Source organism: Brassica napus, chromosome A8 (genome assembly GCF_020379485.1).
Source record: "Brassica napus cultivar Da-Ae chromosome A8, Da-Ae, whole genome shotgun sequence".
In the NCBI taxonomy this organism is placed as follows: domain Eukaryota; kingdom Viridiplantae; phylum Streptophyta; class Magnoliopsida; order Brassicales; family Brassicaceae; genus Brassica; species Brassica napus.
Window position 1 is genome coordinate 8,036,807 of NC_063441.1, and position 71,036 is coordinate 8,107,842.

At 38.4% G+C, this 71,036-nt stretch overlaps 8 protein-coding genes and 1 pseudogene across 8 annotated transcripts; 8 read left to right on the plus strand and 1 right to left on the minus strand.

Annotated features, from left to right (window-relative positions):
• Positions 1 to 17,544: 17,544 nt before the first annotated feature.
• LOC106418805 lies at positions 17,545 to 20,532 on the plus strand (annotated as a pseudogene).
• An 18,083-nt stretch (positions 20,533 to 38,615) lies between these two features.
• Positions 38,616 to 39,577, plus strand: LOC106418804. The gene is made up of 2 exons (XM_013859559.1): positions 38,616 to 38,855; positions 39,215 to 39,577. Exons 1-2 carry the CDS (start codon positions 38,616 to 38,618, stop codon positions 39,575 to 39,577), a joined length of 603 nt encoding a protein of 200 aa, XP_013715013.1.
• A 7,241-nt stretch (positions 39,578 to 46,818) lies between these two features.
• On the plus strand, positions 46,819 to 48,532 carry LOC106418743 (alkane hydroxylase MAH1-like). The gene has a single exon (XM_013859502.3). The coding sequence runs from the start codon at positions 46,909 to 46,911 to the stop codon at positions 48,415 to 48,417; it is 1,509 nt and encodes a 502-aa protein (XP_013714956.2). The 5' UTR covers positions 46,819 to 46,908; the 3' UTR covers positions 48,418 to 48,532.
• Positions 48,533 to 48,562: 30 nt separating this feature from the next.
• LOC106418744 lies at positions 48,563 to 48,872 on the plus strand. The gene has a single exon (XM_013859503.3). The coding sequence runs from the start codon at positions 48,563 to 48,565 to the stop codon at positions 48,770 to 48,772; it is 210 nt and encodes a 69-aa protein (XP_013714957.1). The 3' UTR covers positions 48,773 to 48,872.
• A 981-nt stretch (positions 48,873 to 49,853) lies between these two features.
• On the plus strand, positions 49,854 to 50,831 carry LOC106418803 (uncharacterized protein At3g43530-like). The gene is made up of 2 exons (XM_022690547.2): positions 49,854 to 50,021; positions 50,115 to 50,831. Exons 1-2 carry the CDS (start codon positions 49,854 to 49,856, stop codon positions 50,829 to 50,831), a joined length of 885 nt encoding a protein of 294 aa, XP_022546268.1.
• Positions 50,832 to 50,968: 137 nt separating this feature from the next.
• Positions 50,969 to 52,190, plus strand: LOC111199919 (nestin-like). The gene is made up of 2 exons (XM_022690548.2): positions 50,969 to 51,049; positions 51,133 to 52,190. Exons 1-2 carry the CDS (start codon positions 50,969 to 50,971, stop codon positions 52,174 to 52,176), a joined length of 1,125 nt encoding a protein of 374 aa, XP_022546269.2. The 3' UTR covers positions 52,177 to 52,190.
• LOC106418801 (histone H3.v1-like) lies at positions 52,181 to 52,873 on the plus strand. The gene has a single exon (XM_013859556.1). It carries the CDS (start codon positions 52,181 to 52,183, stop codon positions 52,871 to 52,873), a length of 693 nt encoding a protein of 230 aa, XP_013715010.1.
• A 943-nt stretch (positions 52,874 to 53,816) lies between these two features.
• LOC106418800 (protein FAR1-RELATED SEQUENCE 5-like) lies at positions 53,817 to 56,203 on the minus strand. Its single transcript, XM_048737425.1, has 2 exons — positions 55,664 to 56,203; positions 53,817 to 55,574 (listed from the first exon to the last, which is right to left on the minus strand). Exons 1-2 carry the CDS (start codon positions 56,201 to 56,203, stop codon positions 53,817 to 53,819), a joined length of 2,298 nt encoding a protein of 765 aa, XP_048593382.1.
• Positions 56,204 to 64,770: 8,567 nt separating this feature from the next.
• On the plus strand, positions 64,771 to 66,234 carry LOC106363267. The gene is made up of 2 exons (XM_013803041.1): positions 64,771 to 64,915; positions 65,042 to 66,234. Exons 1-2 carry the CDS (start codon positions 64,771 to 64,773, stop codon positions 66,232 to 66,234), a joined length of 1,338 nt encoding a protein of 445 aa, XP_013658495.1.
• Positions 66,235 to 71,036: the final 4,802 nt, after the last annotated feature.

The window sequence follows — 71,036 nt, forward strand, 5'->3', positions numbered from 1 at the left end:
AGAGAGATAGAGATTGGCAGAAACATTATAACTATTTATAAATCATTTATAATTCTTATAACTGATTGATTAACAAAGAAGACACTGAAAGACTCCGTTGTGCATTGCCAAAATGTAAAGTCCGTGAGTTTGTGAATAATGGACTTATTCCTGATCTTGAACTGTGTCCAGCAGCAATTCATTTCTTGAAAAAGAGAAACATTATCTTCGGTGGCTGGCATATCCTGTGATGTTTGCCAAAAAGATAGGCTCAAAGCTCCTTGATGTGCAGATGTTTGTCAAAGTTAGGATAATAGGCGCAGCTCCTGTCTCCAATATGAATTTCTACAAGCTGCTTCGTTCAAAGACTCATGTGGTCTTGTATCCTGGATTGTATGTGAAGCTTTGCACAGAAAGGTAGTTAACAGTTTGTGTATTTTCTACATGTATGGCTCTGACACATTTTTGTAGATCATTTGTAAAGGATAATAAATCATTTATAGGACTTTATCAATATTGTTAATCATTTATAGACGTTTAAAAGGTCTATAGATCACTTTTAAATGATAATAAATAATATATATGTTTGTAAAAGTCTACAAATCATTTGTAAATATTTAAAAATCATTTATAAATAATTTATAATGGTTTATAAACCATATATAAGGGTTTATAAAAAAATTTATAAGACAATTTATAGATTGTATATAACGATTTATAAATCTTTTATTAAGACATTTATAATATTTTATTATAAGATTTTATAAAACAATTTATAGATCATAGATAATGATTTATAAAACCATTTATTAGGTTCATAAATCTATTTATAATTGGTTATCAAAACAATTTATAAGGCTTTCTAAATATCTTTTAAAGTATAATTCATTTATAATTGGGAAAATTGCAAAACTAGCACATCTGAAGTACACTTATTCATGTTTACACTATTAAGATGTCCATTTTTAAAAGCACCTAAATTTTAAGGAAACAAAAGACAATTATATCCTCTAATCTATTTCTACTCATGGTGAGAGACGAGATCAGTTTTAAACCGCTTTCATGGGTGGACTACATCATCTTCGTCTGTGGACTACCGTGCTCCGTCGGATCAAAAGTAGCTGGATCGTAATCGACCATCTATAAAGTTTATAAAACACATATGTATTTATATAACTATTTATAAAGGTTTATAAAACCATTTATGAACCATTTATAAATTTTATAAGAGCTTATAAAAGCTTGTACCAACCATCTATAAAGTTTATAAAACACATATAAATATTCATATATCTATTTATAAATGTTTATAAAACTATTTAAAAGGATTTATAAAACTATTTACAAGAACTTATAAGCTATTTATAAGAGTTTATACATTTATTTGTAAGTGTTTATAAATTAATTTACAAGGTTTATAAATCTGTTTATAAGAGTTTATAAATCTATTTATCAGGGTTTATTCCAAAGATCATAAGAATTTAATAATCTTCATAACACAATTTATAAGAGTTTATACATCAATTTAGAAGTGTTTATAAAGGATCATACAAGCCACTCTTTATGACTCTGAAGGCCATCAAGATTCAAGGTTTTGACAGCGACAGTAAGGCCAGTGCCAGGCTTAACAGGAGCAGTTCCGTTCTCCCCACCCATCCTTTAAAGACACAACCAAATCCACCTTCTCCGAGAAGACTTTCGGGTCAGAGATTTCTAGTAGCCAACTTGAGATTATAAGAATATTTAACGTTATTTATAAGGGTTTAAGATTTTCTTCTTTCTGTTTATCCAAAAATAGAATATGGTTGATTTGGACTTGTCATCTGAATAGTTCCGACTAAGAGAGAGATTTTCCGATAGTACACTGCATATTAAGGAATTATAACTCCTTATAAATCTGTATTTTAGGATATTGTTGATAATACAACTCAACAATTTACAAGGTTTTATAAAATAAGTTCTTAAACAAGAATTCATCATATATGTCTATAGAACAGCATATAAACATGTGAACTCGAGAAGTCTTGTATTGTGTTATTTGTAAGACTGTTACCGAAATACATGAACATTATGCTTGGATAAGGTATCTTTAGACCATGATTAAAAGTTAACATCATCTTTTTATTTCGTCTTATAGGTTTAGGAACCAATTAGAAAGTCTCTTAAATCATTTATAAGAGTCTACAGTAATTTATAAAGACTTATAAAAAAAATTTATAAGAGTTTGTAAAATTGTTTATAAGGGTTTATAAGGATATATATAAATAATTAATAAGAGTTTATAAATCATTTATAAAATTTACTAAAAACAATTTATGAATTTTATAAACCTTTTAAAAAGGTTTACAAATTTTTGTAAGAGTCTACAAACCATTTATAAAGGCTTATAGAACAATTTATAAAAGTATGTAAAATAGTTTATAAGGATTTATAAGAGTATGTAAATAATTAATAACTGTTTATAAATCATTTATAAATGTTTATAAGAACAATACATAAATTTTATAAACCATTTATAAGGGTATATAAATTATTTATAAAGAATCTATAAACTTCTTATAGAGGGTATGTAAACAATTTGTTTGTTTAATGGCTTTATAAAGTATATCTTTTGTCTGTATTTTAATCATTTGATATGGAATCCTTACTTACCTTCATAATTTAGTCACTAAAAACATCTGAACGGCATGTTTCTTTACTTGAATTATGGATACAATATGTTATTTCTCTTCTTGTTCTCTCTCCCGTACAAGTTTGCCTTCATGTAACCCATTTGGTCACATGAATATTGGCACAAAATCAAGACTATTCAACGTCAACCTAACCAAGCTTGATTTCTATTACAAGAAACAAAATGTAGTAAAAATGAGTAGTCTCAATTACTTAGCCACAGAATAACAGGTCATTTCATGGAAAGAGCAAGACTATGAGTTGAAAGGACTATATAAGGCTCTCATCTGAACATTAGAGATAATTCCCTGTTCTCAACAAAAAGTTGTCATTTCAAACATAATCTGAGAACATCAAGGTTTCCCCACATCACACTCTTCTCTTTTGTAAAAAAAAAAACCAATTGCAACCAAACTCACTTAAATGTCCAACTAACCTCTTCAACTCTGCAAGTCTTATAAGAGATATACGATTGTTTAGTATAAGAGATGTCTGAAGAAGATGAGAGAGAAGATGGTGTTAAGAAGCCAACTCTGAAACTTTTATAAAGCTTTATAAATCTGCAATTCTTGATCTCACAAACCACATTCTTGCTTTGAGTCCCTCTTACTTTTTCAAACAGCTCACCAAACTCATTGATCTTCAAAATCTGGACACAACCCAGTCACATATTATTCCTACGCATAAGCACTCATTTCCAAAAACAAGATTTACTGTAATTTAACTCAGAAAAGTGCACTTGAAAGTTCAAACACGTCAATTAGATTTGGGGTTTTTCATAGATTCAATTGAACTAATTTACTCAATTGAACTCGGAAATCAAATCCACTGACACAAACTATCTTTAAGTTTGTCGATCGTGTTCACCGGAGCTTGTTGGTGTTTACCGGAGCGATATTTGGTCGGAGCAATTGGATATGGTCACTGGAGCGTCGTTGGTTCAATCATCATAACCTGATTATAAGAAATATAGGGATCAAGGAAGGAATAGAAAATATTCAACAAAAAAAAATCTCAAAACAAGAAAGATCAACAAAGACATATCAAAAACGATAATACATAAGCACTACGTTCTTCACTGATAAATATTTATAAGGTTTTAGAAACTTGAGATTTGAAAACTTCATGAGAAAAACTCTGTCTTCCTTCGCAGAAACAGATCGATTTTGAGAAACAAAAGCTACAATTACAGAAAGAGACAAAAATCACCATCTATTATCCTCTGACCTTTGTTAGCGTTTCTTAGCGTCGTGAGGGATCGTCTCGTTCGTCTGAGCTTGTAGATTCTGTCAAATCTCGCCGGAAACTCGTCAAAGTCGTCAGATCTCGCCGGAAACTAGTCAACATCGTCAGATCTCGCCGGAAACTCGTCAGCATCGTCAGATCTCGCCGGAATTGGTCAACGTGAAGAATCTGAGATTTGGGAAATTTGAGTTTGCAGAAGGCACATATTTATGTTTGATTAAATAAGGGTATAATGATACTTTAGCCATTAAAATTTTAATGGTAAAGTTGAAAAGTGTAAAGTTGAAAAGTGGTATTAGGAAAGTGGTATTAGTGGCAATTCCCCTTTAAATTACTAAAAACGTTAAATGTTTTACTAAAACTTTGTGATCAATGGATTAATTTGTTTGGTAATAAGAAGATACAAATGATCATAATCATATGAATATGAAGTCTTATTTACTAGACATTCATATTATATATTAATATAGTTTAAAATTAAACTATATAACATAGAAACATACTTAAATATGATAATTTCTAAATTTTTGTTGAAAAAATATTGAAATCTAAAGATTTTAATTTTGAAATTTTCATTCAAAAAATCACACATTATAAATTTTGTGTTTATCATATGAGTATGAAATATCAATAATAGATATTTATATTAAAATATACTATATAGTTATGTCCATGTCATTGAAATTTAGTTAAATACCATATAAAATAAATAAAATGATTGGTTTGATTTATTTACTAAAAAAATATCGTAAATAAACAAGATGTATTATTTTGATTTATGTCTTTACTCTAATTTAATTATGTACACAGTACGTAAATGAATACTAATAAATAATAATAGATAAAATTAATTATATATATAACATTCATCCCACACAATTGTGCGGGTCTTAAGCTACTGTATGTTATTTTTAAGAAATCACAGGATATTATCGATCCTAACTATGTATTTGGTAGTATTTTTCATAAAATTAGAGAAAAAAAAACTTTAGAGGCAGCGATATCCTCCGAACACAAAGGTTTTATAAAGAATATGGATTACAATCAAACTAGGCTAGACTAAGACAAATAGCAGGCGAGGTCGAAATGATGAGTAGAGAGCTCATGATGTATGGGTTTTAGAAATGTGAGTGCATTAAGATGTGTGTGTCTCTAGTTTCTCCTTGTCTCCTTTTTATAATCATTTTCTTACTTCTCTGTTATGATTTGTTATCTTTCAGCTGATAACATGATGTCAAAGATCTTGGAACCCCTCTTGACCCAGTCGAAGTCATAGATTCTTCCTTCTATCAGCTCGAGCTCGATCTCCTCAACTAATTCTTTCTCTTTCATGCCCATTATCTCCTTGGATCAAATCTAGCGTGCGGTTAATGGGCCCAAAATTATCCCGCAACCCTTTTAGGTATGGTGGAAAATCTAACGGGTTAATTAATATTTGGATTCATCACCTAGAAAATCAATTCACTGATCTCGCGAAGATCTAGATATTTCATGGACGACTCGAAAGCAACGCACTGATCTCGGGAAGATCGAGATATGTCATGGACGGCTTGAAAGCAACGGTTTGTACTGATATGATTGTCGCTTCATTATCATATGGTCGACATTACATATGGAATAAAGGAGATCATGATTACTTTCTCGAAAACCGCTATTGAACTGTTACTCTGATCTTTTATAAATTGGCTCACTCTCTCTGATAATCTTTCTTCTTTTATTTTCTTCGCTTCTTTGTTTCTCTCTTTTGTTTATTCTGAAAGCTTTTTATGTTTTGTCTTTTTAGATTTGTATTCTGATTTGACGGTTAAAGAGAAGTTCGGCTCTCACTTTGGATCTATTATAGAGGGTGAGCATCTTGATGGTCTTTACGATGATTGGACAGTTGAATATGACGTTGAGACCTCGCTCCCTCTTGATGACGAAACTCATGAATGCGTCATACTGGGATATGGCTTACTTCAAGGAAGGCGTCCTCATCTTACCTATTCCTTCGTATATTCTTGAAACTCTAGCTCGGCTGGGGATATCTTTCACTCAGATGTGCCTTAACTTTGTCAGGTATAACCGTTAGTTTGAGCTCGAGAGGAGGGGCTAGAGTTTGGTGTTTCTCCACCATTTTATGTATCCAAATCAAGCTTCTTACAAAGTGATTCATCCTGGTTTGATTGGAACGACAAAGAACCTGTCCTACTCCCAAACTGGGAAACTGGAATCACCTGATTAGAAAGTGGGATAACTTCTTCATCCCAACTCCTATGAAATTTATTCAACTTCCTGGTGTTTCTCCACCATTTTATGTATCCAAATCAAACTTCTTACAAAGTGATTCATCCTGGTTTGATTGGAACGACGAAGAACCTGTCCTATTCCCAAACTGGGAAACTGGATTCACCTGATTAGAAAGTGGGATAACTTCTTCATCCCAACTCCTATGAGATTTATTCAACTTCCTGGTGTTTCCCCACCATTTTATGTATCCAAATCAAGCTTCTTACAAAGTGATTCATCCTGGTTTGATTGGAACGACGAAGAAGCTATCTTATTCCCAAACTGGGAAACTGGAATCACCTGATTTGAAAGTGGGATAACTTCTTCATCCCAAGTCCTATGAGATTTATTCAACTTCCTGGTGTTTCTCCACCATTTTATGTATCGAAATCAAGCTTCTTACAAAGTGATTCATCCTGGTTTGATTGGAACGACGAAGAACCTGTCCTATTCCCAAACTGGGAAACTGGATTCACCTGATTAGAAAGTGGGATAACTTCTTCATCCCAACTCCTATGAGATTTATTCAACTTCCTGGTGTTTCCCCACCATTTTATGTATCCAAATCAAGCTTCTTACAAAGTGATTCATCCTGGTTTGATTGGAACGACGGAGAAGCTGTCCTATTCCCAAACTGGGAAACTGGAATCACCTGATTTGAAAGTGGGATAACTTCTTCATCCCAACTCCTATGATATTTATTCAACTTCCTGGTGATTCTCCAACACTTTCTGTATCCAAATCAAGCTTCTTACAAAGTGATTCATCCTGGTTTGATTGGAACGACGAAGAAGCTGTCCTATTCCCAAACTGGGAAACTGGAATCACCTGATTAGAAAGTGGGATAACTTCTTCATTCGAACTCCTATGAGATTTATTCAACATCCAGATGTTTCCCCACCATTTTATGTATCCAAATCAAGCTTCTTACAAAGTGATTCATCCTGGTTTGATTGGAACGACGGAGAAGCTGTCCTATTCCCAAACTGGGAAACTGGAATCACCTGATTAGAAAGTGGGATAACTTCTTCATCCCAACTCCTATGAGATTTATTCAACTTCCTGGTGTTTCTACACCATTTTATGTATCAAAATCAAGCTTCTTACAAAGTGATTCATCCTGGTTTGATTGGAACGACGGAGAAGCTGTCCTATTCCCAAACTGGGAAACTGGAATCACCTGATTAGAAAGTGGGATAACTTCTTCATCCCAACTCCTATGAGATTTATTCAACTTCCTTGTGATTCTCCAACACTTTATGTATCCAAATCAAGCTTCTTACAAAGTGATTCATCCTGGTTTGATTGGAACGACGAAGAACCTGTCCTATTCCCAAACTGGGAAACTGGAATCACCTGATTAGAAAGTGGGATTTCTGTTGGAATGAGAGCTTTGACTCCATATGAAAGGGAGAAAGGCATTTCTTGCATTGCTTTGTGGGGAATTGACATTCCCACATGACTATGTGGAGAGGAAATCGAGAAGGATATTGATTACTATGGTGCATTAGAAACAGTCGGCAAAGGGGGTAATCGTCATGCATGCTCCTACAAACATGGCTGATGTTTACGAGACACAACATAATTGGCACAAGAATAATATATTTTGTGAACTTCCACACTAGAAGGATTTACTTATGCGACACAATCTTGATGTGATGCATATAGAGAAGAACTTCTTTGACAACATCATCAATACATTATTGAACGTCCTCGAGAAGACAAAAGATAACCAGAACTCAAGGTTGGATTTGCCTGCATTATGTTCTAGGTGTGAGCTACATATTAAAAACTATGGAAAAAATCTGGTTTCCATTTTCAGATTGTCAGCATAAGCAAAAGCAGCGTTGTTCAAATGGGTGGCATCAGATGTGAAGTTTTCTAATGGATACGTTTCAAATCTATCAAGATGTGTCGATCAGGAACAAAAGTTTCCAGGGATGAAGAGTCATGATTGTCATGTGTTTATGCAACAACTTCTACTATTTGCATTTGCAGAGTTGCTTCCAAAAAATTTTCACGAAGCACTTGCAGGTAACAAACTTACTTTTTAATGTAGAACATACTTATCAGACTTTTTTAAAAATATTTATCTTATTAATTCTGATTGTACATTAATATTATTTGCAGGTATTGGAGTTCTTTTTAGAGATCTTAGCTCATGTACCTTAATTGAAGATGTCATGAGACAACTTGATGAGAATATCCTGATTTGAATGTACAACTTAGAGAAAAAAAATTTCCTCCATCATTTTCTGACGTCATTGAATATCTAGTTGTCCACCTCCCGTATGAGGTATTTCTTCGTGGACCTGTTCATAATGGATGGATGTATCCTTACGAGCGATCCATGAAACATTTGAAAGGGAAAAAAAAATCTTGTAATGGTGGAAGGTTCAATAGTTGCTGGGAGTTTGAATGAGGAAACATCTCACTTCACGTCGTACTACTTTGGATCACAAGTCCAGACACGGAAAGGGCTCCGAGCAGATATGATTATGGTTGTGTTATGCCGACATATGTTGTTGAAGATGTTCCAGACGTATTATGTCAGATTGGAAGTCTAGGTGGGAAACTGAAAGAAGTTTGGTGGTCGAGTACAAAAGACGCTCACAGTGCCCACACATATATACTCCCTAACTCAGAGGAGATGCAGTCATTTGAAATGTAATTAAAATAACTTTTGCTATGAAATTTTACCTTGTATATAATTATTGCAATATTGTACTTAATTAATAATGATCATTTGCAAAAACAACGATTTCGTTGCCCAAGTTAAAGAAGCTATGCCATGAATATCAACTAATGATCTCAACAAAAAGAAAGACCAACACTTCGTGAAGTGGTTAAAAACGCAGGTATAAATTACATTAATATAACTAATTATATTCGTTATTTTATTAAAATATTACATATTAATGAAGTTATATATAAATTACAGGTTGATTATGATGATCCATTCTATAGTATGTGGGTTCATGAATTGATACAAGGTCCAGTCGCTAAAGTCACCACACCACCTATGTATTTCATACGAGGTTACACTTTTCACACTTTGGAAGTTGTCAAGCAACGGTGAACTATGGAATATGTGTGAAATATGAAACAGATTTCTATGGGATCTTACAAGAGATCATCGAAGTGGAATTCCATGGTTTAGTGAAGATGAAATGAGTCCTCTTCAAATGTGACTGGTTTGACCCAACCGTCAATAGAGGTGTTCGGATAGCAAGTTTGGAGTTGTGTATATCAATGCTACACGGAGGTACAACAAATTTGAACCCTACATATTGACATCTCAAGCAGGCCAAGTTTGTTTTATTCCATATCTGAGGATCAGACAATCTGGAATATCTTGGTTAGCCGCTATAAAGGTTACACCTCAGATCCAAGTATTGAGTGATGAACAACCGTCTTTACAGGAAGATGCCGTAAATGAAGTGGAAGTACCTGAATAAGCTACAGATGAAATCTTACTTGTTAATCTGCAAAACCCAGGATATGAAGATCTTCCAGACGATATAGGGGACGAAGCCAACGAAGATGAATTTGAATAAAGTGATGACCCAGATGATGGTTCTGATGACGAGTTAGTTATGTTACAACTTAATCTGTGTTTCATTTTATTGTTAGACTCATTGTATTGCATTATATTTTTCATTAATTATCTTGCTCAAGTATGAACTTAATGTCAAAAAAAATTACACTAAAACAAGTTATGAGACTTTGTAGTTTGGGGTTTATAAGTGTATAACTTATGATTTTGGGGGGTTTGGAGTTTCAGTTTTAGGGTATAAACACGAATCGTCCCTACTTCGACGTTACGAAGATTACTAAGATTCAAAAATGGTCGTAATTTGAAGTTGTTAATTCGTTTCAAAATTTCCTATAAATATGCACCACTCTCATTCTAAAAATGCACAAGGAAAAAATCTAAGAAAAAGTTATAAATCTCTCAGAAAGATTTATCAGATGCCAGAGGATTCGTCCCAAGGAACTGGAGAAATTCAGTTTCTTCGGACGAATCATCGGGGTTTGATAAATCTCTTTGGAGCATTTCTCGTATAATCATATTCGTCATTATTGAGTTATTAATATCAATTCGTCCCTAATCCGTCGTAATATTAAAACACGGGTCGTTACTAATTCGTCGTAATCTCAAAAACGTGTCTCGTCCCTAATTCGTCGTAAAACGCGGATCGTCCCTTATTTGTCGTAGCTTAACTTCGCCATTACGACAAAACCTAAATCCTTATATAAACTCGGACAGCGGAAGCCATTTCGTTGCTCCTTCCTATGTCTCTCTCTCTAACAATGATTTCCCTTCTCTCTATAGGTAAGCTTTTTTTAAAAAAAGTTTAGGTGGTTAGTTTAGGATGAAAGTAGATTAGGTTTGGAATTAGTTTTAGATTAATTTTTAATAACAGATTAAATTGTTTATAACCATAATGTTTTTTTTAAAGATCGACGATATGGCTAGCAGTAGAAAGAGAATTAGGAACATTGCAGCTGTACCCTCTTATGCAGATACATTTCTTGGTCCGTCGGATCCATCAGCTTTTAGCTCCGGCACTGCATCCACCCAGGAGCATGTCCCTGTGAGCCAATCTCAAGGAAGATCACCGCAGACTACTCACCCGTTTGTGCGTCGTCCTCCTCATGCTCCGTATGTGCCTCTTGCTCACTATGTGCCTCCTGCTCCGTATTAGCCTCGTCCATATTATCCTCAGTATGAGCCTCCATACCAGGCCTCAGTATGATCAGCCTCCTCCACACCATCCTGATCAGCAGCCTCCACCCGCTCCTGATGATGCTCCCCCAACTCCCGAAGCTTCTCCGGCTCCTGCAGCTGTCCATCCGGATTTGATGGTGCCACCGAATGCTCCATATGCTAGATTTACAGTGGAAGACCTCCTCCAGATGCCGGGATGAGAAGGTTTTAGGCATCATCGACCCAAATCGACCACCCAACACTTTTTTGTTAATTTTTAACTATTAAAGTTTTAATTGAATTTATGATAATTATATATATATCGGTCAAATATATTTTTCAAATTTTGTAGGTTTCTAACAGAAAATTGCCTTGGACGGAGGTTTCAGACATCATCAAGGCAAACTTCCGGGAAGCGCATCCGAACTGGTCTCTTACACCAGACCACGTTCGGAGGACTTGGTTCAAGTACTTTGTGGTAATTAAGTTTTAATTATAATTTTTATTTATTATTTATTTTTTTTAAATTTATTTAATTATTTATTATTTTAATGATTTTTTGTAGCAAAAATGGAATTGGTCTATTGCTGTCAACGAGAAGGTGAATGCAGCGTTCTACGAGAAGGCAAAGGCTCGCCTGAAGAACAATGTTGGGGATTGGAAGGAGAAGTGTAGGGTTTTAGGGGATGACGCAAAACCCATCTACGTCAGTGATGACGTTTGGACTGGCTTGAAGGCTTATTGGAATTTGCCTAAGTCAGTTCAAAGGTCCCTTAGTTGTTCTGCGTCCCAGTTGACGTGTGATGCTGAGAGCAATTTGCCAATACCCCATACTTCCGGACAGACCCCACACGCCAGGAAGGCCCTACAAATTGCAAGTCTTCCATCTATCTTAAAATTTTTAAATTATTAATTAATTATTTATTGAATGCATGAGTTTAATTAATTTAAACTGTTTTGTAGGCCGCTCAAGAAAGAGCACCACCTTCACTATCCTGACTTTACAAGATGACACACGAGCATTCCGATGGGACATTTGTGCATCCTCAAGCAGAAATGATCTACAACGATGTGGAGGCTCAGATACAGAAGATCAAGACCCAGTTGTCGAAACAAAATCCAGAAGGCAAACCGGTCCATTTGTCCACCATCGAACAAGACAAAAATTTTGAGAAGGTAAAATATTCAATCTTTTAAATATATGTTTATATACTTAATTTTTTAATTTTATATATGTACTTATATTCATTTCATTAATTTAAGTTTGTCCCAAAGAAAAGGAGGCGGATGGTCGGGATTGATACAGAGAACGATGTCCCGAGGGCGAGAGCTGAATATGCTCCAAAAATGCATGAAGATTCTCATCTTCGAACAGATTTGACGGCTACCAACCAAGTCATTTGACGGCTACCAACCAAGTCATACCAGAGCTCTGGACGGAAAACCAGGCCAACATGACCCATATTAGGGCCATGGCGGGGATGTTCGATGTTATTGCAGAGACTAACCCGGCCCTTGCACAGATGTGGCACACTGTACGTCCGAACATTAACCTCGACCCTACTCCAGAAGAGCAGACGGATATAGAGCAACAGGCCGAGCAGCATAATTTCCAGCTCTTCGACGACATCAACCTTAATAATTAGTTTTTTTTTTTGTTTTTTATTTTGAATATTATTATATTTTTGATATTGTGTTTCTGGATATATTAGACTTTTCTTTAAAATTTTCCAAATTCAAGATTTTTATAAATTTTAATTTTATAAATTTTTAATTTAAAATTAAAAATATATTTTCCCCTAAATTATTGATTAGTCGTAAATTGGTCATAAAGATTACATCGATATTCGATGTAAAGTTGTGACTTGTCGTAAAAGTTTCGACCATTTTACGTCAAATGTTGATGTTAATTCGTTGTAACATTTACTTGATATGAACGTCTATTGTTTAGGACTATTTAACGTCTGGTCGAACGACTAAAGGAAAAGACGTAAGGTTGCATCTTTATAGGACGAATTGTTTTACGAAGAAGTAATGACAAATTTTATTAGTCGTAATATACAACCATGTTACAATGATTTGTCCATTACGACGAGCTATTAACAATGAAATTCATTTCGTCGTAGACATATTTCGACGAACTAACGACTAATACTGTAGTCGTTATGCTCATTTTTCTTGTAGTGTGTGGGTTACCTGCAACAAAGCCAACTTAATTCTAAGTTCCAACCAGTCTACTTCTTCTTTTTTTTTTGAAACACAGCCAGTCTACATAATGTCTTAGAACTAAGCAAACTATAAGACACAGTCTCTTCAAATCTCAGTAAAGTATTGCCATTATCACCATATTTCCAAATACAAGAACACAGAGAATGGAGACACAATCTCTTCAAATCTCAGTAAAGTATCGCTTCACTAGTTCAATAGATCAGAATATACAAAAACCATTTTTTATCTACAGACCAAAAACAAACACAAGTTCAATCTTAAACCTTTTCCAACACAAAAACAACATATCCTAGATTGCATCATACCACACAAAGATTTTTTTAAGAAAAAGCAATGGTTGTAAGGAGACGGGGCTAAGACACAAACATGTTTCAGGTTCGATCCACCTGCTGCGCGAAACTAAGTCACAATTATCCTGGTCACCTAACACGGATATGGATCCATGTTTTAGGGCCCATTTGAATGCCCGGAAAAAGGGTCTATCCGTAGGCTGCACCTCCCTTTGGGGATTAGTCTGGGCCTCTCCATGGGCCTGAGATACCTCCAGGTTAATCAAAAAAAAAAAAAAAAAGCAATGGTTGTAACCAAAGTCAAAGAATTTCATTGCAGAAAACGTACGAGAAGGCAAACCATGAAGTTATAACTTCCACATAACATTATTGGCATTTTGACCGTGCTTCTTACTAATAGGGTCGAGACTCCAGACAAAAAAAACATATTATGGCATTTGATTTGCAGGTTAAGAAGCATGTAAGTTCTCAGAACTGATTTAATAAAAAAAAAAGAATAAAGCAGAAACATTATACTGAAAGGAGATTCTTATATTCGTTAGGACACTAAACATTATATAATTCACAAAAACTAAAACTATTCAAAAGTCATTGTTACGCTCAAAAGGTGCGACATGTATATTCTATGTACTAGGTGGATTTCACTCCGCGCTTGCGCGGAGTTAGTGGGTTTTCTATGTCATTTAGTTATAAGTGCATGCTATATATAGTTTGCGTCTATGCGCCTTATATTGTTTTATAATTTACCTGTACTTGCAAATTCATATTATTTGCATGTGTTATATTTGTGTTTTGTACGTTTTCTGGTATTTGTAATTCCTTTTCATATATTGATGGCACATATATGATTTATCTGTCAAGTTTTGTACAGTATAACTTTGTGTTCTTCTAGTTTTATCCCAGGTTCAAAATTGCGTTAGGCGTGAGTCGGGCGATGATGTCGGGCCTAGCGAATTACCAAAAAATTGGAGATTAAGCGGAGATTAATCGAGGGGTAATTATAAGCGTTTTAGTAATATATACACGTTTTGGTAAATAATAACAAATATTTACCATGGTCTGGCGGTCATTAAGGCAGTAGGATGTCCGAATAATTTGGGTTCGAACCTCAGTCAGCTCAATTTATAAGCATTTTCGTATTTAATTCATTAAAAAGTAAAATTACATTACTACCCTCATCTCTTTAACAGACTTCTCTGCAATCCTAGCCGCCGTTCATGAGTTTCAAACATGATTTTTCACTTTTTTGTCATTTTTCTTGTGGTTTACAGCACAAAGTCTCAAAAGAATATTAGTCAAAATTATGTAGATTATCAAACTGAAGCAACACGTGCTTGTAATATTAAGCACCAATTGCATCATTTTCGCTGTCAACTCAAGACAAATTCGACTCACCGCCTAGCTACTCCGATCAGCTCCTCCACGCCACGGTGACAACACATCCAACGCTTACCCGGCCGAGATCTCGGCAACTCGGGCGTGTTTTCAAACACGGGTTTTATCTTAATCTTTTCCTATGAATAAATTGCATTTACCTGCGTACAGCTCTGAGCCGGAGATCAAAAGGGTGTGAATATTAATTAGAATATTAGAATCATGTAATGTCACATTAAAATAATTTTGTCTCTTCCTATGTCTACATTTCCTTTGACTACAATTCATCATTCACAGTACAACCTTTTGATTTTAACTTTTCATTGATGAATACAGCCATGTCCTGGGAGCTCAATTTAATTAATAGTTCTTACTGCAAATCAGACTTGTTAAGATACACAAAAAGTAGTGAAAGCGAAAAGTACTTGAGCTAGTGAAGCTCTATGAAAAGGGTTATTCTGCTTCTCATTTCTACCAAATTTGTAGAGAAATGTCGTCAGATAATCATTAACCTGTCATTAACAAAGATCGGGTCATGATTTGGGAATTACCTATCTTGGTTTTAGGTAAGATTTAATTCACATGTAGTTTAGGCTGCTCATTTTCCGATGCATAAATTATTACAAATAAAATTCTCAAAGCCTTTGAAATGCTTAGCCAACTTCACAACATGTGCTTCTCAGTGCCTCACAATTCAACACCATGGTTTATGTACCTGTTTTTAGTTTCCCCGACACGATCCATGAGTTTTTATCTCGGTTTCAATTAAAAAAAATTTTGGTTTAGCAGAGTGGTCTTTTGGTTTTACTTACCTCAAGATGAACATTATCAGCACAGTTTGATACCAACTGATCAAAAGTCTTTCCTACCACAGTCACCACACTTTTTTCTTACAGATTTCGTCAGTTAGTTAATCTTAGTTAATATAGGGTCCCAAATATAAACATAAGCTACACGTAAAAATATACACATGAAGACAAAATCAAAGAACTAAATCTTTCTGACAAGATTCAGCATTTACTAAATACCTTTGGTTTAAGCCTTCTTGCAAAATCTTCAAGAGGTTGAGCCTGATTCTGAAGGCCATCAGCCTTGGCAAAGATATTTACCTAACCAAGGAAAGAAGAACAAAAGTAGGATTCAATCATAATCGAGAAAACATATAATTGAAACTGCTAACCTATACAAACTTATATGAAAAAAATTCTAACCTGAAGTTAATATATAGGTCTGGAGTAAACTCAAAAAATATTGCTTTTGGTCAGTCTTGTGATCAACTAAAACTTGTTCTAGCCTAGAAATTTCAATATGTTCTCCATCTGATACGATACATCAGCATAACTACGTAATACTGAAATTATTATTCCAATAAAACATCACAGTATCTCATCTAGCTCATGGAAAAGAAGTTTCGCGACATCGCTGAGAAAATCAACATTAGGCATAAATGGGAAGTGAAAATAGTGAGTGAAAATAGCGTTATTTGCCACATATTTATAGTAGTGGGCCGATGGATACCTGAAACGGCAGAAGTGGGAATAGTATGCTTAGTTCAACATAGTGAATACCTTTATTCAACCCGCTAAACGCCCCGTGATGGGTCTATATGAGTCGGACCTGCGGGCCACGGGATGCGGTGACATATGTAAATCAGACTCAAGTTGACGAAAATGGATCTTTTACATAAATCTTTAACGGTTTTAAAAAGAATATGGATTACCATCAAACTAGACTAGACTAAGAACAAAGTAGAAGGCGAGGCCGAAATTTGTGTACGTTAAGATAGATTGTTTCTCTAGTTGTTCCTCATCACCCTTTTATAATCGTTCTCTTAATTCTCTGTTTCGATTTGTCCTTTTTTCTGCTGATAACCTGATGCAGAAGATCTTAGAACCTCCTTTGACCCATTCGAAGTCGTAAACTCTTCCTCCTATAAAATTGTTTGCCATTTCGCAAAGTTTTGTTTTGAAACTAAGTTGTTGACATTGTTTTTGGAAAATTTATTTTGCTGACTTGCAGTCAACTTGTAATAACAATATTTATTTATTAAATCGTCTAGAAATTTAGAAATACAGTTTACTATTGAAGAACTTCCTTTTTGATGGTAAAACAAATTTTTATGGTCCTAACCAGACACTGTGGGAACCGAAATTCGCACTGTCGATTTCCGTTTAAATAAGGAAACTAGGAAAATCCTAATTTCCCAGAGGACCCGGATATCTGCTAATACCACACGTCAAGCAATCAGAACACGAGAATAACAACGATAAAAATAAGAAATCGAAAAAGATCTTATTCCAAATTTGCGTATGAGCGTTTACAACAAGGTATAAGCCTGGGCTCGATAGCTGTCGGCGAGATTCCTAGTTCTAGAAACCCTAAGACGGCTAAACCTAATTGAGTCGCAGCTTGAAATAACAAAAACGGAAAATTGCCTAAATTGCTCTAAGTGCTAAGTTTTCTCTGAAAAATCGTCCAGTTTCGCTCCTCGCCTAGGACTCCTTATATACTAGCTCCAAGGTCAGTTTACGCTTTTACTCTTCTGCCCTTAAGCCGTCATAGCATAAAAATGGAGATATTCCATTTTTCCCGATCTTCACAATTATCATCAAAACTACCGTATTTATCCGCGGAAACTTGACATTTATCCTTCCTTGTGGACCAAGCATAAACCGTGCTGTGGTTTACGGGCTTTTGGTTAAGAAATCGTAAGATGGGCCTCGAGTCGTGTTTTAGGTCCCTTTGGGCCGTCTTCCGACTCGAAGCGTTTAATACGATTTCTTTCGATAAGGAACGAACTTTCCGCGGTATTAATCCGCAAAGTTTGATCGATGATTTAGAATAGCGGAAAAACTAGACTGAGCTCACTACGGTCATCGGGAGATAGCATCGAAAGTTTGACGAGAATGCATGGACTGGTGTCGTTTCGACGTTTCGGAAGAGCTCGGTCACTATGTAACGACCGAGCTTTGGCTCGAGCTCGGTCGCTACGTAGCGACCGAGCATGGCCGAGCTCGGTCGCTATGTAGCGATCGAGCGGGACGATCGCTACGTAGCGACCGAGCAGGACGATCGCTCGGTCGCTACGTTTGGTTAGTGCAGTGATTTCTTGGCGTCCGTTTCTTTTTCCGTGAATGTGTCTGGTAAGGTTCGGTTGGTAAGGCTTCGTTTTTGTGGTGTTTTGGTTGGGCTTCTATCTAGGACAAAATGGACGTTTATGATTGCGCCGCATCCGTATCCGAAGGTTAGGTTGATCGGGTATCGATATCCTTTGTCGGGTTATGAAGTCTCAGGTTTTATCGTTTGGCGGGCGTAAGCAGCAGCGATAAGTCATGGTGTGGATGTAAGAAGTAGAGATTATTATGTGGTGGGCTATGTGAAGTAGCGGTAAATCCCGATTATTGGCATGTGCTTATTTCTAAATTTTGATGAGCTGGTATGTTTCAGACTCGAGTGTAGTAGTTAATCGTTATTATGGGTTTAGATGCGGTTTTAATATTTATGTTTTGGTTCCGTAAGTCACCCAAGTGTGGGTTCTAGTTGCCGCTTTCATATGGGCTCTTGATTCTGGGGATGTTTTGTTAGACCGCCAGCTTATGTATGAATTCTTGTATTTTACCTTGGAGTGAATATCAAACCATTGACGGAAAAAAAAATATGACAGCACATTTAAGTGACTAAAGTCTTAGATCATGTGTCTTGTATCTCTAATTTAATATCGTTTGTCAAAAATGATTCATACGGAAGCGATAAAGTTCTTATGTATTATACTACACAAAAAATAAAGTATTCATATCAAAAGATAAAGAAGAATTTTAAGAAAAAATACAAGAACGAGAGAGGAAAAGTAAGTAAGAATTACAAGAACTCAAAGGGTGACAAGTAGCATATGGTATTTAGTTTGAATTAAATATCGTTTGTCAAAAATGATTCATATGGAAGCGATAAAGATGATCTGGGGGAGGAACCAGAACGTGAGCGGTGGTTTTTGTCGTTTAGTAAGAAAGAGTGGAAAAAGAGCGATAACAAAAGCGATAAAATTTGAGCGAAGATTTGAAGTTACCGGCTTTGCAAATCTGTTTTGAAGCTACGGTTCTTAAGATCTGATCTTGTTTCCCTAAGAAGGGCTCCAGTTTCTTCTGCTCCAAAAGGTGGTGTTGAAACTTTTAGGAGAGAAGCTCAGTTTCGGATTTAGAAAGTTCTGTAATCTTTTCGATTCTGTTTGATTGTCTCTGCTGGTTCGATTGAATGTTTTGGATATGAGTTCGAAGGAGATCTGATGTCGGCAGCGATGGATAAGGCCTTGATGGCCATGTCTCTTGAAGATGATGATGATGTGCCCTTTGTTATGCCAAATCTTCCTGAGTTTAGTTCGACTGAAAGGAATAAAAGAAGTTTAATTGGGCGTCTGCTCAACTTAGACTACCAGAATATGGGGGAGTTTATCTTTCAGATGCCTCGTAAATGGCAGAAACAAGGCCGTGTTAGAGGTATCGCTCTTTCGCAGGAACGATTTCAGTTTATCTTCGATAATGAACATGATCTGGTGGAAGTCTTAGAAAAAGGTGTGCATACTTTTCATAAATGGGCTATTGTTGTCGAGAGATGGTCGGAAGTTCCTCCTCCTGATTCACTGCAGTATATTCCAATATGGGTTCAAATCAGGAATATCCCGATCAACTATCAAACTCAATTGGCAATTGAAGCGCTTGGAGATATAGTAGGAAAGGTTACTGATGTGGCTTTTGATCCTTTGAAGGCGCGAAGTAATGTTTATGAAAGAGTTAAGGTTCGGTTTGACGTCTCAAGACCTCTGCGCAAAGAAAAAGTGATAGACTTATCTAACGGTGGAAAAACTAAAGTCTTTTTCAACTATGAAAGGATTCAGAAGAGGTGTTACACTTGTCAGAGGTTGTCTCATGAACAGTCTGTTTGTCTGATCACTATTCAGAGGAGACAAGTTGAAGCGGATTCAAGAAGAGCTGGCCAGAGTATTGTGAAGAAAAAGTCGAACGTAGTTCTTTTGGAATCTGATCCGCTATTTGGTGTTTTGGAGGAAAATCAGGTTGGAATTAATTCTAATACTGGTCGATCAAGAATTGCTCCAGAAGTGTTGGATGGAATGAGGCAATATCTTTTAGTGGCAACAGGTGAAGAAAGAATTATCAGAGAGGAGAGAGTCAATGCTTCGGTCAGAGAAGTTGAAAATGATCCGATCCTAAGGAAATCTGCCTTGACTTAGATCATGTACCGGCTGTGACAAGAGATTTACAGAGAGGCAAAGGATTAGTCTTTGATTACCCAGCTGAAAACTTGTTGTCTCGTCTGTTTGAACCAAGACCGCAAGGTGAAAAACTTTTAGCTGCTTCTATGAGAGCTAACCCTGCATCTGAATGGAGGCCGGAGATTACATCATCAAGAGTTCAGCAGGTTGGGTTCTCTCAATCATCAGCTTCATCGTCTTCTTTGAGTGGTTCTACGGGGTCTAGATTGAAATCTTTTGATCTTAATCTTTCCGGGACCTCCTCAAAGAAGAACAGCATCAGGAAAAGGCCCGGAAAAAATATGAGGAAGATGAATGCTAATGCTTGCCAAGAGAACAATATCCAAATTTCTCTAAAAGATGGAATGCTAATTGGAAGTGTGGAGAAAAGGAAAGTGGTTGATCAGATGGGTGGAGTTCCCAAAGCTGCAAAGCAAATAACTCAAAAGGCGGTCCCGCAGGAGGGACTGTCCAAAGATCAATGAGCCTACTTGCTTGGAATTGTCGAGGACTGGGTCGGTCCCTGGACTTGACAATTCACAGGCTCATGGAAATACGTAAAAAATATTTCCCTGAGTTGCTTTTTTTTATGGAAACTATGCATTCAAGAAATGACCTTGTAGATATTCAAGTTTGGCTGGGGTATAGTCGTGTTTATACTGTTAACCCGGTGGGAAGAAGTGGTGGTCTTGCGGTTTTTTGGAAGAGTGATGTTGATATTGAGGTGTTGTCTGCTGATAAGAATCTTGTGGATATGAGTGTACAGTTTGGGGACAAAACGTTTTTTGTGTCTTGTATATATTGTGAACCTAATGAAGGAAAAAGAAAATGGTTTTGGGAGAAGATTATTAGACTGGGAGTTCAAAGAAGCGGTCCATGGTGCATGATAGGTGATTTCAATGCTATTTGCGGTAATCATGAGAAGATAGGAGGACCTTCTAGAAGTGATGCCACCTTTGCATGCTTTAATGATATGCTTAAGGCTTGTAAGATGAAAGAACCTATTAGTCAAGGTGATCCTTTCACTTGGGGTGGTCGCAGGGGAGATCATTGGGTTAGTTGCAAGTTGGACAGATGTTTCGGTAATAAAGATTGGCTTGATATTTTTCCAGATGCGAATCAATCATTCTTGGAAAAGAGAGGATCAGATCATAGACCAGTTTTGGTTAATCTTAACACGGTGCATCAGGGCAGGAAAGGAAGATTCAGGTTTGACAAAACCTTGCTTGGATTACCAAATTTCAGAGAAAAAATTGTAGAAGCTTGGAGGGGTCATAGAGGGCAGTCGAATTTGAGGTTAGCTGCCAGGATCAGGATTTGTAGAACCGGAATATGTGAATGGAAGAAAAGCTTCAGTCTGAATGCAAAAGCAAATATTTTGAGAATTCAGAACGAGTTAGAGGCTGAAGAATCTGGTCATTTTCCTTCTCGGGTTAGAATCCAGAGGCTCAAGATTGAGTTGGTGAAAGCTAATAGAGATGAGGAGTCTTTCTGGTTCCAAAGAAGCAAGGATAAATGGCTAAAATGTGGAGACAGGAATACAAAAGCTTTTCATGCGTCAGTTCAAATGGCTAGAAGCCGAAATTCAGTCGACGTTTTGGAAGATAAGAATGGCTTGTTATTTCAAGATGATTTTGCCAAAGGGGAAATAGCCACAAATTACTTCCAAGACTTATTCTCATCCACAAAGCCGACAATTTTTTCTGATTTTTTGATGGCTTTGCTCCAAGGGTGACTGAGCAGATGAACAGTGATCTTCTATCTTCGGTTGCTGATGATGAAATTAAAGAAGCGGTTTTTTCTATTAAAGCTTCCAGTGCACCGGGACCTGACGGTATGAGTTTCTTTCAAAGATTTTGGAATGAGATAGGAGGATATGTTATAAAAGAAGTTCAGAAGTTCTTCGATCATGGTTGCTTTGATAGGGAGTGGAACTTTACTCATCTTTGTCTCATTCCAAAAATAGTTAAACCTTCAAGGATGACGGATCTGAGACCCATTAGCTTGTGCTCGGTTTTCTATAAAGTTATAGCTAAGATTATGGTCAGAAGGATGCAGCCTTTGCTTCCCTTGATTGTTTCACCAAATCAATCTGCGTTTGTATCAGAAAGAAATATTGCGGATAATATTTTGGTGGCGCATGAAGTTGTCCATGGCCTAAGGACTTTTAAACCGGTAGCATCTCAGTTCTTGGCCGTCAAATCTGATATATCTAAAGCATACGACAGGGTTGAATGGGAATATCTCAGGGCTTTGCTTAAGGATTTGGGTTTTCATCAAAAATGGGTGGAGCTTACCATGTTTTGTGTTTCATCTGTTTCCTATTCGGTGTTAATCAATGATCAACCTCATGGTTTTATTTTACCTCAGAGAGGATTACGACAAGGTGATCCAATGTCTCCGACTTTGTTTGTATTATGCGCGGAAGGGTTGTCTCACCTATTGAGGAAGGCAGAAGATGTTGGAAGATTGAACGGGATTAAGTTCTCTGACCAGGGTCCTTCGGTCAGTCATCTGTTTTTCGCTGATGATAGCTTATTTTTGTGTAAGGCAGAGACAGATCAAGCTTCAGCATTACAAGAGGTTCTGATTGATTATGCTGAGGTTACAAGACAAGTGATAAATCTGCAAAAATCTTCTATAACCTTTGGTGCTGAGATAAATGAAGGAGTTAAAGAGAACATCAGAGATATTTTGGGAATTTATAATGAAGGTGGAGTTGGTACTTATCTCGGCTTTCCTGAGTGCTTCAGCGGATCTAAGGTGGAGCTCTTCAGTTTCATAAAGGATAAGCTGAAGAAGAGATTATCTGGATGGTTTGCAAGATCTCTGTCTTTAGGTGGAAAAGAAGTACTCCTCAAAGCGGTTGCTTTAGGGTTCCCTGTGTATGCAATGGGTTGTTTTAAGCTCTCGAAAACGACTATAGCAAATCTCACAAGTGCTATGTCAAATTTCTGGTGGAATTCGGTTGAGCATAAAAACAAAATCCATTAGGTTAAATGGGAAACACCCTGTCTTCCTAAAACGCTTGGTGGTTTGGGTTTTAAGGATTTGGAAAGCTTCAATCAAGCTCTACTTGCAAAACAAGCGTGGAAAGTTCTTCAGAGTCCAAATTCCCTTATTGCTCAAGTTCTGAAGAGCAGATATTTTGATAATAAAGATTTCCTTGATGCTGAACTTGGAAGTAGACCTTCATATGGATGGAGGAGCCTTCTGCATGGAAGATCTTTACTTAAAAAAGGTTTAAGAAAGGAGATAGGAAATGGGAAGTCGCTCAGAGTCTGGATTGACCCGGGGTGTGATTTTGGTGGTCGCTGGAATCCTTGGATGAAGAATCCATTAGTCAATCTTGATTTATTGGTGGGTGACCTTATAATTCAAGAGACAGGGGAATGGAACATGGAGGCTTTAGAGGAAAATTTTTTCCCTGCAGATGTGGAGATAATTGTTAAAAAGAGAAGAGCAGTCCATTGTGAAGACTTTTGGTGTTGGAAGCATAAGAGAAGTGGTGACTATTCTGTTAGATCAGGGAACTGGTTAGCCACTAGATGGGTTCTCAGAAACGAGTTTCAAGAGGCTGAGATGCAACCGTCTTTGAATAGATTGAAGGAAGAAATCTGGAACTCCTTAACTGCTCCAAAAATTCAAGCTTTCATGTGGAGAACATTATCAAATGCACTTCCTGTGGCGAGCAATTTGATAACCAGAGGAGTGAAAGCTGATATGCTCTGTCAGTATTGTGGTATTCATGATGAATCTCCTAACCATGTCTTGTTTACTTGTGATGTGGCTAGACAAGTATGGGCATTATCTAACTTTCCGACCCCTCAAAATGGGTTCCATCAAGACTTGATGTTTGTGAACTTCAGCTATCTCTTTCAAATGAGTAAGAATACTCGAGTTCCAGTAGAGACGAGGAGATGCTTCCCATGGGTTTTATGGTTAATTTGGAAGAACAGGAACAAATTTATCTTCGAGGCAAAGGAGCGGAAGGCCGTAGAAATAGTTGATAAGATTCATGAGGAAGTTTCTGCATGGGTTTTGGCTCAGCAATTGGATAATGAGGGTGAGCAAAGAGATGAGGAGACAGGTAGATTCGTGAAAAGAAAGTGGACTAAACCTCCACAAAATTGGGTTAAATGTAACTTTGGTGTGAAGTGGTTACAGAAATCCGAGGTGGCGGGAGTTGCTTGGATTGTTAGGGACAGTGAAGGTGAATCCCTTTTGCATAGTAGGAAGTCTTTTGTAAGAGTTAAAACGCTTGAGGAAGCGAAAGAAAAAGCTTTGGTATGGACTTTAGAATGTATGGTCGAGCATCGTTTAGACAACTTAATAATTGCTGGAGAGGATGCAGTTCTTTTGAAGGTCATTGAAAGACCAAGAGCTTGGCCTTCTCTTACTTCTGTCGTCCATAAGTTGGAGAATTTTTTGTGTAGGTTTGGATGTTGGAAAAGTAAAGTTAAAACAAGAAGCTCCAACAGATGTGCCTATCTCATTGCTGATAGTGCCTCGAAATCTAGGTGGTTTCAATCTTATGTGGCTAGAGGAGCCCCTTTTTGGATCTCAAGTATAGTAGCTTTTGAGAAGGTTTAACATCTTTGTGTAGCTTTGTTTGTCTCTTAGCATAATTATTTGATGCGGCATAGTAGTAATCTTGTTAAGGATTTAGTGCTGTCTGTTGTAGTTCTTCTGATGTAATATGGTTTCGGATAGCTTTCTGTTATCCTTTATAAATATAATCACCTTTGAAGGAAAAAAAAGGAAGCAATAAAGATCTTATGTATTATACATGTGGGAACCGAAATTCGCACTGTCGATTTCCGTTTAAATAAGAAAACTAGGAAAATCCTAATTTCCCAGAGGACCCGGATATCTGCTAATACCACACGTCAAGCAATCAGAACACGAGAATAACAACGATAAAAATAAGAAATCGAAAAAAGAGCAAAGTAGATCTTATTCCGAATCTGCGTATGAGCGTTTACAACAAGGTATAAGCCTGGGCTCGAGAGCTGTCGGCGAGATTCCTAGTTCTAGCAACCCTAAGACGGCTAAACCTAATTGAGTCGCAGCTCGAAATAACAAAAATGGAAAATTGCCTAAATTGCTCTAAGTGCTAAGTTTGCTCTGAAAAATCCTCCCTCCACGCTCCTCGCCTAGGACTCCTTATATACTAGCTCCAAGGTCGGTTTACGCTTTTACTCTTCTGCCCTTAAGCCGTCATAGCATAAAAATGGAGATATTCTATTTTTCCCGATCTTCGCAATTATCTTCAAAACTTCCGTATTTATCCGCGGAAACTTGACATTTATATTTCTTTGTGGACCAAGCGTGAACCATGCTGTGATTTACGGGCTTTTGGTTAAGAAATCGCAGGATGGGCCTCGAGTCGTGTTTTAGGTCCCTTTGGGCCGTCTTCCGACTCGAAGTGTTTACTACGATTTCTTTCTATAGGGAACGAACCTTCCGCGGTATTAATCCGCAAAGTTTGATCGATGATTTAGAATAGCGAAAAACATAGACTGAGCTCTCTACGGTCTTCGGGAGATAGTATCGAAGGTTTGACGAGAATGCATGGACTAGTGTCGTTTCGACGTTTCGGAAGAGCTCGGTCACTACGTAACGACCGAACGGATGGACGCTCGGTCGCTACGTAGCGATCGAGCGGAACGGACGTTCGGTCGCTAGGTAGCGACCGAGCTTTGGCTCGAGCTCGGTCGCTACGTAGCGACCGACCGGAACGGACGTTCGGTCGCTACGTAGTGACCGAGCGGGACGAATGCTCGGTCGCTACGTAGCGACCAGGCTTTGGCTCGGGCTCGGTCGCTACGTAGCGACCGAGCTTTGGCTCGGGCTCGGTCGCTATGTAGCGACCGAGCGGTACGGATGCTTGGTCGTTTCGTAGCGACCGAGCTTGGCCAAACGTAGCGACCGAGCGGGACGGACATTCGGTTGCTACGTAGCGACCGAGCTTTGCCTCGGGCTTGGTCGCTACGTAGCGACCGGATAACATGCATGTGCGGTAGTTGCGTAATGACCGAGCTTGGTCTTTCCACTTTGAGCTTTCAAGGATACTTCTTCGTAAAAACTTCGCATTGGTCATTTTTTACGAAGATCATATTTTTCTTTTACTATCTCCTTGGAAATACGATTTCCGAGGGTTTTCGGGTGTTAATTCCAATATGACCGTTTTTGACCCCAACAGTTAGCCCCCCAGCCCGTTAGGACCATGCATCGTAGGGTCCTAGCGTGCGGTTAGGCATGTTTGGCAAGTTAGGCGTGTTGGATGGAATTAATATCTGAAAGTCCGAGTTTGAATAGTAAATTCTCATGCTTATAAGAAGGGAGTAATTTGTTTCTAGCTCTTCACTTCATTATCTTTTCAAAGCTCAAGAGTGAAGAGAATCCTCTCGATTTTCTCTCTCTACCATTGTGGTTTTTTCTTTCCTTTCCTTCTGAGAATGTCTCAAGGGATTTCGGGCAACGCTCGGCCTACTATCTTCAATCGCGGAACTGTCTGTGACCAACGCGGTGAGGTTGTCCAAGAGATCGAGTTCGTGGCACACTCTGTTGACCCTGCCGAGGACGACGCATATTGGGTGGCTACGTGCAGTGTGGAAGAACCGCCTCCCGAGCCGTGGGTTCCCATGAGGCCTTTTTCGGAAAGGGTCGTTGGGAGACCGAGCAGGTGTACCCTTCCATTCCTTGGAACCGTACGCAGCTTCTGTCACGTTCCGGAAAAAGTGGATTTTCGATTACCCCTCGAGGGGGAGAGGGCTGACGAGCACCCCGAAGGCTTCTTTACTTTGTACGAGGAGCATCTGATGCGTGCTCGCTTATGGTTTCCCATTCCGTCGGTTATAGTAGAGTTTCTGAACCGTTTGGAAGTTTCGATAAGTCAGATTTCTCCCCGCAGTATAAAGCACCTTGTCGGGTTGCTAGTCTTAGGATACGAGCGAGGCATGGAGCTCACTGCTGATTATCTCGAAGCTTTTCTTACCCTGTCTCAAGTTGGGACCGATCGTCTGTACGGTTTTAGACCGCGTACTTATATGGAAGTCCTGAAGGGATTCTCTCAGGGCGATCGTGGATTGAAGAGTTATTTTTTTTATGTTAGATTGGACCAAGCCTCGGTCGCCGTGGAGTGCCTTTCCTCGTTTAGGCGACTGTGGGGGTAGGAGGTAACGTGCTGAATGATCACTTGTTGTTTTCTTATTACCCGTTTTTATTTTATATCTGAACTACGTCCATTTTGCAGTGCACAACCCCATTCCTCTTTTTCCGGAAGATCTGTGCATCGTCCGAAACCTTCTCCGTGGTGGTCCGCTGTTTTGGGGTCATTTCTCTCCCGAGAGGGTTCGTGCTACGGTCGAGACTCATCGATCTTGTTTCAGCTCGTCAATTGATAATGACATGGGGGTGTTTTTCGAAGATACCTCCTCGCCTGCTGTCTACGCCACTGGGCAGAGCAGTGGACGAAGGTCGCTTGACGCTGAGGATGATGAAGAGCCGACCGTCGAGGATCCTGTTTTTGATGGGTAGGGAGGTAGTGATTGGATGGACTGATCCTTTGTATTGATGGTTGAGTTTGATTATCGTTTATCTGTTTTCGGCCGAGTGTGGCCTTTTAAATTTGGATTTTGCTTAGGCCTAGATGGCCGTATTTGTATTTACCGGGACTGGCCGTTAGTGGCTTTGAATCCCCTACCGCTTTGCGGCTTATAAATTATGAATGTTTGAAGAGTTTCAGTTTGCGTATGTGTTTAAATTGTCGAGAGAAAAGAATATGAGTTGTCGTCTCATACCTAACTTATAGTGTAGCGTTCTTTCGTCTGTTCGTAAAAGATGCAGAATTTTATGAACGTTTAGAAACGAACGGCGAGACATGGTTTTAAGACCTCGTATCAATTTTTAGATATCATGCCTTGAGATATTAGAGACCATAGTGTTGGGTTTAGGGCAAGACCTAGGTTTACTTTCGGTTTAAGGTTTGTGTGGTGACTAGCCGGCTATCGTTTTTCCTGTTGCGATTTCTTCCTGACTCGTACCGATTTAAAGTCCACGATAGGTTCTCGGCTTATATGACTTGTATGGTACGAATCGAGCATCTTATTAGAGGCAATTTTTAAGCCAACTGGAAGTGTTAAACCAAAATTTCAGATTTTTGTTGTAGCGCGCTTTTGTCCTTGTGTTGGACGCTTTGAAGATCAATAGAGTGATCGAATTGCGTTTGTTTAAGACGGCTGGCGTGTTCGTCGGGGCCTATCGACGAACGGGGTGTAAGGTTTTAGTGGTCGCGTTCGGACAATTTGTTTGCATTATCCTTCGAATTTTAACTTTGCGACGTCTCGCATTTGTTTCGAGGATTATACGTGTATCTTTAAGTGTTTGAAAGATGATAACTTTACGATTTTGGGCCAGATGAGGCCGCAGACAAGAGTCTTAACGTTTCCAAGTGTGTCTTGAAAGTTTTTACGTTTAACTGAAGCGTAAAACGTTTTCGATAAAAAGGAGCAACGTAGATTGTAGTAAAAGTTTTTGAAGTTTCTAAAAACTCGATTACAATAATGAAGATTTTCCTAAGTGGAAGTATACGAGTATACGCACCCACTCCCCCCCCCCTTTTAGAGAGGGGGATAGCTGAACTCGTCCTTTGACGAGCTGCCTATGTACCCCTTTCGAGGATCAAGCCATCTCGTAGTTCTGTTTCATGCCGCGAGCGTTTTTACTTGGCGGTAGACGTCTTGCTGACCGCCTTGACCGTGTTGATCGTGGCCGGGTCAACGCTATTTTCCGGATATTCCGGTTGAGTTGTAGCGTCGGCTTCGGACTTGTGTTGAGTTTCGACGTCCGATGCGTTCGCGTCGGCAGACGATGTCAATTCGTCTTTCCTTGGGGCGTTTTTGGCCAAAGATCGATCTATCTTCGTGCGTTTGCGATTTGCAGTTGCAGAAGTCGTGATTTGCCTTAACTTGTGCTCTGTGAGGAAGCATAGCCGCGACTGTTTTTGGTATCCCCAGATAGCCGCGACTCCGCTTGGGGTCGGAAATTTGAGACCCAGGAGGTAGGTTGATGGTACTGCTTGCATGGCATTGAGCCATGGAGTTCCCATGATCATGTTGTAGATAGCGGGATGATCGACTACCGCGAACTCGACGATTTTCGTGATCTCCTTGGCCATGACTGGCAACTATATTGATCCAAGAGTCATCGATACTTCGCCTGAAAAACCCGTGAGCGGTTTCCGCGTCGGAATTACTTCTCCGAGTTCGATGCTCGTCTGCTTGAGAGTGTCGCGGAAGATTACGTTGACCGTGCTTCCCGTATCGACGAGTACCCTTCCGACTTCTAAGTCTCGTATGACGAGATCTATGACGAGCGGATCGCAGTGAGGTTGATCGATGCCGCCGGCTTCCTCCTTTGTGAAGGTGATCGAGCAATTTTGGCCATCTCGGGGAGGAGACCATGTAGGCCAATTTGCACTCGACTCTGCCTTCCGTTGGTAAGCCTTGATGGCTGAAACAGTACCGCCGTAGTATTGTGATCCTCCGATGATCATGTTGACTCTGCGACGATTGTTATCATTCCCCATGTCGTCCGGCCTCCTACCGCGTTTATCCCCGGGCTGGTTTCGTTGAGGGGATTTCTCAGCGGGTGAATTTCTGTCCGTCTTTGGAGGGCGATCAGAGTCGAGGATGAGATCCTTGACGCTGGTTACTTCCGAGAGCTCTCCAGCGAGTAGCTTCGCGGCCAGCCTTGCTCCCAAGACTTTGCAGTTGGTCGTGGAGTGTCCTCGGGACTGGTGGAACTCGCAGAAGGTGTTTTCGTCATACCCTTGATTGCGGGTCCACGTATTGCCCGTGGTTCGGCCTTGATCCAAATTGATCGCGTAATTATGCGCCCCTTGGAGATCTTCCCCCTCGTGATGGACATACTTGTCGTTACGAGAGTTCTGTCGTTACGAGAGTTCTTCTTTTTTGCTTTTGGATCTACGTCCTTCGAGGATGGTCTTGCCGCCTTATGTTTTTGCGATAAGACTTTAGTTTCTTCCTCGACTATGATGTAATCAGTTGCTTTGTGGAGGGCGTCCTGGATCGTTCGCGGTTTGTCGAGGGTTATTCATTTTCTGAATTTTGACTTGTACCAGAGCGTCTTTCTCAGCGCGTCAATGGCCACTTTATCGCTTATCCCGCTGACCCTGGACATTATCAGCTTGAACCGGCTGATAAACTCGCGGAGGGGTTCGTCTTCCCTCTGGGAAAGACTCCAGAGATCGACATCGGAAGTTTCTCTGTCTATGAACACAGAGTATTGTTTGAGAAATTCCGATGCGAGCTACCGGAAACTCCCGATAGTGTTGCGATGAATGCGTGCGAACCATTCGAGCGCCGCTCCTTCCAGATTTTCGACGAACAGGCGGCAGTAGCCGGCATCTTTTTCACCGTACTTTAGTCTCGCTCTTCCCATCGCGATGTGGAAAGCCTGAAGGTCCGCCTTCGGATCGGTCGTACCGTCATACTTCGGCACTTTGATCTTTCCCGGGTCGGAAACCCTCATATGTGAGATGCAAGTGGTGAAGGGGGTCTTACGAGCCCCTTCCAGCAGCTTGTCGATCTCGGGAGCAGCGCTAGTAGCGTGATGGATTTGAGACTTTACGGCCCTTACTTCTGCCGCAGTCTTGGTGATATAGTCGCGAAGATCGCTGATATCCGACGTTTCGTCAGTAGGTTTCTGAGCCTGTCGGCGTTTACTGCGAGTAATCTCGGTTTGCTTTTCAGCCAGCTCTTCTTGTTCGTTCCAATAGACGATTTCCTCTTCTTCCGTCATTGGTTTCCCGAGCAGATCGGCTAGGGTTTTGACCCGAAGGTCGTTTCCGTGCGACTCCAGATCTGTCGAGTGGGGTAGCAAAGTCAAGTCTCTTCCCGCGGATTTTGGTGGTTCTGCGGGGACGGATTGCTCGAGTCCTTGCTGTTAAGGTTTCAATCTGTTTGGTCAAGGTACTCACGAGCTTATCCTGTTCTTCCGTCCTTTTCTCATAGGTGGCGAACATCTTTTTAAACTCCTCGAGCGCTGCGGCGTTGGCTGGTACGTTGGCCGCGGATACGTCCGCTGCTGGAGTGTGGAGATCGGGTGGCGCTGCCTCCGTTAAGAGGAGTCTGCACGTTATCCGCGTCGTTAGTTGACATGTCTGATTGAGCGTGGTGTGGCTTTTGCGGGTTAGATTGATCCGTATCCCCTCCTTTTAGCGCCAAACTGTGGGAACCGAAATTTGCACTGTCGATTTCCGTTTAAATAAGGAAACTAGGAAAACTCTAATTTTCCAGAGGACCCGGATATCTGCTAATACCACACGTCAAGCAATTAGAACACGAGAATAACAACGATAAAAATAAGAAATCGAAAAAAGAGAACAAAGAAGATCTTATTCCGAATTTTCTTATGAGCGTTTAAATAAGGAACGGACGCTCGGTTGCTACGTAGCGACCGAGCGGGACGGACGCTCGGTCGCTTCATAGCGACCGAGCTTGGCCGAACTCGGTCGCTACGTAGCGACCGAGCGGGACGGACGTTCGGTTGCTACGTAGCGACCGAGCTTTGCCTCGGGCTTGGTCGCTACGTAGCGACCGGATAACGTGCATGTGCGGTAGTTGCGTAATGACCGAGCTTGGTCTTTCCACTTTGAGCTTTCAAGGATACTTCTTCGTAAAAACTTCGCATTGGTCATTTTTTACGAAGATCATATTTTTTTTTTACTATCTCTTCGGAAATACGATTTCCGAGGGTTTTCGGGTGTTAATTCCATCATGACCGTTTTTGACCCCAACAATACCACACAAAAACAAATATTTATATCCAAAGATAAAGAATAATTATAAAAAAATTACAAGAGTAAAAAAAAATTAAGAATGACAAAAACTCAAAAGGTGACACGTATCATATGGTACAAGTACAATTGATTTAGTTTGAATTAAATACTGTGGATGGCCTGCAAATATGTATGGCAATTAATACAATTTATAAATCATATGAATATTTATTGAGAGAGACAGAGAGAGAGATAGAGAGAGAGAGAGTTCATAACAATAGTTTTTTTTTTTTTTTTTTTTTTTTTTGTCGTCAACTTTACAGACTCATATAGACTCTGTAAACCAAGCCGGAAGATATTGATCCATGTGAACGACGAAAGACGGCTGAATCCTAACACTGCGTGCTAGGCTATCCGCCTTTGTATTCTGCGCTCTTGGTACATGGACGATCTCTGATTGTAGGAAACTTGCTCTCAGACTTTTGATGTCTTCCAAATAACTTGCAAACGCTGGCCACTCTTCTGGTTCCGAAACCATCTTCACCAATTGAGAACAATCCGTTGCAAACGTAACCTGAGATTGACGTAAATTCCTCATACATTCCATAGCCCATAGTAGTGCTTCCATCTCCGCATGTAGAGGAGAAAGGCTAGCCCGAACATTCCTCGCCCCCAGCAACCCAGCGAAGCCTTCTAAAGTGCTGTGCCAACCCTGGCCGGAGAAAGTATCTTTCTCTTTCCAGGAACCATCTGTGAAACACCATCGTCCTGGATTTAACAGTGAAGACCTAATCTCTTCCTGTGGGACCATTCTCTGTTCATTCACTAGTTGGGCTTCAGCCCAAAGGGTTGATTCTGTTTCCGCCAATTTGAGCGTATCCCTAGGATCAATATCCAGATTACTAAAAACCTTACTATTCCTTCCTTTCCAGATATACCATAGTATCCATGCGAACTGATGATCATCTAACTGCGGAAAGACTCTCCAGAAAAGATGATCCATATTTGCAAAAAGGGATTGTGTGGGAAATGTAGTTGGATTTGATGGTATCTTTGAGAGAGCCCAAACCTGAAGTGCTGGAGGACATTCGAAAAACACATGATTTATCGATTCCTCCTCAGCTCCGCATCTTGTACAACATATATCGCCAGTTATCCCTCTCGCTTGTAAATTTTTCTTAACCGCTATACACCCTGTCACCAACTGCCAGAGAAAATGTTTAAGCTTTGGTGGACACCTGACTTTCCAGCAGAATGATTTCAAACCATCGACCGTAGGTCCAAAAAATGCTGGTGGTTTTGCTATATCCGGGTAAACTCGTTCTACCTGATATCCCGATTTAACCGTGTATTTCCCTTTTGTTGTGAAATGCCATCCATCTTTGTCCTCCAACTGATATCTACTCAGTCGTATACTCTCGATAATTTTCACATCCTGTGGATCCACTAGAGCCTGAAGTGCCTGCGAGTTCCAAATTCCCAAAGTGGGGTCTATAAGAGAAGCCACTGTGAGGTCAGGGTAAAGATTGTGTTGGTTTTTATTTGCTGGTCTCGGGCGAGTGGTTGGGAGCCAAGGATCATTCCATACAGAGATAGAAGATCCTGATCCCACCCGTTTGATTAGTCCTTTGCTAACCAGAGATCTAGCTGATGTAATACTCCGCCATCCATATGACGGAGAGTATGAGCGAATCGGTTCCAGGGGTGAGGCATTCCTGAAATATCGACCTTTAAAAACTCGAGAAAATAAAGTATTTGGCTTCTCGATCAATCGCCAAAACTGTTTACCAAGCATCGCTGTATTGAAATCAGTGATGTCTTTAAAACCCAGTCCTCCTTCCTCCTTGCTAACACATACTTTATCCCAAGATTTCCAATGCATACCTCTCGTACTTCCCCCGGGGCTCCACCAAAATTGGGCTACCGCACCTGTCAGTTTCTTTACGGTTGCCTTAGGCAATCGATAGCAAGACATCACATGATTTGGTAATGCCGTAATCACCGATTTAATAATCACCTCTTTTCCTCCTTTTGTAAAGAACTTAAAAGTCCAACCATTAACCCGTTTGTTTAGTCTATCCTGCACAAAACTAAAAACCTGAACCTTTGAACCCCCAAGATTTTCTGGTAATCCTAGATAAGTTCCCATTCCTCCATGATTCTGAATGCCCAGGATGTCTCTCATTTCCTGTCTGTTGGACTCTTCAATTTTATGTCCAAATTGGATCGAAGACTTCTCAAAATTAATGAGTTGACCTGACACCATCTCATATTCCTTTAAGATTCTGAGAATAGTTTGACATTCCTCTCTCTGGGCTTTGCAAAAGAAAAGACTATCATCCGCAAACAGTAGATGTGAAATGGAAGGACATGCTCGAGCTACCTTCATTCCTGTCAATTGTTTCCCATCCTCCGCCTTTTTAATATTTGCAATCAAAGCCTCAGTGCACAAAATAAATAAATAAGGAGATAACGGATCTCCTTGCCGTAACCCTCTATTCGGAATAATAAGGCCTCTTGGTTGTCCATTTAGTAAAACCCGATATTGAACCGATGATATGCATTCCATCATTAATTTAATCCAATGAAGATCAAAACCCATCTTCTCTAGTAAAGCTTTAATAAAGTCCCATTCCACTCTATCATACGCTTTGCTCATATCCGTTTTAATTGCCATATATTTTCCTTGACATGATTTGTTAGTCCGTAATCCATGAAACATCTCCTGAGCTATAAGAATATTATCAGTTATCAACCTCCCTGCCACGAATGCCGATTGCGTTTCCGAAATAAGAGACGGCAGACAAAGTTTCAGCCGCTGGCACAGAACCTTCGAGATAATTTTATACCCGACATTACATAGACTAATGGGTCTCAATTCCGTCATCCTAGTAGGCCTCTCCGTCTTTGGGATCATACATATATTAGTAATATTTAACCGTGGATCCAAGTCCCCAGACACCAAAAAATTATTTACCATTGTTACCAAATCATTCTTAATGATATGCCAGGAATGCTGGAAAAAAAGAGCCGTCATACCATCCGGTCCTGGCGCCTTCTCTGGATGCATCATAAACAAAGCCTCTTTATACATACAATAGTTCATACATACAATACAAAAACTCTGGTATAGACTTGACTCTTTGTTATAGTTCAACTTGAATCATTTATATAATTTTGTTGTAGTGTTTTTCACAAGGATAAATCTTTGTTGAATATTAACTATGATAGTATTTTTTTTTTGAGCAAAACTATGATAGTATTTATACTCGCATATTCATGCATAAAATAATTATATACATGTACAACAATTTTTATTTGCTTTACGTGTACAATCAATTATCATTCATATAACTACATAAAAATAAGGGCAATTGTCAATAATAGCACCTTTTGAAGTTTATGTCTCAAAAATGGCACTATAAGAAGAAAGTCATAAAAATGACATTCATTAAAGGGTAAAATATCCCTAATACCCTTGGTTTAAAATTAAATAAACAAAAAAAATAAATAAAAATAAATAAAATAAAAATAAAATAAATGAAAAAAAAAATTATAGTTTCAGATTATTTGTTTTCAGATTCGAAATTTTTATAATTTTTTTTTTGAAAATTTTTTTAATTTTTTTTTCAAATTTTCTTTTTATAATTTAAAATACTTTTTGAAACTGTTTTTAAAATTTTTATTTTTTATTTTAGTATTTATTTTTTATAAAATTTTAAACCCTAATTCTAAAACCCCACTCCTTAACTCTAAACCCTAAGGTTTGGATTAATTAACCCAAGAAGTATAAGTGTATATTTACCTCTTTAATGAAATCTATTTTTGTGACTTTGAGCCTTGAGTGCTACTTTGGGAACAAAAACTTGGTATGGTGTTATACTAGTCTTTTTCTCTAAAAATAATATATGCTACTTTTATACGAGGAAATATGTATATATTATACAAATGCAGTGCCGTGCGACGGCTATTAGGGGTCTAGGGCAAAAATAATTTATTTTATATCAAATATGCGTATTAAATTTTTTAATACGAACCAGAAAATAAATTGTTCTTATCTTATATTTTAAAATTATTTTTAAGAAAAAATAATCTTATGAAAATTAATGGCAAAAGTTATATTTTGGTTACAACTGAAAATTGTATATACAAACTCAAATTATATGCAGGAAAATGTTTTCGACATTCAAAATAAAAAATATACAATGAAATTAATATTCACAACAATTAAGCAGAAATGGTCATATTATTTGAGTTCTTATCTTATATTTTAAAATTATTTTTAAGAAAAATTAATCTTATGAAAATTAATGGCAAAAGTTATATTTTGGTTACAACTGAAAATTGTATATACAAACTCAAATTATATGCAGTAAAATGTTTTCGACATTCAAAATAAAAAATATACAATGAAATTAATATTCACAACAATTAAGCAGAAATGATCATATTATTGAAAAGTATTAAAAGATAATTCTAGTTTTATCATATTATCATATATTGATTATATGATTTATGAATATGGAAACCCCAAAATATATTAATGTGAGAGGGAGCCTAGGGCCAATGCCCCAAAATTGATATGGTGAGCACGGCTCTGTACAAATGTAACCATAAATCTAAAAATTATATTAAAGCTCGCACAACGTGTAAATCCACCTAGTTATATCTTAAAGACATTTGATATTTTTAATCCTCAACATTTTAACATATTGCTGTTTTTTTTATTAAAAGGTATTGGTTTTATCATTGTTTTAAACCAAAAAATTACAATCTCTTTTTAAGCACATGGTCCACAAAAAATTTGAGCAGGGCCTGGTTTCGACACTACCATGTGTTGAATAATTATGAGTCTGTCCCTCCACATTCCATCATCAGAAAAGAACATATAGCTACACAACATGACTAAGAAAATCAGCGAGAAAGAGAAAATTACAAAGAAAGAAGGAATGAGGGTGAGAGAGTTCATAACAATAGTTATACATACAATACAAAAACTCTTGTATTGATAGTTCAACTTGAATCATTTATCATTTATATATTTTTGTTGTAGTGTTTTTCACAAAGATAATAAAGATTAATATTGGTTGTCTTTGTTGAATATTAACTAGATAGTAATTTTTTTTGAGCAAAACTATGATAGTATTTATACTCGCATATTCATACATAAAATAATTATATAAATGTAGTGCTTTACATGTATAATCAGTTATCTAAGCATTCATATAACTACATAAAATAACATATGCTACTTTTATATGAGGAAATATATATAGATTAAATCTAAAAATTATATTAAAGCCCAAACAACGTGTACGAGTAAGCGAGCAATTCACCTAGTTATATCTTAAAGGTATTTGATATTTTTAATCCTCAACATTTTAACATATTGCTGTTTTTTTAACTAAAATGTATTGGTTTTATCATTGTTTTAAACCAAAAAATTACAATATCTTTTTAAGCACATGGTCCACACAAAATTTGAGCAGGGCCTGTTTTCGACACTAAACATGTCTTGAATAATTATGAGTCTGTCCCACCACCTTCCATCATCAGAAAAGAACATATAGCTACACAACATAACCAAGACCACTTTCCCTATCATTTTGCATCACATTCTTCCCGTGAAATCATCCTTTCACTGGTTTCTTTAAGAAATAAATTCCGCAAAGAAAAAAATAGAATTCTACAACACTTAATCATATATACAGACAATTGTTTTCACACAAATTAAATAATGATTTCTAATTTACAACAAATTTGATAACACTTTTCAAATTTACTATTAAAAATGACTATTTTTACAAACACTATAATTTGGATGAAAAAACTAACTAACATTTTTAAATCATTCATAAATATTTAATTATCATTTATTTAAGTTCATAAACCTAACCACTCCCAAAAAAATAATGGGGATGACATTACACGCGCGTGTCCTTCAATATCACACCTTCTATTTGCTGATAGCTTTTTCTTCTGTAAGATGGAACCACGTGAATGTGAAGAAGTAATGAAAGTAGTCAGGAAATATGGACAAGCATCAGGACAATGTATTAACTTTGAGAAATCTTATATACTCTTTGGTAAGAGGATGAACCCAAATGTTAGACAGCATATCAAAGATACTCTCGGAATCCAAAATGAAGGAGGAATAGGAACATATCTAGAAATTCCAGAGGATATTAGCTGATCCAAATGCAAAGTATTTGCTTTTCTGAAAGACAAGCTAATGCATAGGGTGAATGGATTGACGGGTAGATGGCTTTCTAAAGGAGGAAAAGAAGTGTTGATCAAATCTATCTCTCTCGACATATGTTATGTCTAGTTTTTTGCTCCTATTGGAGATATGTGAAAATCTTGCAAGTGCCATTACACACTTCTGGTGGAGTTCAAATCTCCCGGAAAGAGGAATTCACTGGACAAAATGGGAAAAGGTCTGCTTACCACGAGAGAAGGGCGAGATTGATTTTCGTATGATCCATAAGTTTAGCCTGGCTTTACTAGCAAAACAACTCTGGAGGCTAGTTCAATACCCTGATTCATTGATGGCTAGAGTATTGAGGGGGAGATACTACAGAATGAGCTCGCCTTTACGGACAATCTCTGTAAACAGTCCATCGATGTATGGACCAGAATTTCAGCAGCACGAAAGCTATTGCTATTGGGAATCAGACAGAAGAAACATTCAGGATATGAGGTCAGGTATGGGAGGATCCTTGGATCCCTACAATACCAGCTAGGCCGGCTCGCCCCGTAGCCCCAGTTTTACATCCGAACATGAGAGTCATCAATCTTATTAATCAAAAATCGAAGGAATGGGATGTTGGATTACTGGAGGACTATGTTGCCTCTGAAGATATACCTTTCATAAGGAGTTTGGCCATAAGCTCAGCTCATCGCCGTGACACATTTTGTTGGAACTACACTAAGAATGACCAGTACACGGTTAAATCAGGATATTGGGTAGCTCGCAACTTATTGAAGGCTGAGGATGAGAAGGAAGTATTGGAGCCCAGTGTAACAAAGCTTCAAGCCTTTGCTTGGACGATAAAAGCCCCACATAAGATATGTCATCTTATACGGCAATTGATAACATTTCATGTGGCAGTAACAAAGAATTTGATAAGGCGTAACATAAGATGCGATAACTATTGCCCACGATGTGGTGAACCAAAAGAATATGCTACTCATGAAATTTTTGAATGCCCACCGGCTTTACAAGTTTGGCCTTATCAGCGATGCAAACTAGCCCAAATATCTTTCTTGTCCCGAGTATATATGCCAATATGGATTACCTCTTCTGGACAAAGAGTAGCATTGTCGAGCCAAATTTAGATAGAGATCCTTATCCTTGGATAATCTAGTACATTTGGAAGGCAAGAAATGATAAACTATTTAGGGGAATAGACAGAGATCCTTTGGAGTTAGTTCGCTATGCGGAGAGTGAGTGTCAAGCCTGGTTCAATGCAAACGAGATGGTGTCATCAACTCCACAAGGACATAGTATTGACGAACCTCAAGTCTTAAGCTTAGGTAATATTTGCATGATAGACGGGTCATGGACTTCTACGGCACAGCTTAGCGGGTATGGATGGGCTTGGATAGACAGCTTGGGAAAAGTTCAACTTATGGGAACACGAAACTATGGAAGCACTGAGATGGACGATGGAGAGTATGCTTCAGCACTCGACATGTTAGAGCTTCAGAACGGACTGCAAGGATTTGATCGCCATGATTAAGGAGCCCGAAGCTTGGCCAAGCTTTGCAACAGAATTGGAGAGGATAAAGACCCTGAAGATATGCTTCCCGAACTTCAAGATTACTCATATTCCACGAGCGCAAAATCAGATTTCAGACTCTTTAGCTAGGACAACAAGGTCTTTCCATAGAGAAATTTATTTTATTGGTTGTTCTATTCCGGTCTGGTTACCCAGACCACCTCAAGTTTGAGAAATAGAATAGCTTTTTGTTGTGAAAAAAAACCCTAACCACTCCCTTATATATTAAACTTTTAATCTATAAACTCTAATCCCAAGTATTATTTCTGAAAAGTGATAACCAACTTATGGTATTTCAAACAATTTCTTGAAATTAAAGATGTTTTCTCATATTTATGCCTCTGATAAATATGATCTTCAATTTGTTTGAAAGGGATTCCACTTTCACTCTTTCTGAAATGCACATGGAATAGTGCTTCCGCATCTTTCATGAATATATACGAACACCTCTATTTCCGATTCACTTTCGTATGCTGACTCATTTCATCTCTTGGACGAGATTTTGACTCTGTTCACAACACAAATGCAGAGACTGCATTAAGGCAAAGCAAAATTTCACTGGAAAATATGGCCTTTGAAAACAGTCAATTTTTTTCTGAAAAAAGTACAAAACCAGCCACTTTTTCTCTTTTCGATTGCGGCTTTAAGTGTATATGAATCTCATGACCGGCTCTGCACACATGTTTTAATGTATTCGTAGTCATGTAAAAGACACAGAAGTCGGTACAATTTATCAATTAACACATGTAAACCTCAAGTTGTTTATTGTCAGATTTATAATTACATACATAGATTTTAGGGCTTATTTGCTAAATAGCCAAAAAAAAAAGGGAAATTAGATTTTTAGAGAGAGAGTAGAGAGAGATAGGAAGAGAAAGTAGGAGAGAGGGGGTGTTTTTAGTTAGGTAGTGAATTTTGTTTTTTTTTTTTGGTTACTGGGTGCAATTTCCCTAGATTTTAGGGGGTCTTAAATTTTGGGGACCATATATAAATAGTTTCAGATTCTTAAGGGTATGATTAACCCCGGTCTTTTAGCTGTGGTTTTTAACTCATGATTTGACCTTTTTTTGTTTTTTTGTTTTTACACTTTTTGGCTAAAAGACGGTTCTTATATATGTTACTTAAGAGACAGTTATTAGTTTTTCTTAGTTAAAAAATCTAAGAAAAACTAAGAACCATCTCTTAGCCGAATCTAAGAACTCCAGTTAAGATACTAGGGTTAACATGGTCTGGGCTGTTGTTTGGGCTTTTGTCTTCACTCTCTCGGGGCCTTTGATCATCTTGGGCCATCCATTATCAGAATGGGCCTCACGGGTTGCTGAGGAAGACACGAGACGTTGGGCCTTCATCGTCTGTTTAAATACCTGCAACAAGAAGGAGAGGCCGTTAGAGTTTGTTACACGCAAGAACAAAGCATCATTAGCTTGTGACGATCGGAGAAGAAGAAGCTTGGTTACCTCGCCGCGAGGAGTCGAAGTTCGCCGGAAAAGCTTTACGATCTTGTCATTCTTGTATCTCCTATTCCTTATCTCTTTTGTACTCTGTAAACAAAGAGATAGTGCGATTAGGATCTGTAACAAGCCGGAGGTTTATTCCCGGTGATCTGATAGTGGATTGGGAGCACGAGCCTCCCCCCAGACGTAACGGAAGGATCCGTGAACTGGGCAAACAAATCACACTTGTTCCTTTCTTTACTTAGAAAGTAGATCAAACGCAATCAAAGATACAACGATCAATCGTAACAAGTGGTATCAGAGCGCTGGTTATTGTATCAAGGTCATCGCCTCAAGTTCTCATTCGGACCAGTACGAAGAGCAATAGCGTCATTCAGAGATTCAAGCGAGCAAGAAGAAGAATCAGGTCAAGGTTCGAAACTTATCTGGTTAATCTGTGTGTGTTGTTTGCGTTGAAGAGTCTGCAGTTGATTCAGCTGTTCTCGTCAAGGAGGTCTGCGGTTCTTGATCTACACGAAGGCTTTCAACTTCAGTCTGTATCCTGAAGGTTGAAGGTCGAGATACAGAAGATTAGTGATGGAGCCAACACGAGGAAAATTTGAGGTTGATAAGTTTGATGGACAAGGAGATTTCGGCATTTGGAAGCACAAGATGTTATGTGCTCTTGAGATTCTCGGTTTGGATTCAGTTCTTGAGGAAGAAGTGATCAAACCTGAAGATCCAGCGAAGGTTGATGATGATTCTAAGCCTGAAGCTGATGCGAAGTCTGAAGTTGATCCCAAGAGAGCTGCAAAGGATAAGCGTGTTAGAAGTCTTATCAAGATGAGCTTGAGTGATCAAATCATAAGGAAAGTAATGAAGGAAGAAACCGCACTTGGTATTTGGAAAGCTTTGGAGAAGGATTATCAGACCAAATCACTTCCCAACAGGATATATCTGAAGCAAAGATTCGCAAGTTATAAGATGGATGAGCATAAGACGATTGAGCAAAACTTGGATACTTTCTTAAAGCTAGTGAATGATTTGGAGAGTCTAAGCATTAACATTACCGATGAGGATCAGGCAATTCAGATACTCACGAGCTTACCACCAAAGTTTGAGGCTTTAGTACATACTTTAAAGTATGGAAGTGGCAAAGACTCGCTCACGGTTGACGAAGTCATAACCTCAGCGTATGCAAAGGAGACAGAGTTAAGGGAAAAGGGATTGCTGCATAAACAAAAAAATGAGGCAGAGGGCCTATATGTTAGTGATCGAGGAAGGAATGATAAGAAGGGGAACCGTTCAAACCGGAGCCGTTCCAAGAGTAGAGGAAGGTTTACCTCTAAGCAAAGCAACTCCAAGACTGATAAAGGATGCTTTATCTGCGGAAAAGAAGGTCACTGGAAGCGTGAGTGTCCTGACAGAAATAACAGGAGTTCAAACTCAGCAAACGTAGCAGCAGTCAAGAAAGAGCCGTTGATACTTACAGCGAGTGTTCAGGATACCAGGGATGAATGGGTAATGGATTCTGGAGCCAGCTTCCACATCACACCAAACAAAGAGGTGCTCTTTGACTTTCATGAGGGTGAAGGTGGTAAGGTGTTGATGGGAAACGACACTTATAGCGAAATCAAAGGAGTAGGGAAAATTAGGATAAGAAATCCTGATGGCACGATGGTTGTACTTACGGAGGTTAAGTACATGCCTACAATGGGCAGAAACTTGATCTCATATGGGTGTTTAGAGAAGGCTGGGTGTAATTACTCTGGTGACAAGTTCAGAGTTAATTTCTACAAAGATGGAAGAGAAGTTATTGCAGGCGTCTACACTGATGGTCTGTACTATCTTCAAGGAACAGTGCTAAATGGGGAAGCACACGTAACTACGTGTAAGGCTGATTCTACGAGGAAATGGCATTCTAGGTTGGGTCATCTCAGCTTGAAGAATATGGAAGCGCTGGTCAAGCAAGGTTACTTGGAAAGTAAAGATGTCAGCTCACTTGGTTTCTGTGAAGAGTGTGTTTTGGGAAAAGCACACAAGCAGAGCTTCAAGAAAGGGAAACATACTTCTAAAGCGGTTTTGGAGTACATCCATTCTGACCTATGGGGAGCTCCATCTGTGGTTCCAAGTCTAGCTGAGAAACAATACTTCATCACTTTCATTGACGACTACTCACGGAAGGTCTGGATATATTTCTTAGAGACTAAAGGCGAGGCTTTCTCAAAGTTCAAAGAATGGAAGATGGAAGTAGAGAATCAGACATCAAAGAAAGTAAAGTGTCTGCGTACAGACAACGGGCTTGAATATTGCAACACCAAGTTTGATGAATTCTGCAAAGGAGCAGGAATCAAGAGGCATAGAACTTGTGTGTACACACCTCAGCAAAATGGCGTTTCAGAAAGGATGAATAGGACCATCATGGAACGTGTAAGGTGTATGTTAGCAGAAAGTGGAATGGAAGAAAGATTTTGGGCGGAAGCAGCCTCCACTGCGGTGTACCTTATTAACAGATCACCGAGTTCAGCTATTGAATTTAAGATTCCAGAAGAGTTATGGAGTGGATTCAAGCCAAGCTTATCACACTTGAGAAGATTTGGCTGTTCTGCGTACGTTCACTCCGTGAAATCTAAGACCAGTACGAGAGCAACAAAGGGCTATTTCGTGGGCTATCCTCAGGGAACTAAGGGATTTAGAGTATGGATGCCGGAAGAAGGCAAGTGTGTGACGAGCAGAAATGTTATCTTTCACGAAGAAAAAGTTTTCAAGGATTCTCAGAAATCTCAAGAATCTAGAATCAAGACTGCTAAATCAGAAAAGGCTCAAGTCGAGGAAACGGGGAAAGGAAAAGGAAAGAAAGTCTCTTTCAGTCCAGAACTGATTAGAGGTCCTTCGAGTTGTCTTCATGACTTAGAGGCGTCTACGTCTGGTACAGTAACAGAGTCTACCGAGTCAGGTGAAGCTAGCTCTAGATCAGATATTGCTACAGGGTCTACATCTGAAGAATCTGAAAGTAGTTCAGAGGAGGAACAGGATTTGGGGAACTACATTTTGGCCAGAGACAGAAGTCGTAGGGAGATCAAGATGCCATCTAAGTTTGATGATTTTGATGTTGTGGCTTATGCGTTGGCAGCAGCACAAGACATTGAGATAGATGAGCCAAAGTCTTATGCAGAGGCTATGAGGACCAGAGAAAAAGATCAGTGGAATGCTGCAAACGTAGAAGAGATGAACTCATTAAATAAAAATGAGACATGGGGTCTTGTGAAGAGACCTGAGAAGAAGCGAGTAATTGGTTGTAAATGGGTCTACAAAAGAAAACCAGGAATCCCTGGAGTTGAAGATCCTCGTTATAAATCTAGATTGGTAGCTAAAGGCTATTCTCAGGTAGAAGGAATCGATTATAATGAAGTGTTTGCACCAGTGGTGAAACATGTATCGATTAGACTGATGTTGTCTCTAGTTGTTAGTGAGGACCTAGAGCTAGAGCAACTGGATGTAAAAACGGCCTTCTTAAATGGCACTCTGGATGAGGAGATCTATATGGAGCAGCCAGAAGGTTTTGTAGTAAGAGGAAAAGAAGATTGGGTATGTCGGCTTAAGAAGTCATTATACGGTCTCAAGCAGTCACCGAGACAATGGAATAAACGCTTTGACGAGTTCATGAAAGATCAGAAGTTCAAGCAAAGTTCTTATGATCCGTGCGTCTACATCAAGGGTATAGAGAGTTCTGAGAGAATCTATCTACTCATTTATGTTGATGACATGCTGGTAGTTTCAAAAGATTCAAGAGAAATTCAGAGGTTGAAGGAGAGTTTGAATCGAGAATTTGAAATGAAAGATTTGGGAAGAGCGTCTAGAATTCTCGGAATGGATATCTTGAGAGATAGAGAAAAGGGAACTCTTAAGCTGTCACAGGGAAAGTACTTAAAGCAAGTACTCTCGACCTTCAACATGACGGATTGCAAGCCAGTAACAACTCCTATGGGTTCTCAGTTCAAATTAAAGAGCTTAGACGAGAAGGAAAGGGAGGTTGAAGCGGCTCACATGGAAGACATTCCTTACGCAAGTGCAGTTGGGAGTCTCATGTACGCCATGGTAGGATCACGGCCAGACATAGCTCATGCTGTAGGTTTGGTGAGTAGGTTTATGGGAAGTCCAGGACGGGTCCATTGGGAAGCAGTGAAGTGGATTCTACAGTATATCAAGGGAACCTATAACTACAGCTTGACTTTCACTAAAGGTTCAAGTTTTAGAGTGGAAGGATTCTGTGATGCTGACTACGCAACTGATTTGGACAGAAGCAGGTCAGTCACTGGATACATCTATCAAGTGGGAGGCAACACTGTTAGTTGGAGATCGGGACTCCAACCAGTAGTGGCTCTATCGACCACGGAGTCAGAGTATATGGCTCTAACAGAATCATCTAAAGAGGCTCTATGGCTTAAGTGGTTTTGCGAGGAGTTAGGTTACGAACAACAAGCAGTCAAGATGAATTGCGATTCACAGTCTGCAATATTCTTAGCTAAAAATGGAGGCTATCACGAGAGGACTAAACATATCCGCACCAAGTTCAACTTTATCAGAGAAGTGATAGCAACAGGAGAGGTTACAGTTGTCAAGGTACATACTAGCCTAAATCTAGCCGATATCCTAACAAAGTGTGTACCTGGAAAGACTCTAGAGAAGAGTCTTGTAAGCATCAAGGTTCTGGAGTAGGCTGGCATGCCTACGGCTGTGGAAGATGACAGAGGAGTCGTCCAGCAGCAGGTAGAGGTGTCTTGGATGGTACCTCGCAGTGAATAAGAAACACAGAGGGTCAGTTTCAGTTTTTCCATTTGAGGTGGAGTTAACAAGGAAATGTTAACAAACAAGGAGCAAGTCAGAAGGTGGAGTTACCTGAGAGTTGAGGGAGGTTTACTCGTTCAAAGATCTGAGGGATTAGTCGTCGTTTCTCAAGAGAGTTTCAGCTTTAGAGATTGATCAGAAAGAAATTATCGTCTCGATCAATGGTGTTCTTGCTTCGAGGTGGAGCTTAGCTGAAGGTATTGTAGCTGGAAAGAATGGTGGAGTAAAGCGGCGGAGTCTCTAAAGTGAGATGTGTCGAGAGTTTTTCGACAGGAGGCTAGGGTATCAGATGTTTTGTCCGAATGAGAAGAAAGAGAGAGCAAAGCCAAGGTGGAGAATGTTGTTTGGGCTTTTGTCTTCACTCTCTCGGGGCCTTTGATCATCTTGGGCCATCCATTATCAGAATGGGCCTCACGGGTTGCTGAGGAAGACACGAGACGTTGGGCCTTCATCGTCTGTTTAAATACCTGCAACAAGAAGGAGAGGCCGTTAGAGTTTGTTACACGCAAGAACAAAGCATCATTAGCTTGTGACGATCAGAGAAGAAGAAGCTTGGTTACCTCGCCGCGAGGAGTCGAAGTTCGCCGGAAAAGCTTTACGATCTTGTCATTCTTGTATCTCCTATTCCTTATCTCTTTTGTACTCTGTAAACAAAGAGATAGTGCGATTAGGATCTGTAACAAGCCGGAGGTTTATTCCCGGTGATCTGATAGTGGATTGGGAGCACGAGCCTCCCCCCAGACGTAACGGAAGGATCCGTGAACTGGGCAAACAAATCACACTTGTTCCTTTCTTTACTTAGAAAGTAGATCAAACGCAATCAAAGATACAACGATCAATCGTAACATGGGCTCTTAAACTGTGGGACCATAAATAATTGCACAATTATATACGTAAATTTCTTAACCTGTTTATATACAGCAATCGAGTTCTCGCATGAATTACTTGTTCATAAGGAAATTCCATTAGGTTTGTTCACAAAAAGAAAAGAAAAAAAAAGTGTCACCAACAATGGCGATCAACATAGGTTTGATTGAAATCTGCACAACATTCATTTTGTTCCTTGTCCTCCTAGGTTTCTTACATCACAAGAAAACGCCGAAGTATTTGCCCACGAACTGGCCGGTCCTTGGGATGCTTCCGGGTCTGCTCGTCCATATCAATCGTATCTATGACGCGATCACCGAGCTTCTTGAGGCCTCCAATATGACGTTTTGTTTCAAAGGGCCATGGCTTAGTGGAACTGACATACTGATCACTGTTGATCCGGCGAATATCCGTTACATTCTAAGTTCAAATTTCGATAATTACCCCAAAGGGATGGAGTTTAAGCAGATCTTTGAAGTCTTGGGAGATTCTATTTTCAACGTTGACTCGGAGTTGTGGGAGGATATGAGGAACTCGTCTCATGCCATTTTCAGCCATCAAGATTTCCAAAGGTTTTGGGTGAATACAAGCGTAAGCAAATTGAATCAAGGGCTTGTACCTATTCTCGAAAACGCTGTTGAGAAAAACATCATCGTCGACTTGCAAGATCTGTTCCACAGATTCTTGTTTGATACGTCTTCGATTTTGATAACCGGGTATGATCCAGGATGTCTCTCCATCGAAATGCCTAAGGTTAATTTCAGTTACGCTGTGGACGGTGTTGCCGATGGGCTTTTCTACAGACATGCCAAGCCAGTTCTGTTTTGGAAGCTCCAGTATTGGATTGGAGTTGGAGTAGAAAAAAGCATGAGAAGAGGTATCGCGGTGTTCGATGAGATGCTCCAGAAGATCATATCAGCTAAACGAGAGGAGATCAAAATTCATGGGATTCGTGACTCAGAAGGAGAGGCCATGGACGTTTTAACGTATTACATGACTATAGACACGACCAAGTATAAACACTTGAAACCAAGTAACGATAAATTCATCAGAGACACTATTTTGGGGGTTTTGATAGCGGCAAAAGACACAACAAGCTCAGCTCTCTCTTGGTTCTTCTGGCTTCTCTCCAAGAACCCTGAAGCAATGATCAAGATTCGACAAGAGATTAACAACAAGATGCCAAAGTTTAATCCAGCAGATTTAGACAAGCTCGTGTATCTAGACGGTGCCGTGTGTGAGACGCTAAGGCTATACCCATCAGTCCCATTTAACCATAAGTCACCGGCAAAGCCAGACGTGCTTCCCACTGGGCATAGAGTCGATGACAACTGGAAGATAGTCATATCTATTTATGCATTGGGGAGGATGAAATCTTTTTGGGGAGATGATGCAGAAGATTTCAGACCAGAGAGATGGATTTCAGACAGTGGAATGTTGAGACATGAACCTTCACATAAGTTCTTGCCGTTTAGCGCTGGTCCAAGAAGTTGCTTGGGGAAAAAGTTAACGTTCTTGCAGATAAAGACAGTGGCTGTGAAAATCATACAAAAATATGAGATTGAGGTCGTTGAAGGTCAAAAATCTGAACCAGTTCCTTCTGTTCTTCTTCGCATGCAGCATGGTCTCAACGTTAGTGTCACAAGGATGTAGAGATAATTGTTTTTGTGTTATGATTAAATCATAATAATCTATATATAATAGGAAACCACTTTTTGTCTTCGTTGATGTAAGCATTTTTTTATAGGAAAATAAAAGTTAAATCGAACGGTAAGAATTGCTTTTTTATAACAATCTAATGGCGGATTGGGGACCTGTGGTGATCGCAGTGATATTGTTCGTGCTTTTGACACCGGGACTGCTCTTTCAGATTCCGGCGAGAGGTCGAATCGTCGAATTCGGGAATATGCAAACTAGCGGCGCCTCGATTCTCGTTCACTCCATCATTTTCTTTGGTCTCATCACCATCTTCACCATCGCCATTCGTCTCCACATCTACACCGGTTAATTTTACCGTACCGGATATGTAATTTATTTCGGTTATCTGGTTTGTCGTTGTCTTCTTCTTACCGACTGAAAGTGGACAAAAAGTAAACTTGCATAAGGTCGGTAAGAACCGGTTAAGCTTAACGGTTTTGATAGATTCCTGGGTTTAGCATGACTTCGGATTGGGGTTCTTCCGTTTGGTTCGGTTCATGTGTAAAATATTGGTGAAGTTTGCTTGGAAGGGCTAGAGTCCGAAGAAGACAGACTTGGTTTGTGTATCGCTATCTTGCGCGTTGCTTGCACTTGCGTTTTATTTATTTATTCTGAAAGTTCTATTTGCGTGCTACATGACATTTTGATGATTTGATTAGCAGTTTCTGTGTTTGCCCAAAAAAAAAAAGATTAGCAAAAAAAAAAAAAAAACAATCTAATGGTCAAGTTTTAGTTTCGTTTAAATGTATGATGTCATCAGTAATCTAAACGGTGCGGAGTTTAACTCGAGATGCCCCTCCCTCTCCATTAGAAATGCTGATTTCACCCTGTAATAAAAAATAATATATTTTTTATTTTTTTTTAAATATAAAATCGGGTAAATCGTGGCTAAAGACGCTAGGGACCTTAATGAAACCAACTTATTACCAACCCGACCTGCTCTACCCGACCCAACCAAACTGAACCGGATCCTATTCTCTAAACGAAGCGTTTCGTCTCTCTCCCTCTCTACCCGACCCAATCTAAATCCCGTCTCGTTCCTCTCCGGCTTCTCTCTTGCGATTGCGTGAAACCCTAGCCTCCGTGCTTTGTGGCTTTCTCCGTCGTCCTCCTCCGTCTAAATCGAGAATCAATCAATCTCTCCGTGGACGTCCTCTCTCCCTCTTATTTCTCGGGTCTCAACTCTCTAGAGTCGAGAACTGCTTCGTTTCTTCTTCTTTCTCCGACGAAATCTAGTCTCCATCTTCGTTCCTTTTCGTAAGTGAGTAGTTTCCTTTGAGTATTACATTGTTGAGATGTAATAATTGATGTTTGCTATGCGGTTTGCATTTGGATTAATTGACAGTGACTTGTTGTGTTTTTAACAGCGTTTCTAATTTCTTGTACAGGAAATGAAGGGCCGAAAAAGAAAGAATCCATCTACTACGTGCGTTGGAGTCTCCAGTAGAACTAGAGCTAGAAAGGCGGTCTCAGCTGGGAATGAGCCGGCAAGAGAAACGACTGTAGTTTCTCTCTCTGTTGATTCAGAAAGTGATGACATGTCTGCTGTATCATCTAAGGTAGTTTTTGCACTCGTTTTAATCATTGTCAGTGTGAAAGTATACTAATTTTAGTAGTAACAAATGACTAATACATATATATTATGATTGCAGGCAAGGCAACCACCACAGCCCCTTGAATTATGCTTCAAGAGCACAGAGTTCACGAAGACTTGCAAGATTCAAACCAAGTGCCTTGTGAAGAATACAGTGGACGTGATTAAGAAGCTTAAGGAGGAGGTTAAATGGTTCACAACCCATCCTCAATTTCGTCACTTCTTCCACATGCCTGATGAACAATACCTGAAGCTCCAAGGAATGTGGATGTTACTCTTGCGCACCATTTCGACTGAAGAAGAAGATGTTGCATGGTTTGGTGTGAATGGTGTTCCCATCCGCTATTCTATGAGGGAGCATGCCCTCATCTCGGGCTTAGACTGCCATGAGTATCCGAGGAAATATTTGAAGCTCGGGAGTACGAAGTTTGTGGATTATTACTTCGGTGGACTAAAGAAGATCACCATAACAGATGTGGAGCACAAGCTGTTGTCTATGAAGACGCCATGCAATGATAGATTGAAGATGGCTGTCTTGTTCTTCCTTGGTCGGGTTATCAGAGGACAGGCAAAGGATTGCGGACCAGTAGACCCGTTCATCTTAAGGATCGTGGAAGATTTGGATGTTTGCAGAACATTTCCATGGGGTCGTTTGACATTTGAAGATGCAATAAAGAACATCAAGCATATGATGGAGCTTCTGAAGGGTGAAGTGCACTCGGCATGCGGCTTTCCTGGATTCATAATTCCATTAGAGGTAAAGCATACAATTTAGTCAAATATGAGTTGTTTTATAACCGTAAATCTGATAGCGCTACAATATTTGTGTAGATTTTGGCTTTTGAATGTATTCCTAAGCTGGGGAAAACATTTCGACTATCTACAGACACACCTTCTGAAGATTGTCCTAGGATGTGCAAGAGCCGGTTTACAAAGAGTAGCATGAAGGGCTATCCTTTGGAAGATATATATGCTGCACTTGGACACACAAAGGTATATGTATATATACTTTGTAGTAGAAACTAGAAGAATATAATAAAATTTAAACTGATTTTCCTTTTTCGTTTTTTTTTCAGGTTATTAACAGTGTGTTGGTGCCAACTGTGGGTGAGGAAATCATGCTGGCTCGTATAATTGATGAGGAGCGAGAGTATCATTGTGAGGGAAGCACAAGTGATACTTGGAACCACTGGCTAAATGTGAAGCAGAAGAAGATATTTTGGAAAGAGCTATACGACTTAGATGTTGCTGCACGAGTGTTTAAGAAGAAGAAGGACAAAGAAAAGGTGACGTTTTTAGAAGATTCGTCTTCTAAATCTGGGTTGGAGAGCTTGAAAGCTCTGGAAGAAAAGATTTTGGGGGCCATGAGTGAAGGGTTTTCTGGTCTTAAATCAGTGGTGGAGGCAAAGCTGGGTGATATGGATGTGAGGATGAGTAAATTTGAAAAGAACCAGCGACAACTTAAAAGAAGGGCTAAGAAAATAGAAGAAAAGCTGACTTCTATTGAGAGCAACAAAAATGAGGAGAGGAACTATGGTGAAGATATGGATTTTGGATGGGATGATAGAGATTATGGTAGAGCTGAAGGGAAGGAAAACAGTGAGAAGGCTAAGGAAGACAAGGAAAACAGTGAGTCTGGCGAGGAAAAGGATGTGGTCTCGGGTGGGGAAAACAGTAAGGATGGTGAGAAAGACAAGGGAAACGTGGAGGAAGAAGAAGAGAAGGAGAACGAGGCTGATAAAACAGAGCTGGGAACTAGAGAAAAAGATGAGGTCTCTGAAGAAGATTACGATACTGAGGAAGAGGCTGAGAAGAGGAGAGTAGAGGCGGATGCGTTATGGAAGAGTATTCTTTCTGAAGAGACTGAGTATCTAGAGAAAGAGGCTGAGAAAGTTGCCAAGGGAACTCCTACACCACCACGTGGTAGACCGAAGAGATTGGCCGCGAGAAATATAGTACTTACACCACCAGAGGAGTTTTTAAGAGGACCAACGGTAAGTGCGCCATCACCTATCGAGACTGAAAAAGAGGCTGAGACAGTTGTCGAGGAAGAGGGTGAGGAGATGGCAGTTGAAGCCGAAGAAAGTGACGAGGAGAGTCTCACAGAAAAAAAATGCTGAAGAAATGGTGGAGGAAGAAGTAGGTGTGGAGGAGAGTCCCACCGAGAAAATAGCTGAAGAAATGGTGGAGGAAGAAGAAGGTGTGGAGGAGAGTCCCACCGAGAAAATAGCTGAAGAAATGGTGGAGGAAGAAGAAGGTGTGGAGGAGAGTCCCACCGAAAAAATTGCTGAAGAAATGGTGGAGAAAGAAGAAGCTGTGGAGGAGAGTCCCACCGAAAAAAATGCTGAAGAAATGGTGGAAGAAGAAGCTGAGGAAGCAGAGGAAGCAGAGGAAGCTATGGAAGCAGAGGAAGCTGAGGAAGCAGAGGAAGAGGCGGATAAAGTGGTTGAGAAAGAGGCTGAGACAGTTGTCGAGGAAGAGGGTGATAAATACACTGATGAAGAAAAGCAAATGTGGGCCTTGGTCGTTTACAAGGCTAGTGAGGAGATGGCGGATGGGACCACTGAGGTGAGGAGAGATGGAACCAATGAGGTGAGGACAGGGTTCAAGCTTAGGTGCAAACAGAAGATAATGATGTATGGCAAACCAAGGGGGAAGAAAAAACCTCAGCGGCCCCAGAGTCAAGAATCAGCACCTGTGATTGCACGTACGCCAAGGGAGAAGAGAAAACCTCAGCGGCTGCAGAGTCCCTACACGCAGGTGAAGACAGAAGACATTGACGGGCCTAAGAAGAAGCGTAAAACAAAGGTTAAGTAGGCGTCTGAAAATTATTTATGTATTTGAAGTCTTTAAAACTTGGTAGGATGCTTTTGGATGTAATATGCTTTTGGGTGTTTAAACTTGGTTGTGGTATGTATTTGAAGTCTTTAAAACTTGGTATGATGTGTTTTGGATGTTAAAAAACAGGTTTGGAAACTGTTTTCAAGTTAGGCTATGTCCAAAAATGATTCAGATGGATAACTGGTCTTACTACTAGGTTTACTAAGGCCAAAAACGTGTTAATAAATGTACTCATGTAAAACGTGCAACCGGTATATACATAAATATATTCATAGCACATGTTAATAAATGTACTCATGTAAAACGTGCAATCGGTATATACATAAATATAATATTCAAATTACACTTAGTAATTCTTGGTATTCTTCAAGGAGTTAGTAATACTACCTTACACATAGTAATTCTTTGGCAATTTTTAGGTTTTTCTAGTTAAACCCGTAGAATATGAAATTTTTTTTAGTAAAACCAATGATTTTACACTATGATTATCATCAAAGAAAACATTTGCAGCAGAAGTTTTCCAGGAATATGTATTTTGTTAGATTTTCCTAGCTATAGTCTAACCATTCACACACTAACAATATAAGTTAAGGACATTTTTTAGAAAACTGAATAGGTTTTTCTTAAACTATTGAAAATAATAATCAAAATAGTTTTAATATATATATTTATCAAATATATAGTCTACGAATTGATAATACTCATGAAAAATATAAGGGTTCTATATACTAAACATAAATACTCGTACTAATATATATGTAGTCCAAATCACACATAGTAATTCCAGAAAATCTAGTATTCCAAATAACATATAGTAATTTCAGAAAATCTAGTAGTCCAAATAAAACATAGTAAACTCAGTAAACTCAGTAATCCAAACAAAACATAGTAAGCTCAGTAAACCCAGTAATCCTAGAAATCAAACACCTGGACCTGCACCAATTCCACATTCAAAATACGCTCCCATACCTCCTCCTCTCGCTCTGCCTGTGCCGCTGGAACTGCCAGCGCCACTGGTACTGCCTGTGCCGTTAGCGGTGCCTGTGCTGCTGGCTCTACCTGTGCCGCTGGCTCTCCCTTTGCCTCTTTTTCCTCTTCCACGAGATTCTCCTGCCGATGGAAATCGAGTTTGCTGCGGTTTTCCTTTTTTGACTTCATAATCTGGAGGAAGCACTTTCATTGCTTTAACTTCTTCAGGTATAATCCAATCAGACATATGAGGAACAGGATATATTGTCCTGTGATAAGCCAAAGCCCATTGCTCCACTAAATAGTACTTAGAACAATACTCAGATAGATGAAGTTCCTTTCCCGCTTTATCAGTCATGAATGTGGCAGCAGCTACTGCATGGACACATGGGTATTTGTCTTTATCAAATTGCTCACAGCTACAAGTCATCATAGCCATATCAACGGTATAATGCTTCCCGTCACTTCCTGAGACACTGTACTCAAGATGGAAGCTGTTTAACTCGACAACGGAAAGAAACCCTGCATCAACACATCTTTTAGACATTTCCGCTTCCACAATAGGAACAAGCTTTAGTGCGGGTGGTATTTCAGCTGCCTCCTTCCTATGTATGTTGAACCATTCAGCCATTTTCCCGATGATGAAATCACACATTGGTAGTATGTTTAACTTTCTCGCGTCACTAATAACACCATTAAAAGATTCCACTGAATTGGTGGTGTCAACATTGTACCTATCTCCTTCAAAGTAACATCTCGCCCATTTCCTCTCTTCAACACTTTTGTCAAGATACTCCGCTGCGCTAGGATACCTCATGCGAAAAGCATTATAAAGGTTCAAGAACTCAGCCTCTGTATAAGCGTGTGCGCAGCCCATAAACTTAAACGTGCAAGTTTCTCTGTTGTTACGGACATGTACTTTAACATTCTGAGCCAAATGCCATATACAATAACCATGAGCGGCCTGAGGGAACACTAGACTTACTGCCTTGATCAAGCTTTTGTTTCTATCTGAAAGAAACACCAATCCAGGAACATCAGATATCACTGATTTCAACTGTTCCATAAACCACACCCAACTATGCTCTTTCTCACCATCTGCAATACCAAACGCAATTGGATAGTGGTGATGATCGGGATCTTGAGCAGTCGCAACAAATAGAACTCCACCATAAACATTCTTCAGGTGTGTTGCATCGACAATGAGGACTTTCCTCATAGCGGTAAACCCTTCTATGCTAGCTCCCAAAGCAAAAAACAGATATTTAAACTTTTGGGCCTCATCCACAACCACTCGAGCTACTGTGCCAGGATTCGACTGCTTCAGCATGTGCATATAAGAATTTAATAAAGTATAACTCTCTTCTGGACTTCCTCGCACTTTATTAGCAGCTAATCTTTTTCCTCTCCATGACGTTGTGTATGATACTTTCACAGCCACCCTGTGATGAACCAGCTGGATCAAGGCGTTGGGAGCTGGTGTGTCTAAACTACCGGGATAATCTTGAGCCAAAACAGCTGCAACGATTCCTGGTGTGCCTCTCCTTCTATTAGGAAGTGTTCTTGTAGTAACAACAGAACATCTATGCTGTTTGATGTAACTTCTAACCGTCCAACTATCTGAATTCATCAACTTTGCAACACGCACATACCACTTGCAGCCTTCTTTGGCTGCTCGGCATTTTATCACATATCTCTTAGTGTCCGACTTAATTACATCATACTCAAAACACTTAGATGTGAAGCCGTCTGAATATGAACTTGTGCTTCCTCCTTGGTTCTAAATTCTTGACCTACAGCCAAATCCATACCATCATCCCGTTCCTTGACAGCTGGGGTTACTTCAACTGATGGTCTTGCTTCTGTATCTTCAATCACAATCGCATCTCTTTCGGTGACATTACCATGAATTTCAATGTCATCGTAAAGTGTGAGCACACCATCTGCTTCACAAGCCTCTCTATCAGTAGCCCATGTATCAGTAGCCTCTCCATCAGTAGCCTCTCTATCGGATAGACCGACATAGACATCAGCTTCATCATCCTCTTCTTGAACCGTTTTGTTGAACTCCACATGTAGAACACTTCTACACTTCTCATGATTTACTTGCAGTAGATAACCAAAAACATCTTCATCATTCCAGACATATGATAGCTTGTTTGAATACAAGACCATTGGAAAGTAACTAATCTTCGTTTCCACCTTATATCCATCTACCTTTATCTTTCTGCAAATACGCTCAACCAAAGCAGAGTATGTGATCTCCTCCACTGATTCCTTAAACACAATCGTGTGAATTTCATCTTCTCCTTCACCATCTCCCGAAATCCATTTCATTTCGGCCCCATCCTTAATATAATATCCCCCGTAGTCAAAACAAATGATTGTGCAAGGTGGATTTTGCATTTTTCCTGAAATAAAATAGAATTTTAATTATATTACAATTTAATTACCATTATTAGGAAGCTTGTACTCTCTTACTAATACTTTTTCATTTCATTTCAGTAATATACTTAGTAATACTAGTATTACTAGTAAAACAGTTTTACCTTAGTAAACTTTAGTTATCATAGTAATACCCATAAATTATCCTTGCACTAGCTAATGAAATTTTTAGGACGATTTTGTTCAGATTTTACATTACCCATGATATATAATTCATATTAATGAAATTACATACAAAAGATCATCGAAAATGGACATAAAATATACCATAAACCCATAAACCCATAAACATAGTTTTCAAAATCTTTTTAAATCTCTTAAAATTTGCATCCGATCTTTCTTTTTAAATACTAGGCGAGATATACGCTTCTTTTTAATAGTAGTCAAGCAAAAAATTCATCAAAACCGGACATAAAATATACCCGAAATCTATATTCACAGTTTTCAGACTCGTTTTTACTCTCTCAAAACTTTCATTAATTCTTACTTTTTTTACATTACCCATGATATACACAACATTTAAATGCTATTCCACAAAAAAAAACATCAAAAACGGACAAGAATAACCTGTTTATGAAGCTTCAAATTCGCCAATGGAGAGTGAGGAAGGAGAGCTTCACGCGGAGAAAGAGGGAAACTTGAAGACATGTGGGCCAGGTCTTCTCTGATTGGTTAAGGTTGTCTCTGGTGGGCCATCTTGGTTGTTGGTTTATTTAAGTGAAGAAATAAATGAGTTAATGAGGTGGAAGAAATATATTAAAGAAATGAGAGGCTAATTTGGTATTTGCAATGACAATGGGGGTATTGAGAATAGAGAGGGGATATGAAGGTTAGTTTTTTTCTCATGAGGGCATCTGGAGTTAAAGTCCAAACGGTGCTCTTAACGTTTTGTTTTCGAATCATCGCTTTTCAAAAGACACAACCCCTTCTTCTTGTACCAAAAGACACAACCGCTTCTTCTTGTACCAAAAGACACAACCCTTCCAAAAGAAAATTTCTTAACAAATATTTATATATTGTTTCTTTGTCACTTTGTCATGCCATTGTTCTTACTAATCATCTTTTCTTTATTTTTCTGCTTGGCTGATACAGACCTTTGTAATGATACATCTACTGGGGTAAGATTTAGATTAATGGCTACCAAATTCAAATGCAAAACTCCTAAAGTTATTTATACTAGTCAAGTCTTTTCTTAGTTTCTTTTGGAGACATATGATTATACTCCATGGGCATGGAAGGTGTTTTGGAGTATATAAAGCAAAGCTATGGCAATCCTCCTGTGTACATTCTTGAGAATGGTAAACCGATTAAGGGAGATTTTCAGCTGCAAGAGAAGGACACACCAAGGATCGAGTACTTACAGGTTTAGGTAAGTAAACTGTTTCTTAACTGCATCTTCTCTTTTTCTCTGGTCCTATATGATAAAAGGAAGAAATACATTTGCTATTGTAACGTGTAGGAATGGATCGGACACGAGAGGCTACTTTGTATGGTCATTAATGGATTTGTACGAGTTGCTTGACGGATACGGTTCTAGCTTTGGGTTGTACTATGTGAATTTCAGTGATCCTCATCTCACAAGATCTCCAAAACACTCTGCTCATTGGTATTCTGCTTTTATCAAGGGAGACACTATATTTCTTGGTTTTCAAGGCATCACGCAATTGCAAAGCAACTTCTCCGCTTCCTCTTTTTAATGTTTTTTTAAACACAAGGAAGTTTTTTTTGGGTAAAAAACACAAGACAGTTATCTGCCGATGTCCGTAATCCTGCTCGAAACCACATACTGTAATAGCAATTGCATCCCAAGCATCACTCCACATATCTTTGTAATGTTTATTTTAATTAATCTGGATGTATTCAAACTTATAAAAAGACCCTGGACTAATCCTTTAAAAAGAGTGTAGCTCATAGATTTACCTTTTTCAAATATTTAAACGAAAAACCAAAATATAACCATGTCAACCCAGGAGATATGAAAGGGCGGCGTGTAACTGTGAAAAGACGAGTTGAAGAAAATAATTAAAATCCAACAGTCATATGATAGTCATGGGGTTATCATGGGTTGATCAAACGCTGTGTCTCTCGGTTGGAGAGTGTTATTCTGGTGGTGTTTCTTTTCGGCGGCCATGGTTTTCTATTGGAATATTTAAGTCGGCATAAATGTCACGTTTTAAACTCAGAAAACCCCCATGGAATCATAATTGGAATAGTTAAGAATTGTGAATTTACATTGTTTTCTCCAGGCCTGTTTTCAACTGTCTGTTTTGAATACGTGCTTAAAATTTCCAAGAGGATATAAAAACATTCATAAGAGATTTTATGTATACTATCCCACGCAAACATATTTAATTGTTGGTTTATAAAAAAAAAACATATTTAATTGTTGGTTAGAGACAAACAAAAATGTTATAGAAACCTAAAATTTATATATGTTCAATATTCTTAACGAAATATGTATGAAAGAAAAGTCAAAAACACAAAAAAAAAACACATCATACAGTTTTTTTCTTTGTTTTAAGTTAGTTGCATCTAATTTTTGTTAACAACCACTTATTCATCGAAAGTAGCAGCTTTTGACACTTGCGTCTTTTCAAAGGTGTCGTCGCTGGCCGTGAAATGGAAATCAGTATTCGTCGTACAAACAAAATTTAGATTATCTCACATTTCAAATTTGAATGGATATTTCTTGGTTTACACATTTCTTACTTTGATCTTGAAAATACATATTTTAACAATTTATTTCTTTGTTTAGCAGCACAAAATATATCTAATATTTAATTTTAAATTTGTAATGTTTTATGTTTTCCATCCAACTAGCTTTCTTTTATAAACCTCCTTTGTTTGAATCGAATATTGGTTTCATTTCTATAGCACTTAAAATAAATGCAGTGAAATTAGCATTGTTTTATGTATTAAAATTTTCTGTAACTGTATGTATTGATAAACAACATTTCACGTAAGATTAAAGTTTCCGGTGCACAAGAAAAGATTAAAGTAACCAGCAACATATACAATATCTTCTTTGTGTTTAGAAATTGTGAAAATTATCTTAAATATATTACTTTATTTTGTTTGTATTTCCAAATCCATAGTTTATATTTAAGCAGGTACATTATGTAAGTGAACAAACTTTTTAATTAAATAAGTTATGATTTTAAAATAAATTATTGGATCTTAATTTTCCTCTAAATTCAGAACTGAGTTTTCTATAATTTTATTTTTCTACATTTTACATTCAAAATTTAAGTTATCAAAATTTATTGTTTTAACTATATTATTCATTATGAAATGAAAAATATTAGGCACAAAATATATTTTATAATAATTGTAAGATCAAAGTAATTTTATTAAATTTATGTTCTCAAGTTTTTAAAATATAATTGTTCTACATTTTTGTAAAAAAAATTAATATATAATACTTTTCCATGATTTCGAGAGAATTTGGCTGGTTGGGATTGTGTAGGAGAGGTGAATTGAAATGCATCTTTTTAGTGACGAACTCTCTCTCCTCTCGTGTTATTCATTTTCTGTAAGTTTTAATTTCTTACTCTATCATCTACAATATTTGTAACTATCTAATAAAAATGGTATCAATAAAAATCAAGCAAAAAACACTAATGAGCGGTGAAGATTGTATTACATATCTTAAATTTATTAAATTATGTTGAGAAGGTATATTCAAATACGCGTTACATTGTTTTCACTAAAAATAATGAAAAAGAAAAATTCAATATCTTATGAATCGGTATAGAAAAATATATTTGTAGTCAATCAACATTTAGATGAACATTGCTATTAAACCTTTCATTCAGTTTTGCCAATACCATTTTTGTTAACGTAAAAAAAATGATAGATATTAATTTCTACACGAGCGTTTTTATCATAAGATCATTCTTAATCATATAGTCATTATAAATGACTTTAACGATGCAATTTTCATTATAATTTCTTTCATAACCATTAATTGTAAAGATTATATACTCCAATTATACATTAGCTTTGTAACAGATTCTTACAAGAAATATTGTAATTATTTTATCTTTTCAACTCTTTTTTTTTCAATTTGTATGGCATATTCTCATTTAAATATTATAATGTCCAGTTATTTGAAAATTTTACCAAAACAAATATTGAGAAAGTATTAATCTCATTTTTATCCGATTGTTGCTATTGTGTGTTTCAGAAAAGCATATTTACTAGATGGTTATATATAAAAAATGTTAATAGATGTATAAGATATGATTTACATTCTACTTTCAGCAAATATGTTTAAGACAATTCAGTCATTATCAATGTACAATTTTTTTTTGACATCCACTCATGCACAATTCAGTCATTATCAATGTTTGTATTTTATACCAATATTGACTGCTCACTAAATTAATATGTTCATCCTTATGTTGGTATGTTATGTAAAATTTGAACCTTAAGTATTACTGTAAAATACCTTAAGTATTATAAGATAATATTTTTACAGTTGATCGCGTAAAATTTTTAATTATTTCAAAATTGTATATATTCATTAGTCTTATTTACAATTATTTTTGGATACACCAGAATCCAGATCAATTATGTAATTTTTCTCTACGTTGTTAGTTCATTACGAAATTACAAATCCACTAAAATTTTATACTTGAAACATCCCACTATATAAAAGCAACTAATTTCAAGCCTTCTTAGGCATGCCACATATGATAAAATATTTAGAACCAATCATTTAGTCATGTCATTATGAGTTTCTTAATGACAAATTGCTGGGCCTCACAAAACCTTCACACCAATTCAATGTATCATTCCAGCCAATAGCATATCATATTCCTCCCTCTTCGTTAACCCTAACCTCCACAATTCTTATACGCTTAAAATAGTTAAGGCAAATTACACTACACCATTAAATAATTCATACCACCATCTTTCAAAATTCCGGCTAGATAGATACACTTTCTCCACTGTTCAGAGCCATTAACACCTTAATCAGATCAAAAACCCCAACCTGACGACTCTCTTCAACTTCCCCATCTCCATCTATATAATCCTTTGGCCACTTACGAAGCTCAAGTATTCTCCAAAGCTATATGAAAATACCTACCGCAGCTATGGCTGGACAAACTCCAACTCAACTGCACGAAATCTAGTCGAGGCGTGTTGAAGAAGAGTTAGAGTTTGTATTATAATCAGAGTACGCAAATTTCTGTCTAGATCGGCCATTTAGATCCCGGCAACTGAATCGCCACTGCCGAAGAGACGACGTAGCAGAAGATGAAAGATATTTTTTCGTTCGAGAACTTTCGTATTGAATCTCTTCATAAACTCTTGGTAAGCTTATGTTAAGTTTAATGTTCTAAATCTGATCTGATTTGATTCGATATTATACATCGACGAAATTAAGCTTTTAAATTTAGTCATGATAATTGATACTGTTATGAAAAATTCCTTTGAGATTAGGAAGCATAAGTATATTGAAGCTCCAGATTGGTAATGATTTGTTTTTTAAAAAAAATTATTGCTCGAATGTATGGTTTGTCTATGCTCTTTCTTGATTAATAGTGTTTGTATGATTTTTTGCAGAAATGACAAAGCAAATCTGCTCAAATATTAGCCACAGACCTGAAAGTTTTTGCGGCTTTCAACTAACTTTACAAAGAGATCACTCAGCTTCTGACTCTAGAGAATTTTAGGTAAATTTTCTGTTCACTTTATATAACTGAATTTTCTGGAAAGCATACACTTTGGTGTTTAAGAGTGTGTGTGTGTGTGTTTGATATCTCCACAAGGAAAACGAGAAATTGTTAAAATATGGTGATACAAAATCAGCCAGGAATATAATGTATACTAAGTTGCAGAAGCTGATCAAGGGAAATCCTTTGTTTGATGTGAAGCTTCCCTTTCCCAGTTTCAAGGCTTCCCAGCTCAGAACTTTGATCAATCAAAGGTGAATTTCCTATATATTTCTTCAAACAGAAGGGTCAAGTTTTCAATGTTATTTTGTGCGGAATATTACATCTCGAATTGGCAGAACCAGCTATGTCAACGAGGCCAGATCTAGAGTTCAACACATCAACCAAATTGACAAAATTATCCATCTCTTTTTTGATTTATGCCATCAAAATTTAATCTAATCTTTAACTCGAGTCCTGAAATGGCTTTTTGTTGCAGGTTGTACAAAGTCTTGAACATTCTTGAGTTCAATAGCACGAGGCAAAATATGCCAATAATAGTGCATGATAAAGATGGGAAACTCTGACTAATTTTTGAAAAACCAAATAAGTAAGTGTAACTGGTGATTTCATATAACAAAGTATACACCTTTTCAAATTATTTTATGCCACTTCCTTTTCAAAAAATTTGGAGAATGCATGCTTGATCATTAGTATATTATATACATATGGGATTGGTCATATAATACACTGAAAACGTAACTCCAGTTGCTGACTTTTTATGGGATGTTAACGCAACGATATTGCTATTTTTATTACAAACTCATGTTGGATGTGATCTTGACTTCAGGAATCTTTTCTTTTCCTAGATTGATAATTCTGGCAGCAGAAGCATGTAATACAAAGTTTGGATATTTATAGTTAATTAACTAACTTGTCATGATCTGTGTTTGTACCAGGTCAAAGTTGGGTGCACAAGGCAGAAAGCAACTGTGCTTAATAATGATTTACTATACACATGCTTTACTATATTTACTCTGAAATTCTATCTGAATAAAATATTTTCATATCTTTTTTTCATTTTTTCATTAAAACATATATATTTCATTTTTTCATTAAAATAAATATTTTGAATATTTAAGTAATTTCAAATTTATTTAAAATAAATTTATATTTCATTTTTCTTTTAAACAAAACTTTTAAATATTTAGTTAATGTCGTATTTATTTTAAAATTAAATTTATATTTCATTTTATCTAAAACAAAATTTTAAAATATCTAACTAATTTTGTTATGGGCAATTCTCTCAAATAGACCTTTTTTATTTTGAAAATTTTAATATTTTTTAGTTTTTAAAATTTGAAATCATACCCCCAAAACCCCACCCCTTAACTCTAAACCCTAAATCATAAACCCTAAGCCCTAAATTATAAATCCTAAACCCAAAAATACACCCCTTAATAAAACTTTTTGGTCATTTTGATATTTGAGGTCAATATTTGTTATAAAAACTTTTTTAGGTCTATCCTAGGGAATTTCTCTTTTGTAATTACAACTAAAGACATGTATAGTTTTGTATTAATCTGTGATTTAATTTAATATAATATAATATAATACTTTTCTTAAAAAATTGATCTTTCACCAGTAAAATTTTTCAATTTAGAATATTGTATATCACATGATTTAAAATATGCTTCCACTAAAAATTTAAAACAAATAAAATAAATTATTGCAAATGAACTATAAAATTATTATGTTTTAAAATGTTTTATAAACAATTAGTAATATTGTAAATGTAGTGAAATTTTTTGTAAATTAACAAATTTGAATCATGTAATCCGCGTGTAGCGCGGAAAACGAATCTAGTCTTATTAAAGGCACCATATTCTAGCAAAATTAGTGGTTCTTTTCAAACATCGCAATAGAACAAATTAATTTCATTTTATTTGGCGATTATGTATCCATATATATATATATATATATATTGATGAAATTTGAAATTTATTGATTTGTTAAAGAATGTTATATACAAACCCAACCTCTAGATTACAAACTTTCTACTCTATGGTATAAAAGAAAAAAAAATATCTGTTCTATGTGGTAATCTCAAACCATCTCTATAGAAGCCCTCCATATTTGTGATCAAACTTGTACCGTAAAGATACAATCATGTTCCTAACGGCCTTGTCAATGACTCTTCGTAGTTGATCAGTGGTTGTCCTTTAGTATATACTAGGTTAGCAGTAATTACAAAGATTAAGTATAAGCTAAACCTTTTAATGTGTCATCATTTTTATTTCAAATATTTTATATAATTTTTATTTTTAATTCTATTTAAAATTTAACGTCTTTCCCCCGCAAACTGCGGGGGTCCTTATCCTAGTAATAATAATATTCTCGTTAGAAAAAAATAAAGGTAAGTAGATTTCAAGATTTCAAAAAAAATATGTATGTATATGCATGTTTAAATTAAATTGCATCACTGTAATCACTGATGTTAGGCACATTCAGTTTCTTTTTAGAGAGATGAGCGAGAAAGTTGCTCTCTAGGTATCCCGCAAGTGGGTTTAAGTGGTTTTCATTGGTTCCTGTAATCTTAGTGCGTTTGGGATTGGGCAAAGTAGTTACAACACGTTTTCTAAAACAAAAGAGCCACTTCATTAGTTTATTACTATATTGTGCTTTCTTGGTACAATAACCAAGGTGTTTCTACCGGTTTTGTTCTTGAGCATTGAAGACTGGGTAGTTGAATATTAAAGCTGAATCTGAGATCTGAGAAGATTAAAGGCGAAATTCAAGATGTCGGCAGCTATGGATAGGGCTCTTATGGCTCTCTCACTGGAAGATGAGGAAGAGAAAGTTCCTGCCATGCCGGAGCTCCCCGGATTTAGTTTTATAGAGGAAAATGCGCTAAGCCTCATCGGGAGGACTCTCAATCCCGAATGTCAAAAAATCTCTGGGTTAATTTTTACCATGCCGAGGAAGTGGCATAAGGAAGGACGAGTTAGGAGGGTAGCGCTGTCGGAAGAAAAGTTCTAGTTCATCTTTAAAAATGAGCATGATTTGATAGATGGAGTTCAGACCTTCAATGACTGGACGATTGTCTTGGAAAGATGGGTGGAGAATCCGCCTGACGACTATCTCCAGTATATCCCTCTCTGTGTCCAGATAAGCAAAATTCCTGTCAACTACTACACAGAGGCTGCTCTCATGACGCTAGGGGAGATGCTAGGTGAAGTGAAGGTTTTGGCCTTCGACCCGACGAAGCCTATCAACCAACCCTTCATTAGGGTTCAGATTCATTTCAATGTTGCTAAATCCCTGAAGATGGCGAGGGTTCCGGATATGGGAGGAGGCAAAACTCATACGATTCACTTCGATTACGAGAAGCTCCAGAAGAGATGCTATACCTGCAAGAGGCTGAATCATGAGAAACAATTCTGCCCGCTGGAGATCAAAAAACGTCAATCTGATGCTTTGCAGAGAAGAGAAAGGATCATAGCAGAAAAGTCCAAAGTCAACATTGTTCTGCAACAGAATGGCCCTCTTTTTGAGGTGTTGGAAGAAGAGCAAGTAGGACTGAATCCAAACACAGGAAGGCCGAAAATTGCTAGTGAAGTGCTAGAAGAAATGAGAAGATTTCTACTTGCTGATACGGATGAAACTCTGGCTATCAAGGTTGACAAGGTGAAGAAATCAGTTAGAGAAGCTGAGAAAGATCCTCTGTTACAGAAGACCATTCTAAGACTAGAGCAAGCTCCAGTTTTAACTACGGATTTAAACAAAGGCAAAGGACCAGTGTTTGACTTCAGAGAGAAGGAGATTGACAGACGTAATTGGGACCTCAACGCCAAGCCGATCAAGCTCTTGGCTGACTCCATGAAAGCTAACAGAAATGTCTTGCTGTCAGAGGCTGCGACTAGATTCAATAGTGGTTCGAATGTTGAGGCTGAAGGTTACTACCTGGACACATTTTCTGACACTCTTACGGTGTTTCGAGTTAGGTTCTCTGAACCTTGTTCTTTCGAGACTGTTAGAAAACGGGTGCCGATTAGGAGAAGGCCTCCACGAGCTCAAAGACAGCGCCAGTTGTTAGCTCTCACTGCTGGGAATGAGGTTCAAGTGGGAGAGAGAAGAGAAGGGAAGCAGGAAGTTGGTTCGAGAAAGAGGAAGAAGGTTAACCAAGGAACTGAGGAAGTTCCATCCATCAAGGCGCAATGCCTCTCGGTGATCCCAAGGGAGGGATTGCCCCCTCCCCAATGAGCATTATGAGCTGGAATTGCCAGGGATTGGGGCGGCCTTAAGACCTGACAATTCATCGTCTGCGGGAGATGTGTAAAAAGCAATGCCCGGAGATTCTGTTCTTGATGGAAACAAAAAACTGTTTTAATGTACTGGTTGATCTGCAAGTTTGGTTAGGATTTGATAGAGTCTACACTGTAAACCCGACTGGGTTGAGTGGAGGGCTTGCTGTTTTTTGGAAGAAAAATGTAAGATTGGAAGTTAAGAAGTCTAATAAAAATATTATTGACTGCTTGGTTCATTTTGGAGGGAAATCCTTTTATCTCTCGTATATATATGGAGATCCAGGAAGTGAAAGAAAAGCTAGAGTGTGGGAAAGTATCAGTAGGATTGGCTGTCATCGGAAGGAGCCATGGTGTCTCATAGGAGACTTTAATGAGATTTTAAACAATTCTGAAAAGGTGGGAGGGCCTAGAAGATCTGAAGCGTCCTTTATACCTTTTGCTGATATGTTGGAGTGCTGTGAGATGGAGGAATTCACAAGCAAAGGAAACAGGTTTACTTGGGAAGGCACTCGATGGAAGAAAAGAATTCAATGCTGTTTGGATCAAAGTTTTGGGAATAAAGCTTGGCTCTCTTTGTTTCCAAACTCTAACCAAACCTTCTTGGAGAAATGTGGGTCTGATCACAGACCGGTATGGTTGAACTTTTTTATAGCTAGCAGTGGCTTTAAAGGACAGTTCCGGTTTGACAAAAGGATACTGATTAATCCGGAGGTTAAAGGTCTTATTGACAAGGACTGGAGGAGCACTGGCACTAACCGCAATCTTAAAGTGCCACAAAAGATCAGTAGATGTAGAACGGTGCTGAGTCGTTGGAAGAGAGAGAACCAGACGAATGCTAGAATCAAAATTCTTAAACTGCAGGACATAATGGAGTGGTTTCAATCGAAACCGTACCCCTGCAGATTTATGATTGAAGGTATTCGCAGAGAGTTGGTTGGGGCTTATAAAGAGGAAGAAATGTTTTGGAAACAGAAGAGTAGAGACAAGTGGCTGGTGTTTGGAGACAGAAGTTCGAAATTCTTCCACGGCTCGGTCAAGATGAGAAGATCAAAGAATCAAGTCTTGAAGTTAAAAGACAAGGATGGACATGAGCAGTGGACAGATGAAGCTAAAGCTGAGATTGCTATTGAATATTTCAATGAGCTCTTTAAGTCTACCAACACAAATGCGTATGATCCTGTCTTTCAAGACTTTGTGCCGAGAGTAACCAACTCGATGAATGTTGATCTATTGAGGAACGTTTCTAAGGAGGAAGTCAAGGCCGCTATTTTTTCTATAAATGCTGATAGCGCCCCAGGGCCTGACGGCATGACTGGCGTCTTCTTTCAAAGATACTGGGACATAATTGGAGAGCAGGTTACAAGTGAAATTTGTGAAGTTTTTGCCCAGGGTATTCTACCGCAGGAATGGAACCTCACCTATCTCTGCTTGCTGCCCAAGATACCTAATCCTGAGCACATGTCTGACTTGAGACCGATAAGCCTTTGTTCGATCCTTTATAAGACGGTTTCTAAGATATTGGTTAGGAGAATTCAGCCTCTCCTCCCGACCATTGTCTCGGTGAATCAGTCTGCATTCGTCTCCGAGCGTGTGATATCAGACAACATTGTCATAGCGCATGAAGCGGTTCATGCCCTCAAAGCCCACCCTAAGATAGCTCAGGAGTACATGGCAGTTAAAACGGACATGTTTAAAGCGTATGACCGGGTAGAATGGAGCTATCTGAGATGACTACTGCGAGCTTTGGGCTTTGATGAAAGAGTGGTCGACTGGATTATGATGTGCGTGACCTCGGTGACATATTCGGTTCTGGTGAATGACCAACCCTATGGTTTAATCTCGCCACAGAGAGGAATTCGACAGGGAGATCCCCTCTCTCCCTTCTTATTTGTGCTCTGCACCGAAGGGCTAACACATCTGTTAAACGTGGTGGAAAGAAATGGTCTATTAAATGGTGTGTGCTTCTCGGAGGACGGCCCATCAATTCACCACCTCCTCTTTGCCGATGACAGCCTATTCATGTGCAAAGCTACCCTTGCTCAAGCTATGGTTCTTCACCGGGTTCTTGAGTTTTATGGGGAAGCTACAGGCTAGTGCATCAATCTGTTGAAGTCCTCGATCTCTTTTGGGGGCAAGGTGGATCTCCAGACTCGGTTTCTGGTGCGTGAGATCATGGGGATTGATAATGAAGGTGGAGCAAGTAAATATCTGGGGCTTCCGGAATGTTTCTCCGGATCTAAAGTTGAACTATTCTCCTATCTGAAGGATAAGACACAAGTGCGGCTTGATTTGTGGTATTTACAGCATTTATCTCAAGGAGGGAAAGAGATACTACTAAAATCAACGGCGGGAGCTATATCTGTGTCTGCCATGGGATGTTTTAAACTCCCCAAGACGGTTCTTTCCGTGCTTGATAGCATGATGGCCAATTATTGGTGGAGCTCTGAGCCTGGTCACAGGAAGATTCACTGGATCTCGTGGGACAAGCTGTGCTTACCGAAATGCCTTGGTGGAATGGGGTTCAAGGATCTAGAGTGTTTTAACCAGGCTATGTTAGCAAAGCAAGCAGAGAAAATCCTTAACAGCCCGCAGTGTCTTCTTGCGAGGTTTCTTAAAAGCATTTATTTTGTTGATGGAGATTTTCTCTCGGCTCCAGTGGGTGCAAGACCCTCCTATGCGTGGAGAAGTTTGTTTTTTGGTAGAGAACTTCTTCAAAAAAGACTGAAGCTACGAGTGGGGAATGGTCAAAGAACAAAAGTTTGGCTAGACAAGTGGGTTGATGATCCGATAGTGGGACTCATGGCGCTTTGGATAAAGAACACGACCTTTGATGTTAATCTCAGGGCAGAATCTCTTATTGATTTTGAATCGAGAAGATGGAACCAACAGAAGCTAAGTGAGGTGTTTGTTCAAGGGGATGTTGAGATCATCTCTCGATGTCAACCAGTGTGTCATAGAGATGACTTTTTCACTTGGAATTACAACAAAAATGTCGCATTTCTGTGAAATCGGCCTACTGGTTGGCATCTATGGAAAAATTTAAGGTTCAGCATCCAGGATCTTTCGAGTTGCCGTCTCTGAATGGGTTGAAAGAGAGCTGTTGGCGGGTTCAGACAACACCAAAAATTAGAGTCTTCATTTGGAAAGCTATGAGTGACGCCCTGTCAGTTGCGGAGCTGATCAATGCTAGAGGAATGAATGTTGATGCCAGATGCCAAGCTTGCGGTGAGGAACCTGAAACAATAAACCATGTGCTTTTCACTTTTCATGTGGCCAGACAGGTTTGGGCCCTTTCCAGTATTCCAAACCCGCGTGGAGGCTTCCATGAGTCGTCAGTCTACTCAAACCTTAATTTCTGCTCAATCTGAAGAGCGACGTTAATGGGTCTCTGAGAGTATGGAGAAGCTGGCCATGGATTGTGTGGAACCTTTGGAAAAGAAGAAATGAATTGAGTTTCAGAGGGAGAGAACTTACTTTGGAGGAAGTGGTAAAGAAGGCGGAGAATGAGACTGAAGAATGGCTCCTTGCGCAAAATGTGGAGAAGGAATGGTCTGTCTCTGAGAAAGCAATTAACCCAGTGGTCGGTGCTAGATGGAAACCGCCCCCCGTATGGTTGGCTGAGGTGTAATGTGGGAGTGGATTGGAGTAAAAAGGACGGCCTCGGTAGTGGAGGTTGGGTCCTAAGGAACGAGAGTGGGTTGTTATCCTTCACAGTCGGAGAGCTTTTTCGGGTTTGTGTAACAAAGATGAAGCAAACTTTGAAATTCTTAAGTGGGTGGTTGAAAGTTTGAAAAGCCACCACATCTCGAATGTGATCATATCTGGGGACATGGAGGCCATGCTTGGAGCAATCGCAAGACCTGATGCTTGGCCATCCTTTCTCTTCTATGCTGGTGAAATTGAAAGAGAGTTGGCAGAAACTCAGGGTATTATTTTTCAAAAAGTGCGGAGAGAGGAAAACACAGGAGCCATGCTTATTGCGCAAAGTGTGACTAGAAAGGGATTGACCCAATCTTATGTGGCAAGAGGCCATCCGAATTGGTTGCAAGATCTTTTTGTTAACGAAAGTAGTAATCTCTAGTTAGAAGGTTTTGTATTGCTTCAGGTTCCAGTAGAGAGTATTTTTTTGGGAGGTCTGTTATAATGGCGAATGGTACCGTATTCCTATTTTGGGTACTTGGTCCCTTCAGCATTATTCAACGGCTCTGCTCTGGTTGGTCTGTGGTTTGTACTATTACCGGATAGGTGTGTATGTTGGCATATAACTTCTCTGAAAATCAAAGAAATTGTTGTCGGAAAAAAGAATTAAATTGCATAAACGCCTCGTACGGTTGTACCATTCACGTCATTGCTTTAGTTTATATATATGCATGTATGTATTTTGAGATGATAATAGTAATTATCATACTTAATTGCAACAAAAAAAATGTAAAATTAATCGATCAACAAAAATGTTTAGTGCAAATCTAAGCAACTTTGATTGCGACATGTCTCAATAAATTTTTTTAAATTGTGACATGTGTCAAAAATATGATTTCCTTTTTTTTAAGATTTAAAAATATGATATATTATTACAAAAATATCTTTTTACAATTTTTTTTAAGATTTTGGAAAAGAACAATTACTATTACATAATCTTTTACAATTATATATTGTTAAAATGGGAAAGTAATTGGGAAATTGCCACAAAAAGCACATTCATAGTACCATTTTTCATGTTTACACTAATCACTTTTACCATCACTTTTAATGAAGGCT

What these genes read in the sequence shown, in the direction of transcription:
- LOC106418804 (XM_013859559.1), top strand. Translation starts at nt 38,616, where the DNA reads ATGAGAGTCATCAATCTTATTAATCAAAAATCGAAGGAATGGGATGTT. An exon ending in AGGAAGTATTGGAGCCCAGT is followed by an intron (nt 38,856 to 39,214) that starts GTAACAAAGCTT and finishes TACATTTGGAAG; the next exon opens with GCAAGAAATGATAAACTATT.
- LOC111199919 (XM_022690548.2), top strand. Translation starts at nt 50,969, where the DNA reads ATGTGCAAGAGCCGGTTTACAAAGAGTAGCATGAAGGGCTATCCTTTG. An exon ending in CTGCACTTGGACACACAAAG is followed by an intron (nt 51,050 to 51,132) that starts GTATATGTATAT and finishes TTTTTTTTTCAG; the next exon opens with GTTATTAACAGTGTGTTGGT.
- LOC106418743 (XM_013859502.3), top strand. Translation starts at nt 46,909, where the DNA reads ATGGCGATCAACATAGGTTTGATTGAAATCTGCACAACATTCATTTTG.
- LOC106418801 (XM_013859556.1), top strand. Translation starts at nt 52,181, where the DNA reads ATGGTGGAGGAAGAAGTAGGTGTGGAGGAGAGTCCCACCGAGAAAATA.
- LOC106363267 (XM_013803041.1), top strand. Translation starts at nt 64,771, where the DNA reads ATGTCGGCAGCTATGGATAGGGCTCTTATGGCTCTCTCACTGGAAGAT. An exon ending in GAGGACTCTCAATCCCGAAT is followed by an intron (nt 64,916 to 65,041) that starts GTCAAAAAATCT and finishes ATGATTTGATAG; the next exon opens with ATGGAGTTCAGACCTTCAAT.
- LOC106418803 (XM_022690547.2), top strand. Translation starts at nt 49,854, where the DNA reads ATGAAGGGCCGAAAAAGAAAGAATCCATCTACTACGTGCGTTGGAGTC. An exon ending in TGTCTGCTGTATCATCTAAG is followed by an intron (nt 50,022 to 50,114) that starts GTAGTTTTTGCA and finishes TTATGATTGCAG; the next exon opens with GCAAGGCAACCACCACAGCC.
- LOC106418744 (XM_013859503.3), top strand. Translation starts at nt 48,563, where the DNA reads ATGGCGGATTGGGGACCTGTGGTGATCGCAGTGATATTGTTCGTGCTT.
- LOC106418800 (XM_048737425.1), bottom strand. Translation starts at nt 56,203, where the DNA reads ATGAAATGGATTTCGGGAGATGGTGAAGGAGAAGATGAAATTCACACG. An exon ending in ATGATGGTATGGATTTGGCT is followed by an intron (nt 55,575 to 55,663) that starts GTAGGTCAAGAA and finishes GATGTAATTAAG; the next exon opens with TCGGACACTAAGAGATATGT.